Source organism: Zingiber officinale, chromosome 1B, assembly GCF_018446385.1.
Source record: "Zingiber officinale cultivar Zhangliang chromosome 1B, Zo_v1.1, whole genome shotgun sequence".
Lineage (NCBI taxonomy): Eukaryota > Viridiplantae > Streptophyta > Magnoliopsida > Zingiberales > Zingiberaceae > Zingiber > Zingiber officinale.
The window spans coordinates 5,667,214-5,738,397 of NC_055986.1; the positions used below are offsets into that span (position 1 = coordinate 5,667,214).

Here is a 71,184-nt window from a genome sequence, read left to right on the forward strand (position 1 = left end):
GCCCAAATTCCCTACACTCAAAACACATTATATGCAATTTACTTGAACTTAAAGTGTTTGAGTTACCTAGGATTGAGGATGAATGGATGTTCTCTTCTCCATCCCTCCCGGAGGTGGAAACTTCTTCTTCTTGCTCCGAACTTGAGCAAGAGGAACTCTCCTCCTCTTCTTCCTTGGATGTTGAGTAGCCCTCAACTCCCAATTCGCTCCCTCCATGATGTGAGCTACTTGGCTCACTAGGCTCCTCTTCATGGCTTGAAGTGGAACTCTCCTCATGGTACTTGGCCAAGTTATCCCACAACTCCTTGGCATTGTTGTATTCACCTATCTTACGCAAAATATTAGTAGGTAATGAAAATTCAATTGTTTTAGTTACCTCATTGTTGATCGTTGATTGATGGACTTGTTCCTTTGTCCACTTGTTCTTCTCTAGAGGCTCTCCTTCTTTATCCATTGGAGGAGTAAACCCTTCTTGTACACAAAACCAATTCCACATATTAGTCCTAAGAAAATACATCATCCTTACCTTCCAATATGCGAAGTTGTCGTTGTAGAAGGGTGGAATGGTGATGTCTTCTCCGAATTGATCCATCTCTAGCGCTTGTGCTCCCACGGGTGTGAATCCGATGAAGAGCGACCTCGCTCTGATACCACTTGTTAGGATCCTTTCGTACGGCTAGAGAGGGGGGTGTGAATAGCCGACCCCAATTCGTTCGATTCTTTCTACAATGTCGAGTTAGCGCAGCGGAAATAAAACAATAGAAGCGACAAGGAAAGAAATCAAACCTCAAACTCGATGGATGTAACGAGGTTCGGAGATTAGGGCTCCTACTCCTCGGCGTGTCCGTAAGGTGGACGAGTCCGGTCAATCCGTCGGTGGATGAGTCCCCGGAGAACCGGCTAATAATATACTCCTTGTGGGTGGAGAAACCTCACCACAATCTTTGCAACAGCAATAGAAGTACAAATAGGAACAAGAAAACAAGAACAGAAATGTAAACAACACTTGCTTGCCTTCTTGAAGTCAGCAGGAACCCTGGTGAAGCAGCAGCTTCTCGGATCCAAGCCTAGCTAGAAAACCAGCAACGGGAAGAAGCTCACGCAAAGCTTTAGCACCCAACGAGCTCAACAAAGCTCAGCAGGAAGAAGAAGCAAAAGCTTCAGGCAGAAGAGTACTTCCAGAAAGAAGAAGAAGAAGCCCTGTAGAAGCCCTCAGCCCCTTTATACCTGCGAAGAAGAAACAATGAAGAAACTAGCCGCTGCATCGCAACGTTAGAACACCGATCGGCCCGATCAGCCCAGGCGCTGAAGCTTTTTGTCACCGATCGGTCCCGCATCGATCAGGTGTCGCGATCAAGCCCCGATCGGTCGTGGACCGATCAGGAACCTCCTGATCGGTCCATAGACCGATCCGCCTATTGTTCTATCGCGTCGATCGGTCCGCCGACCGATCAATGAGAGATCGGTCCGCAGACCGATCCACGGTTTTCTCTCGCAAGGTTGCGTTGCCTCGATCGGTCTCCGATCGATCAGATTGCAACGCGAGCCATCGATCTAATTCGACGGTCACCGACCGATCGTGGCAAACGCAGATCACCGGATCGGCCACCGCATCGATCCAACTCCCGGTTTAGAGTGCCCTCTAACCTAGTTCGGAGAACGAGCTACCGAGCCCTCTCCGACTCCATATGCCAAGCTTCACTCACTTGGACTTCTCAACACCGGATGTCCGATCACCCTTGATCCATCTGGATTTTCCTCGCCTGGCTTCACTCACCGTGACTTTTACCGGCTTCACTCACCAGGATTTCACACCGCCTAACATCCCGTTAGGACCTAGCTTCACTCACTAGGATTTTCACCGCTTCACTCACCAGATTTCCAATCTGCCTGGCTTCACTCACCGGACTTTTCCGTCTGCCTGCTTCACTCACCAGACTTTCCTTGCCCGCTTCACTCACCAGGACTTCCCAACCGCCTAACATCCCAGTTAGGACCTTGCCCGGCTTCACTCACGGGACTTTACCTGCCTACATCCTTAGGACTTTCCAGCCAGGCTTCCTCACTGAGACTTCTCCGTGCCAAGTCTTCATACTTGGACTTTTCCGTGCCAAGTCTCCATACTTGGACTTTTCCCGCAAGCTCCTGCTTGGACTTTTCCAGCCAAGTCTCCATACTTGGACTTTTCCGTGCCAAGCTCCCCGCTTGGACTTTTCCATGCAAGTCTCCATACTTGGACTTTTCGCGCGCCAAGCTCCCTGCTGGACTTTTCCATGCCAAGTCTCCATACTTGGACTTTTCCAAAGCCAAGCGGACTTTTCCGTTGCCAAGTCTCCATACTTGGACTTTTTCCCGAATCAGGTCAACCAGGTCAACCTTGACCTACGGTTGCACCAATAATCTCCCAAACATCTATTCTTGTCCCATATCAAGAATAGAACTCTCTCACGAGTGTCAAACATCAACATGCAACACAACTAGGTCAACCTTGACCTAAGGTTGCACCGACAATCTTCCCAAGTCAAACATCAAAATACAACTCGAGTCAAGTCAACTCGAGTCGGGTCAACCAGGTCAACCTTGACCTAAGGTTGCACCAACAAACTTTTCAACCCCCCCCCCCCAATAGATCTCTACATGCCCTAACACTATTCATTTTATTAGTGGTCTTCCTCTTAACACACTCTATGCAGATATCAAAGTATGACATTTCAAGTGAATCAAGAATTCCATGTGACATTAACCTTTCTAAACGTTATTTAAATATATGTCATAAACATCTATGCCACAGTATGAACGAATTCTTGTCAATCAATTTATGCTTCATACCTATACTATGCATAATTGCATTGTCGATCATAAGAGTTAAGTTGTTTAATTTATAAAACTTATTAAACAAGGAATCATTGCCAACCAACATTCAATTAAGGAAAATATTAAAAATTTCATTTTCAAATGAACAAGAATAACCTGATTTGTCCAAACAAGAAATTTAAATTAATTATTCTAAAAGACAGTACAATAAATATACTTTCTAAATCTAGAAAGACGGCATAGTATGTAAGGCACTTTATGGCCTGAAGCAGGCTCCACACGCTTAGTATTTGGAGCTTCACGCTTTCTTGGTCTTTCTTGGCTTTGTCGCATCTCGGATTGACACCTCCTTATTTGTTTATTTTTGGGATGATACTCTTATCTATTTCCTTATATATATTGATAATCTAATCATTACAGGGAGTGATGCTTCTTTTGTTGACGTCATAGTATGTAAACTTCATGTAAAAATTATGATTAAGGATCTTGGGGCTCTTTTTCTCTTCTGCAGTGTTGAGGTTCGACCAACCTCAAATGATCTTCTATTGTCTGAGCAAAAGTATGTCATTGATCTTCTCTCTAAACACAACATGCTTGACTTCAAGCCGATCTCCACTCCTATTGATACTGGCTCTCGTCTTACTTTAAATGATGGGTCTTTGTTTTTTGATGCGACTAAGTTCAGACAAGTGGTTGGGAGCTTACAACATCTTTGTATCACTCATCCTGATATTTCCTTTGCGGCTAACAAGCTCTCACGGTTTATGCATTCTCCTTCAAAGATGCATTGGGGAACTGTGAAGCGTCTATTTCGATATCTCAATAGTACTAGGAATCTTGGCATTCGTCTTCTTGCGGATATACCTCTTACTTTTCATGGTTTCTCCAATGTGGACTGGGCAGGAGATCTAGATGATCTATGTTCTATAGGTGCATTAATTATTTTTCTGAATACTAATTCGGTTTTATGGAAATCTACTAAATAGCGTACGGTTGCGCACTCTTCGACTAAGGCTGAATATCGTGACATTACCTTTGCGACATCTAAGATCCAATGGATTAAGTCACTTTTGACAGACCTGCTTCTTCCGATTACCACGCCTGCTGTGCTCTTCAGTAAGAATTTGGGTGTCACTTATCTTTCAGCTAAACCTGTTTTTCACTCTCGGATGAAGCATCTAACTATTAACTATCACTTTGTTCGTGATCTGGTGTAAGCCTTCGAACTACGAGTTATTCGTATTCCTGCCGAGGAACAGTTGGCTGATACACTTACCAGGTCACTTTCTTGACCTCGGTTGTTTGCTATTTGCAGCAAGATTGATGTCATTTCTAGGACACCATCTTGAGGGGGCGTATTAGGAAATAATTAGTATTAGTAAATACTTATTTATTTCCTAGTTATTAGGGAATAATTATTATTAGGAAATACTTATTTGTTTCTTAATTATTAGAGAATAATTATTATTAAGAAATACTTATTTGTTTTCTGATATTTTATATACTTTCCTATTTTATATGTTTCCTATTTTTCACTTGTAATGATATTTATATATCATATATTAACATTAATAAGGTGTATAAATTCTATCATCAACATCTCATTCTAAATTAAACATAATAATCAAACCAAGGTCTATAAGTTCATGGGATTAAATTGCTCAAACCAATGCTATTTATAATTATAAGTCCGAGCAGATCCTCTAGTCACAAAAAATGGATCATGGATGAACCATTTGTATATACGGTCGTAATCCGTCTATAATTGACTGCGATATCTTTTTGGATTCATCATCTCCCCGGGTTGTAGTTTGGTTAGGAAAGGGCAGCCGAAGGCCGCCTAGAGGCTGCCGACGATGGGCAAGTGGCCAGGTTATCGGGCACCGAGCGAGGGCGACCTCCAGCCACCCGCCCCGAACCAAATTATAACCTGTGAGGGACGATGAACCCAAGAAGAGATCGCAACCAATTGCGGTCGGATCACAACCATGATCCGGTCACACATACAAGTGGTCTATCTCCTGGTCTACTTTTTTTTGGACCAGAGGATATTACCTCACTCAACTCCTATCCCACGCAGGTTGCTTTCACTGGGCTTAAAGCATCCACATCAAATTTGTTGTGTCAAAAAAGAATGTCCGGTCATTTGACCTACTCTGGGCCTCCCTCAATTTTGTTCAATGCCACCCCACATGACTTTGATACCATTTCTTGTGTCTAAAAGGAATTTATGTATCTCCAAAAATAGCATGATATTGTCCACTTTGAACTTAAACTCTCATGATTTTATTTTTAGGTTGTACCCATGGAGATCTCATGCCAATAGAATATCTTCATCTTTTTCTCCACAATAGTTATTGTCCACTTTGGATCTCTACTCAAAAGGTCTCATGCCAATGGAGATATTTTTATTTTGTTAAACTCATGATATTTTTCATGATATTCCAATTTGAGACTTTGATTGTATCCCAATAAAATTGCATGTCTAAAATTTAAAATATAGGATAAAAGAATTTTTATTAAATTTAGATATCTACTTTTCACTATATAATACATTAACTTCTTTATAATTTACTCTATCTTTATTTTTTATTATGTTTTCTTTTTCCCTATAAAATATCTACTTTTCATTACCCAATTAAATGATATTTTAATATTTAGAAAATAAATTGTATTTATTAAATTCTACTATTTATGAAATCTAAATTTAAGGAATAGATAGGGTAGTTGATGTAATTAAAGATTTTTTTTACATAAAACTTAAAATTTAAAGTAAATTTTATCTTTAGGAAAACTGATGTGGATGCTCTTAATCTAGTTATATAATTTAGTTTATATGATTTGGACTAGCGCGTGCTGCTTTGTTTGATAGAGTGATCCAAATCGATTAATTGATCGGGGCACTTATGTCGATTAAACTATCATTAAATCGTTCACACAAATCAATTAGATCGACTGACTTAGAATATTAAACTTAAATACCAACTTACTTAGATTATATTAATCGTTCACCCAAATCAATTAGATCGACTGACTTAGAAAATTAAACTTAAATACAATTAATTAATCGTTCACCCAAATCAATTAGATTGACTGATGGACTTAGATTGATTAATCAATCGACTAGCTAGATGGCTCATATAGGATGATGGGCAACCCAAACTATAAGTCAATTCATACAGCTCTATCTAAATCGATCATTCAAATATTTGAACTGACCGAGCCTGATCATTAGCTCTATGTGAATCAATTGGTATAACTTGATCATTAGCTACCTCCACCAACCTATCCAATTCAAGAATCAGTTATTATAATCTACTTATTAGGAATATAATAATAATAATAATAATAATAATAATATATTTTTTCTATATGGATATGTACTAATTGTGAATCAAAGAAATTAGTCTAATTAAAATGCAATATTTATAAGTAAACTAATAATAACAAAAGGAAAAAAAAAATTAAATGGGCAAAAGTAAATTTTATTTCTTCAGGAAAAATCATTTAATTAAAATAAATAAATTATTAATATAACTATAGAAAGTATGCTCATTTTTCAAACAGGTTCTTTATCTCGTGTTGCATATATAGTATAATGCATGGATACATATAAATTTTATAAAATAAATATCTAATATCGAGTAATTAAATAATATTATTGATAATATAATTTATTCTATAAAATTTTTGATATAATTTTCTAATAAATTGAATTTCCAAACAAAACCACATCTATAATATTATATTCTAAATTCATATGTAACAGGAAAATAAAAATAATTGATACCTCAAGTTATATTAGAATAATTGATACAGATTGATTATTAATATATATATCCTCATTTGTGTACTGCATATTCTTATCATTATCCCTTAAATCTTTCTTCGTTTCATCCCCATATAAATCTATAAATTTTTAAATAATAACAAAAGTACAGAGGTAAGTAAAAAATAATTTCTTTAGAATAAGTCATATTTAATTAAAATAAATAAATTATTTTTAATGGAAATAAGAGACAGTTATATTGAAGGTATTCATGCTTATGATTTTTTTAGAGAGATCGATCCTATTTTTTCTCCCTTTTCATTCTATTTTAAGCCTTCTAATTCCTACTTTTAGATCTTCCTTTTAAATTATTTTCTAGACAGATTGTTTTTAGAGAGATTGTGCGCCGGTTGCACCGCTTTGCACATAGCCGCAGCCAAGAGTTCAGTCGACGTTGTTCATTTTCTAATAGAATTAAATCTTTATTGCTTCCTTCTTGTTTACTTGATTTCACTATTTTTAATTTCCTATATATCAGCCGCTGGAATTAGCATTGAAGTCCAATAAAAATGAAGTAGTCAAACTCTTGATGGAGGTTAGAGCAAATTCACAGGTATATTATCTAAAAGTTATTAATCTCTTGAGCAAGCTGAGAATGGGGTTGGTTGTCGTACTTTTTTTTTCCTTTTGCAAACTTCTGACTTTAATTCTTTATGTGCTATATAGTCTGTTCCTATCTAGACCGGCATTGCTGATATGATCATTTCTGAATGTGAAATTGATCCAATGAACTTTATTTTTGTAAAAGAATGATTATTATATTTTTGAACTAGTGGTTAAAATTTCTGGTTCATTAACGTTAATTTGGAGTCCGAACTATAATCGGTCTGCTCCAAACTGACCAATTACAATCCGGCCGGATTCCGTTCGAATCCACCCGTGGTCGGTCTAGTATAGGATTTAGGGGTTTAAATAGGGATGAGCATTCGAATTAACTGAAAATCGATTTAATATTATAACTAACCGAATCGAATGAAAATTTTACTAAAATTGAATTAACCAAATCAAATTAAAAATTAATTATTTTATTTAATACCGAATTAACCGAATGTCTTTAAAAAAATAATAAAAAGAATTTACACAAAATTAATACCAAATTAACCGAATGCTGAACAAATATAACACATCTCCTCTTTGACTTTTCTCCTCGCTTTCTAACTTACTTCATCTTCTTTGACGGCGAGATCGAAGAATTTTAATTCAAAAAGCATCGTTTAAAGTTTTTTCGGAATCTCCAAACAATTTTAATATCAAATTATTTTTTCATGTTATAGTAACTACAAAATTATTGTTACTACAATCATATAGCAGCTACAACATATCTCAGGTTAAGGATTTAAACAGAAAATATAGGAAAGAGATAATAATGAGAACAATGTAGTGAAGGATAGTGGTGTCATTTTATAGGGCTATGGAGCTCTTTTTAATAAAAAAAAATCAAAATGAAATGCCCTTTTGACAATTTAGAAAAAAAAAAATGTCCTTTTGATTTTTACCCAAAATTAAAGCCGCATACTAGAAATTTTCTTGTTATACCTGAAACTTATTTTTAAATTATTTATTTGTTGAGATACTATTCTTTTAAAGGTTTCTAAGCACATAAAATCCCAGTTCCTTGAATAATTCCTTTTCCAAAATGTCTAGATAAGCCCTCAAATTAAGATAATTCCTCAATTTAGGAATATAGATGGTAGTAATGTAAAGGGAGGCAATGCTGGCAAAATTATTGCAGATCATATAGGATTTCCTCAATTGGAATCTCCATCCCTGAGCTTATTGATATTATGGTAAAGATTGATATTTCTACTTTTTGTATTTGCCACTCAAACGAAATCTTTTTTTTTTTTTTGTATATCTATGATCTCAATTTATCTGGAATCATAAAATTAGTATTTCACTATGGTTTATTATGGAAACCCTTAATCTTCAAATTTCAGATCCAAACAATATTGATTAGGTCCTTTTAAGAATTTGTCCTCCCCTTTTTATTAACTAATATGGGTGAAACTCAAAATAAAATTACATTAATATTTTTTTTCTATTCACATCGAAAATAATTCTAAGGTTTATTAGAAATTTTTATAAATACAACAATCAGTGATCTAGAATTCGAGATTCAGCTACGACGTGTTATTAGAAATTTTCTTATTAATTAATCAGGGTTCTAAAGTTTGAAACTCAACTATGGACCATTATTGAGAATTTTTTTCATTAATCAATTAGAAATCTAGAGTTCTTTTTAATCCTACATCTTAAAATTTACAACACGGTATGTAAAGAATTTTTTATAAATACCTTGGGCCGACGATATTAGAAAGCATATTTTTCTTAGCTTTTTAGCCCATATTAAGTATGATATTAGAATTTTCTAATTCCTACTTTTTAGATCTTCCTTTTAAATTAATTTTTAGACAGATTGTTTTTAGAGAGATTGTGCACCGGTAGCACCGCTTTGCATAGATTGGGTTCAGTCGACGTTTCATTTTCTAATAGAATTAAATCTTTATTGCTTCCTTCTTGTTTACTTGATTTCACTATTTTTAATTTACTATATATCAGCCGCTGGAATTAGCATTGAAGTCCAATAAAAATGAAGTAGTCAAACTCTTGATGGAGCTTAGAGCAAATTCACAGGTATATTATCTAAAAGTTATTAATCTCTTGAGCAAGCTGAGAATGGTGTTGGTCGTCATCCTTTTTTTTTCTTTTTGCAAACTTCTTACTTTAATTCTTTATGTGCTATGTAGTTTGTTCCTATCCAGACCCGCATTGCTGATATGATCATTTCTGAACGTGAAATTGATCCAATGGAATTTATTTTGAAAATAAGGTATATATATATCTCACTCGCACGTACTATTGCTAACAATGGGTCTTAAATTAAAATTCACTTTGTTTTTGTTTTCTTTTGATGATTTTTAAACAGGTTGTTGCATATAGTTATTCTTTTAGTTTCTACCATGTGTTTTCTTGTCAGGTTTACAATTAATGCTTATATAGATTCAGAAGTCAACCTAGCTCTAAAATACTCGTTTCATTTGAAATTAAAATCTTAATCCTCTTATTGATCCTTTAAATGCATGCTTTATCACTTATTATACGATTATTTTATAGGCTAATGAGGAGAAGTTGAAGAGAAATAAGAAAAATCGATGAAAATAAATGAGAAAAGATGTCGTCCTCTAAGTTTTCTAAAAAAGAAAATTTTATTTAATATCGAGATAATCCTCAAACAGTTAAATATGATTTTTTATAGATAACTCTTAATCCATAAATATCAGAAATAGTAAAAATATCATAAATATCAAAAATAAAAAATTACTAAAAATAGTAAATAATATATTTTGAGTCTTAGAAAAGAACCTAACTAATATTTTTAGGCCTGAAATTTAATAATTAAGGGTTCCCATAATAAATATAGATCTTTCAGAGATCTATGTGTGAATACTGCCAAAGTCTTAATTTAATCTCCGAATTAAAAATTATGACCTATTAAAAATTGAATATTATGAAGATGTTTCAGCATCAACTATCCATCCATGTACATTGGCTTTCGTTCGGTCGGGGAGGTAGAAGTTAGGTTTCCCCAAGCTTTGACCTTGATTTGGGTTGTCACGTTATCCCTCATATTGACTACTTAGCACCACATGACACACCTATAGACGCCACATCAGGGGCATTTCGTCAAACAAGCTTTTAGTTATTCAACATTTTATTTTGACAATTTTTTTTTAAAACTATTATTGAGCGAATATTCAATGAAATTTTTAATATTGTAAATTAGCTAGTTTGAATTATACCTTTTTGAGAAAGTCAAAATTTATTATTTTAAATATGTAAGATTTTTTTAAAGGTTAAAAAACAAGCATCCGAACCTTTTGTTATTATTTACGTGATAAATTTAGTTAACTTATTGATTAGTTTTGGAGTGATTGGTTGACAAATTTTTCCACCAGCTTTTGTTATTATTTATTGCCGTATGTAAATTGACTTTTATCTAAAAATTATATATTTGCACAGTATTTAACTATATAATTTTAACATTCTAGTTTTTTTTTTCACTTTCGCTCTAAATTTAATGTAGGTTTATTTGTAAAAGAATGATTATTATATTTTTAAACTGGTGGTTCAAATCTCTGGTTCATTAACGTTAATTTGGAGTCCGAACTATAATCAGTCAGCTCCAAACGGACCAATTACGATCCGGCCGGATTCAGTTCGAATCCATCCGTGGTCGGTCTAGTATAGAGTTTAGGGGTTTAAATAGAGGTGAACATTTAATTAATTCGATCCATAAATTAACCGAATCAATCGAAAATTGATTTAATATTAACTAATCGAATCAAATGAAAATTTTACTAAAATTGAATTAACCGAATCAAATTAAAATTTAATTATTTTGTTTAATACCAAATTAATCAAAAAATTTTTAAAAATAATAAAAAAAATTATGCAAAATTAACCGAATGCTAATCACTGAACAAATAGAACGCATCTCCTCTTTGACTTTCCTCCTCGCTTTCTAACATGCTTCATCTTCTTCGACGGCGAGATCGAAGAATTTTAATTCAAAAAATAACGTTTAAAATTTTTTCGAAAGCTCCAAACAATTTTAATATTAAATTATTTTTTTCATGTTGTAGCAGTTACAAAATCGTAGTTACTACAACAATATAGCAGTTAACATTTAAGGAAAAAGTTAATAATGAGAATAATGTATGGAGGATAGTGGTGTCATTTTATAAGACGGATTTTTTTTTATAAAAAATAATGCCCTTTTGGCAATTTAGAAAAAAAAAACGCCCTTTTGATTTTTACCCAAAACTAAAGCTGCATACTAGAAACTTTCTTGCTCCTAATACCTGAAACTTATTTTCCAATTATTTATTTGTTGAGGTATTATTTTTTCAAAGGTTTCCAATTATTTATTTGTTGAGATACTATTTTTTCAAAGGTTTTTAAGAACATAAAATCCCAGTTGCTTAAATAATTCCTTTTCCAAAATGTTGAGATAAGCCCTCAAATTCAGATAATTTCTACATTATCCTTCACTTATGTTACAATTGAAGATTTCTTGTCTTTGCATTTCAGAACATATGACATTGATGTTTTATGTGAAATTTTAGGTTTCTGAATAAAATGTAACAGGAGGCAATGCTGGCAAAATTGTTGCAGATTATAAGATCAGTGGGATTTCCTCAATTGGAATCTCCATCCCTGAGCTTATTGATATTATGGTAAAGATTGATATTTCTACTTTTTTATTTGTCATGCAAACGAAATCCTTCTTTTGTATATCTATGATATCAATTTATCAGGAATTATAATGGTTTATTATGGAAACCCTTAATCGTCAAATTTCATATCAAAAAAATATTGATTAGGGCCTTTTAGTAATCTGCCCCCCCCCCACCTCTTTATTAACTAATATTGGTGAAATCTAAAATGAAATTACATTAATGTCTTTTTTCTTTTCACACCGAAAATAATTCTAAAATTTATTAGTAATTTTTACAAATACAACAATCAATGATCTAAAGTTCGAGATTTAATTGCGACGTGTTATTAGAAATTATCTTATTAATTAATCAGGAATCTAAAGTTTGAAATTCAACTGCGGGTTATTATTGAAAATTGTTTTCACTAATCAATTAGAAATCTAGAGTTCTCTTTAATCCCACATCTTATAATTTGCAACACGGTATGCAGAGAAGTTTTTATAAATACCATGGACCGACGATGTTAGAAAGCATATTTTTCTTATCTTTTTAGTTAAGATTAAGTATGATATTAAATTAATTTTTTATAAAAAAGAGTCCGTTATAATAATTTGTTGTTAGGATTCTCGAATGTCACTATAGCATTGTACTAGTTTCGTTGGCATTGCCCATTTCTTTGTTCAGATGGGAGCAGATGTCAATGTGAAGGACACAGATGGGTTGACGGTAAAAAACTTCTTGCTACTTTGTGCATTTTTATTAAAGAAATATATATATATATATATATATATATATAAAAGACTATCAGCTTCTTCACGCAGCATTAAGTACTGGAAAAAATGAAGTAGTTGAGCTGCTGTGGTGCCATATGTATATATCATTTGAATGTGAATTTGCTAATTCATGGTGTTGTTTATGTTGTTTTTAACCCTTTTTAATTTTATTGAGTCTTCATTTGGTTTAACATCTTTGTTTTGTTTATGAATTTTTTAGGAGCAGAGGAAATGTCAAAACCTGAAGCTGCTCAATGAATGGTCAGTTTGAAACTCTTTTATGTTGATAATTATGCATAGTTCACTCTCATCTTAGAGTTTATTTGCTATAAATTTGGATATGTCTCCAAAGGCACTTGTAAAGGTGTTTTTTTAACTATATTGTTTTATGATACAAGGCATAGTACCGATTACAGACTTCTAACTTTTCATTACAGATAATGTTGGATATGCTATCCAGACCATTAACTCTTATGCCAATGTTTGTTTCTTTTTTATGAATTACAATACTTGTTCTTCTATATATCATCCTACATACTGTTTAAATTCAAAAAGAAGATAACGTGTTCAGCTATATGTAGTGTGATAACTTTATGATAAATAGAAAATTTTGTTTCTTTTATTCAAAATGCATGTTTTGAGGATTTGTTGTACTTGTTACAGATGCAGATGCACCTACCAAAGCTCAAGAGAGTATCAAATATGATTTGCTATTTGCCTTCGCATTCAGGATGATAGAACACTTCAAGTTGAACTGGTACTATAATTTGAGGCACTATGATTTTTAGTGTTTTTTAGTAGGCACTATGATTTTTAGTTAACTTTAGCCGCTTAAATTGACTTAAGAATCAAAGGATTGAATTAGATAGATGAGGTATGCACGTTAACATGTTCAAGTGTTGTGTATGATAGATAATGTGCCAAATAAATTACATATAATTAAATAGGGATGAATTATTTAAGTCAGCTAAGTGGACTAAAGAGGTCAAATAGATTAAAATGGTCAAATGAACAAAATAAATTAAGTGGAACAAATGACTTGAGTCAGTTACATAGCTCGAGTAGATTGGATAACTTTAAATTTTGCTTTTTAGTGATAAGTCAAGAGCATTGAACCAATGAATAAATAAAACAAATCAAATGACTTTAGATTGACAAATTAGACTATGTGGAACTTGAATAAGGATGACATATAATAAATCATTTCAATCATCATTTATTCTATTAACATAGTGTTGTTATCTTCAGTCATTAGCTTACTTGTTAGTTTCTTTTATTTGTAACTATTTGAGAACAATTGTCCAGTATTGTCTCTTTATTTAACTTTACACTAAAATCTAATTTGTCAGAATTAAAAAGAGTTTTTATAATTCGGTGGCCAGCTAAAACTATGCTGTAATCTATACAATATGAATTTATTTGGTGGCAACCGAAGTATAGAAGAACTAATTTTATTGTATATATATAATAGGTCATTGATTTCAAAAAAAAAAAAATATATATATATATATATATATATATATATATATATATATATATATATATATATATATATATAAAATGTATCCTGTCACTTGGAACTTAGGAGTGAACAAAAGTTCAATTAAATCAAATAAATCGATTAAATACACCGAATTTAAAATTTTGATTCAGTTTATTTGAAAATTTATTTTTAAAATAAAAATTGGTTAATTTGGTTTGGGTTTTAGTTTTGAAATTTCTTATTTAGTTAAACAGAATGGACCGAATAGACTGAACTGATTTTTTAGATACTAAATTTTAGACCGGACCGATTTTTTATTAAGTCAAATCAAATTTTAGAAAAAATTGATTTGCTTGATTTGGTTTGTTCGATTTTATCAAAAATTTAATTCGATTTATTCGATTTTTATTAAAAATCAAATAAATTTGTTTGAAAAAAAATCGATTCGGTTAAGTTAATTCGATTTGATTTTCACCGAATTCATATCCCTATTTGGAACAGAAAGTATGATTTTGCAAATGACAAATTTAGTTCTCCGTTTTAGTAATTCACTACGGTGCTAATGTCAACTATCAGAGTGAGTATGAGCACACCCCGTTTCACGTAGCTGCTACTGTCAGTTCTGTTGGCATTGCCCATTTCATTATTCAGATGGGAGCAGTTATCAACACGAAGGACATAAACTCTAAAACTTCTTGCTACTTGTTTATGCATTTTTTTTTTTAAAAAAAAAAATATATATATATATATATATATATATCTTAAGAGACAATCTTCTATCACCCTTTTCACGCAGCATTAAGTACCATAAAAGATGAAGTAGTTGAGCTGCTGAAGAAGCATGGAGCCATAGGTATATCATTTGAATGTGAACTTGCTAATTCATGGTGTTGTTTATGTTGCTTTTAACCTTTTTTTTATTGTGTCTTCATTTGGTTTAATATCTTTGTTTTCTTTGTGAATTTTTTAGGAGCAGAGTAAATGTCAAAACCTAAAGTTGCTCAACCAATGGTCAGTTTAAATCTCTTTTATGTTAATAATTATGCATAGTTCACTCTTATCATAGAGGTTATTTGTCATAAATTTGGCTATGTTTCCAAAGGCACCATAAAGATTTTTTTTCACTATACTATTTTATGATACAAGGCATAGTAAACCGATTACAAACTTCTAACTTTTCATTACAGATAATGTATGCTACCTGGACGATTAACTCTTATGTCATGTTTGTATCTTTTCATCTGGGATTTCTTTCTTTTTCTTATGAATTACAATACTTGTTCTTTTATATATCATTCTCCATGTTTAAATTCGAAAAGAAGATAACTTTCTGATAAATAGAAAATTTTGTTTCTTTTATTCAAAATGCATGTTTTTAAGATTTGTTGTACTTGTTAATGTTATAGATACCGATGCACCTACCAAAGCTCAAGAGAGTATTAAACATAATCTGCTGTTTGCCTCCGCATTCAGGACGATAGAACACTTCAAGCTGAATTGGTATTGTATTTTGATGCACTATCATTTTTAATGTATTTTTAGTGAACTTTAGCTGATTAAATTGACTTAAGAATCATAGGATTGCATTAGATAGATGAGGTATGAACATTAACATGTTGTGTATGATAGATAGATCAAATGTGCCAAATAAATTAGATATAATTAAATAGGGATGAATTATTTAAGTAAGCTAAGTGGACTAAAGAGATCAAATAGATCAAAATGGTCAATTGAACAAAATAAATTAAGTGAAACAAATAACTTGAGTCAGTTAAATATCTCGATTAGATTGTATAACTATAAAATTTGATTTTTAGTAATAAGTCAAGAGCGTTAAACCAATGAATAAATAAAACAAATCAAATAGGTTTAGATTGACAAATTAGATTATCTGGAATTTGAAAAAGGATGACATATAATAAATCATTTCAATGATCATTTATTTTATTAACAAATTGTTTTTATATTCAGTTATTAGCTTATTTGTTAGTTTCTTTTATTTTAACTATTTTGAGAATAATTATCCAGTATTGTCTCTTTATTTAACTCTACACTAAAATTTAATTTGTCAAAATTAAACAAGAATTTTTATAATTTGATGATCAGCTAAAACTATTATGTAATCTATACAATAAATTTATTTGGTGGCAACCGAAGTGCTAAAAAATTAAATTAAATTTTATTTTATATATATAATAGGTCATTGATTTCAATGTATAAATCTATACATATATCCTAGATACGTATAGTTATTTGGAATTAAGGGTGAGCAAAAGTTCAGTTAAATTGAACAAACTGATTAAACCGATCGAATTTAAAAATTTACTGTGGCATTTGAAAATTTAATTTTTTTTTGAAAAATCAATTAACTCGGTTAATTTGGTTCGGATTTGGTTTTGAAATTTTTTATTCGATTAAATTGAATACACTGAATTTTTAAATCGAATTAAAATTTTAGACCCTAAATTTTAGACTGAACTGATTTTTTATTAAGCTAAACCGGAAAAGATGGAATAGTTGAGCGCATGAAGAAGCATGGTGCCATAGGTATATCATTTGAATGTGAACTTGCTAATTCATGTGTTGTTTATGTTGTTTTTAACCTTTTTTTTATTATGTCTTCATTTGGTTTAACATCTTTGTTTTGCTTATGAATTTTTTAGGAGCAGAGGAAATGTCAAAAACTGCTCAACTAATGGTGAGTTTGAATCTCTTTTATGTTGATAATTATATATAGTTCACTCTCATCTTAGAGTTTATTTGCCATAAATTTGGCTATGTCTCCAAAGGCACCTGAAAAAATGTTTTTTTCATTATATTATTTTATGATACAAGGTATAATAAACCGATTACAGACTTCTAGCTTTTCATTATAGATAATATGGATATGCTACATGGACCATTAACTCTTATGTCAATGTTTGTTTTCTTTTCGTTTGGGATTTTTTTTGGATGAATTACAATACTTGTTCTTCTATGTATCATCTTGCGTACTGTTTAAATTCGAAAAGAAGGCAACCGTGTTCTGATAAATAGGAATTTTGTTTCTTTTATTCAAAATGCATGTTTTGAGGATTTGTTGTACTTGTTACAGATGCAGATGTACCTACCAAAGCTCAAAAGAGTGTCAAACATGATCTACTGTTTGCCTCTGCATTCAGGCGATAGGACATTTCAAGCTGAGCTGGTACTGCAATTTGATGGACTATCATTTTTAGTATCTTTTTAGTTAACTTTAGCCGCTTAAATTGACTTAAGAATCATATGATTGAATTAGATAGATGAGGTATGCACATTAACATGTTAAGTGTTGTGTATTATAGATAGATCAAAAGTGTCAAATAAATTAGATATAATTAAATAGGGATGAATTATTTAAGTCAGCTAAGTGGATTAAAGAGATCAAATAGATCAAAATGGTGATATGAACAAAATAAATTAAATGGAACGACTTGAGTTAGTTAAATAGCTTGAGTAGATTGGATAATTATAAAATTTGCATTTTAGTAATAAGTCAAGAGACAAGAGCATTGAACCAATGAATAAATAGAATAAATCAACTTAGTTTAGATCGACAAATTAAACTATCTATGATACTAGATGATTCATTCACTCTCAGTCAACGACGGATGTAGGGGCGCGAGGGGGTGCGGAAGCACCCCCTTGCTTCTAGACACAAAAGATAAAAATATAATACATGATAAACAAATAAAGGATACAATTATAATTTTTTAAACTTAATGGATTTTTCTCAAAAATGTCATTAAAAACACCTTTTCCTTTCCTTTCCAATTACGGAACTTTTTCCAGCCAGCAACAAATTTCGTTTTCTTTCTTTCTCATACCCGAACCTTTTCCAACCAGCAACAGCTTTGGTTTTCTTTCTTTCTCGTTCCGGATCCTTTTTCCAGCAGCTTTTTCAACAGCCGAACCTTCTTTTTCTAAGCCAACCCTTTCTTCCGTAAACTAAAAACCCTAATTGCACTAAGATATCTCATTGTTTCCCCCTCTCCGGTCTCCTCAAATTGTTGCTCTCATCTTTGTCGTCTCTTCACTTCGTCGACACCTCGTGCCAGTGATGCCACTACTGTTCGCGGTTCGCCTGTTCCGTCGACATCATTGTCACTGTGCTCCGCCGGTAATCCTCCACAACAACTCAACAAACAAAATCTCTTCAATTTTAGGTGAATCTTGTTCCTTATTTCAACCGATGAACACTCGTAGGATCAGTTGCCTCCTCTTATTTGTATGTCTAGATCTGATGCTGGTAGTTCATGTATAAAAAAATAATTACTTTATTGGTATGCACATATTTTCATGTCTGTATCATTATCATTATCAATTTAGTATTTTTATCTTTTAATATATTTATTTAATAGTAAGAATTTTTTTTAATCTCTTCTTTGAGCACCCCTCTAAATTTTTGTCTGGATCCGCCACTGTTCTCAGTAGTCTCATCAATCTATCCTTAGATCAACACGGAGGAGATAAATCACGGACAATTATTAACTATTAGTACAGGTGACTAAGACATGTGGGAAGATATGTTTGGATGTGTCAATTTCGACCCAAGACCTTGTGTGACAATACTTCATGCTTCGACAACCGCACTACATAAATTATTTGTTAGTTTCTTTTATTATAACTATTTTGAAAACAATTATACAGTATTCTCTCTTTATTTAACTCTATACTAAAATTTCTTTTTATAATTTGGTGGTCATCTAAAACTACGCTGTAATCTATATAATGAATTTATTTGGTATCAAAAGTGCTGAAAAACTAAATTTGTATTGTATATATAATAGGTCATTATTCCCATATATAAACATATACATATATCTATAGTTACTTGGAATGAGAGAGGTGAGTAAAAAAAATGGATCAAATCAATCAAATTTAAAAATTCAATTTGATTTATTTAAAAATTTATTTTTTAAAAAAAAATAATTAATTCAGTTCGGATTCCATTTTAAAATTTTTTATTCGATTAAATTGAATAGACCAAATATATTAAAATTTTGAATCGAATCAAATTTTTAAACCTTAAATTTCAAATTGAACTAGTTTTTTATTAAGTAAAATCGAATTTTTAGAAAAAAAAACCATTTGTTTAGTTCGTTTTGCTCGATTTTATTAAAAGTTCCGTTTCATTTATTTAATTTTTATTAAAAATCGGTTTGATTTACTAAAAAAATTAATTTGACTCAATTTTAGTTGAATACACACCAACAAAAAGTATGGCTTTACAAATGACAAATTTAGTTCTCCTTTGTTTTACTATCAATATTTTTTTTGTTTGGTTGACAAATCTAACTTAAATATTTTTTTTTGATTGACAAATCTAACTTTAGTCTATCTTTGTTTTTCCTTACTCCGGGGACCACTAATTAACTGTCTCCATAAAAAAGTTTTCATTCAATAGATTATTCAAGCAACAAGTGTTGCTGTGACTTATGTGATTGGCTTAAGAAACCACATTTGCTTGTTTCCTTTTATACGAGAACTGCATCATAGGGTCATGGTGTTATGATAAAATATTTAGATTGTCAACCAACCCAATCACCCTAGAGATAATAGAAATCATTTTTTTTCTTTTATACTAGAATTGCTTTATCCACCCCTCCCACAATAATTTTTTTATTATATGTTATACTCTTTACATTTCATTTTTTTATTTTGTTTGATTTTTTTTTAAAAAAAATGTTGAGACCGGCTAAAACAAAATGTGCCAAACAAATGTTAAAAAAATATATGTTGGGGTGTGAGAATAAAAAAATGCTTGTTTTTTTAATTGTTAATAAAAAAATCAATTAAAAAAAAAGAGAAAGTATAAGCACAAAAAGGCATAAACGTAAATACAATTAAATTTTATGATAAGACCAGAGGGAATGTGTGGGGTAGGAGAAGCAATTTGCCTTTTCCAATTACCATATTTTCTTTTTAAGATCGTTTAAAGCTTAGCTGAACTTTGATCTTGCAATCATTGTAAATGCTTCATTCTGTTTCTTTCCAAAAAATAACACTTTGATTAATAACAACACTTTGGTCTTTATTCTGTCAAGATATGTGATGTGGTATCAAATAGAACATTTAAATGATGATAAAATTGATGAAACGAAAGGAACATCTAAAAGAATGGAATCTCACATAAAGGAGAATAGAGAGGGATGGAACCATCCCAAAGGTTGAGGTGGGCTCCAGCCTAGGTTTATTATTATTATTGTTTTAGAGTTAGTATTATGTTATAATTTTTTAGTCCATTAATTTTCTTTTAGCCCAATAAAATATAGAAAATTTAAATAATCGATCAATTTTCTCTTTTTCTATTATAATATAAAACTCAACTGTTATTTTTTGTCAGGAAATATCCTACTTTGTTGGTGCAACGTACAATCTCAAAATTAATTGTGAGTTTTTGTTTATCTAGTATAGAAATGACCCAAGAAGATTCACTCGGGAATAATGAAGATTTATTCAGTAATAATAAAGATTCAGTTGAAAATAATGAAGATTTACTTAGGAATAAAATCCACTAGGGAAAAAAAAATAATTGCTCAAGAACAATTATAGGATAGTGCTAAACAGTTATAATTTGGCCAATTAGAATGGGCTTTTTAGTAATTTTAAAGGTTATTATTAAGGATATGTAAGTAATATCATATTTTATAGGTCAATTATACCCTTTCTATTTATTTTAATATTTAATTTTTAAAAATTATCACTTTATATTGATATTGATGATTAATTAATCTAATCCTCAATATCCTATTCTAAAAATTTCATTCTCTCAATAATCTAATCCTCAATATCCTATTCTATCGTTTCCTTCCCCTTGCCAATAAATATTATTTTTTATTCTTATTTTTGAAATGTTATTATTTTTTATATAAATTTGATACGGATTATGAGATATTTCTCTATGTGATAGGGCCACCTCCATAATTTATGGATCCAATCCAAATTTCCATAATATGTAACATCTCATAATACGAATTATTGAATAAAATCAATCCTTATTTTAGGAGCTAATTAGTAATTTTTATATATAAATATTATTAATAATATTTAAAAATAGTATAATTAAGAACGAATTATTAATTTTTTATTGGGAAATATCATTAACCATTTTTAATAAATTCTCTAAATGATTTCTAATAAACAAGATTTACTGATTTATTATATATAAATATTAGTAACAATATTTAAAAGTAGTATAATTAAGAACTAAATATTAATTTTTATAGGAAAATCTAGCGGCCAAGTTTCCAATAAATTCTCTAACTGATTTCAAGTTTCTAATAAATTTTTCAACTAATTTTAAGTAATTTCAAGAAAAGAATAAGTAATATTTTAAGTAAGGGCTAATTAGTAATTTATTAAATATAAATATTATTAATAATATTTAATTAATTTTCTAGCTGGCCAGATTCTGGCCATATAGATTTACCGTAAAGACTAATCTACTTGACTTGGGAATTTAAAAAAGGGTAATGCTAAATGGCCAGAATCTGGCCAGCTAGAATTCATGCATGTATGCATGTGTAAGGATATTTTAATAATATCATATGCATATATTAATTACATGCATGTACATGTATATATTATGATTGGACGATAGAGAATTCTAGCTGGTCAGATTCTGACCAACAAAATTTACTCTTTAAAAAAAAAAAAGAACTTTTAACTCCTGATTCATACTCGAGAATGGATACTCCTTGGTATTTACAAATATACCCATTTTTAATGTTTTTACTTGCTACTTTGTTAAGTGCAATTTTCATTTTTAGGAACTCTAAATCTCATTAATGATTATTTGAATTTTGTTAGAGGATTGTTCCAAGTTCGCTTATAAAGATTTTTCACTTTTGTATGGTGAGAGGTTGGTTTTTGAAGATTAAAATATATTTGAGTTTTCAAGTTTATTAGAAGAATTATTTTCTAGTATCCCTCTAAATATTTTAGTGGATTCCATAGAGTAGTGAATTGAGAGTTCTATCTTCTGTTACTCCCTATTTCTCCTATGTTTTCGGTGTCATTCTCACATCATAAGGTTAATTTTAATACAAGTTTGGGATATAAAATGTGAACCAATTTAAAATCCAAAACTCTAGCTAGTGGCTATATTTTCACTTAGTGGTTCTTCAATTCTTCAAAATATTTGATAATTTAATTTATTGTATCGGTAAATTAGAGAAAAATCCCCAATGGTAATCATAACTTTGCATGCAATCCCCATACCTAAAAAACTTTATTTCCACTCCATATATGCAAAGTATTACTTGTTTCAACTCCCTCATGCAAATATTAATACCTAAATTGCCCCTCAGATTTTTTAGGTACAAAAAGTCCAAAATTGAGTACAAAAAGTATGAAAACGAGTATAATTCTTCTTAAAGTCAGTACTTTATATTAAAAATCGAGTATATTTTCTATCAAAATTATTCCTCTTATTTTTTAGGTATAAAAAGTCTAAAAATAAGTATAATTTCTGTTAAATTCAGTACTTTACACTATAATCCAGTACTCTATACTAGCATCGAGTATATTTTCTATTGAAATTAACCCATATTTTTTAGGTACAAAAAGTCAAAAATTGAGTAAAAAAAGTCCGAAAATGAGTATAATTCTTCTTAAAATCAGTACTTTATATTAAAAATCGAGTGTATTTTCTATTAAATTCAGCACATTAAACTAAAATCGAGTATATTTTGAGGTGAAAAAAGAATCGTACTCAATTTAATAGAAAATATACTATATTCTAATTTAATATACTAAATTTAAGAGAATTTATACTGATTTTTAGACTTTTTGTACCTAAAAATATCATGGACAATTAGGTAAATATGTTTGACTAGGGAGTGAAAAGAAAGTTTTTCATGGATGAGGACTGTATGTAAAGTTATGTTTACCAATGGGGAGTGCATGCAAATTTACCCTTAGGGTGTGTTTGGTTCAAAGTTATTCTTGATAACTTTGGTTATTCATCTAAGATTATCAACAAAAACCTTGTTTGGTTTAGGTATTCGATGATTCCCAAGTAATGTTCCATGTCCGACACGTCAGTAAAAGGGTCATGCAGCCCGGAATCGGAAAACCTTAGAAAACTAAGGTTTTTCTTGATTCCTGGGTTAACGATTTTTTTTACCAAAAATACCCTTCGATAAGAAAAAACATGGAAAAAAGAGAAAAAATGTAAAAAAATATAAAATAAATGTTTAAAAATAAATAATTTTAAAAATAATTTTTTTTAAAAAAAATTAAAAATTTTAAAAAAATAAATTTAAAAAAATTTATTTTTTTTTAAAAATTTTAAAAAATTAAATAATTTTATAAATTTTATAAAAAATAAAAAATTTATAAAAATTTAAAAATTTTAAAATAAAATAAATAAATAAAATTTAAAATTTAAAAAATGTAAAAAAATAAAAATATAAATAATATAAAAAATATAAAAACATTAAAAAAATAAAAAAGCACATAAAAAAATAAAAAAATATACCAGAAAAAGAAAAGTAAAAAAAACATTAAAATAATAATAATAATAATAATAATATGTATAGTTGATTTTGTAACTGAGGGTAATACGATAAAATATTAAACTAAGGTATTCATTAAAACTTTCAAATAAACAAATTTTTGTTGCATTACCTAGGTTGAACCAAACAACATTTGATTATATTTTATTTTCTATAATCTTAATTATATGATTACCTGATAATTACATAACTAAAATTATATATGATAATTTGAATCAAACATATCCTTATTGTATTAGTAACATGTACTGTTCTTAGAAATTGACAAATTCAAATTAAAGATCACTTTATTGTTTCGGTTTGTCAAGCTGACAAGTCAATTAATGCGGTAGAAGACTTTTCCTGAAGTCCAACATGAATCTCAACAAGTCCACTCTGCCAGCAATCTACCGGCAATCAACACCACTACTTTCTTTGAGGAATACTACAAAGAGCTATGTGATTCGAGGAATAGCTCCTAGATTCGGTATCTTCAGAGCAGCCTAAGTTGAAATTTATCCGAATGGGAAAAAAAAAACTGAATAAAAAAAATATTTTTTTACAAGTATATTTTATTAAATAAAACGTAAATTAACAAAATATACTTGATCGAAATAGAGACGTATTATTTATTTTTTTATAAAATATTAAATGAAGAAGTATTATTATATAATCTCTTTTTCCTTTTAATTCCGTTCCTAATCAATGTCCCTACGATTCTCCAAATCCAATGGCCCTACTCATATATGAGAACGGACGGATGGGATTTCATCGGAAAGCTTCAATAGCACGATCCGGCTTTCTTCTCTTGCCACGAGATAAACGAGCGTATTGAGCCGTCGCATTCGTCTCTTGCTTCTCAGCCCATTCGCCGAGCACGACCGCCGGCGTACGAGGTTTCGCGCGTGGCTTCGCCTTGTGCACTTCGGTTGACTGTAACACTCGTTTTCATAACTTGTTTTATTCTTTTTTGTATGTATTAAAGTAGTTTCGAAGGTCGATCGTTTGTTCGTCCTTTCTGGGATTCTCGAGTTGTTTTGGTCGATTGTGGTAGGGCTGGCAGTGCTGCGCTTGGATTCGGGGATGGCGTGATCGATTTGGGGGGCGTTTTGGGAGGTCAGAGGGTTTTAAAAAATCTGATCTTGGTATCGGATCTGGAGGAATCCTCTCTGGAGAAATGGAGGAGGAGCACTTTTCTTGGGTGCTGAGGTCGAAGTTTGCGCACGCCACGCGCCGCCCCCGTACGAGATCGGTCTCCGAACGGGAACTGCTGGCCGAGTTGTCCAAGGAACCGGATGATGTTTTAAGTTTCCATTCTAATAGGTTTTCTCCCTGTGAGCCCCCGTCGGGACTGAAGAGCTCAATCGCGGAATTGCAGACGCAAAACTCCAGAAAGTGCTTGAATTTCCAATGTGGCGATCCATGGGAGGGAAAGAAGCCGAGCTGCCTCGGTGCCGATGGCTCTGATTTTTCTTTCTGTCCTGGAGGACATCCGGCCTCGAAATCAGATGGATTGATCTCTCCTGATGTCACTGGTTCGAGGTTTTCAATTTATGATCTTAAAACAGAAGGATTAAGCTCTTCAAAAGTCTCTCCTTCTTCTTCTTCTATCAAGGTGAAATTGGATGCCAAGCAAAATCACAATCCAGATTCAAAACCCAAGGAAAGGTCGATATCACCTCTTCCCACCACCAACCTCTCTGATGCCTTTAAGGAAGCTCACTTGGTCAAGAAGAGATCTTCGACTCCGCCGTCTTCCAGGAAGAAGAGTGATAAAGTTCATGATGGGCACTACGAGGTTTCGGGGAGAAATACTTTGGAGAAGAGTCATCCTAAGCATTCATTTCCCTTCAAAGCCCCTGATAAGTCTGGATCTCGGAAGGAATCTTCTTGGGTAAGCTGCTTTGATCATGGAGGAGGGAAGGTAGCTGCCTTGGAAATGACAGAAAAGTGGAATGTTGATCTTTGCGAGTTATATTTTGGGCTTAAGTTTGCTTCCGGTGCTCATAGTAAGTTGTACCATGGTATTTATAAGGGTCAACCTGTTGCCATTAAAATTATTAGGCAACCTGATGATGACGATAATGGATTGTTTGCTGCTCGACTTGAGAAGCAGTTCACTAGGGAAGTTACCATGCTGTCACATCTCTACCATCGCAATGTGATTAAGGTGCGTTCCATAATTCTTAACTATTCATTTGTTTGTTACACCTATCATTGTCCATGAAATTAGTTATTCATCAACATGGTTATAGTTGCTGCAGTTCATGAGTTTCACAAAATCTTTAAGTGGTTCTAAAATTTGCTTTCAGTAAGTTGGCTTTTCCCACACTTCAACTAAATTTTGTAACAGTATACGTACATATTTGGAACTTCATGTCACTAGAAACAAAGACCTTAAAAATATTAGTTGGTTCGTTGAAAACATTGTAAAATCATTCGCTTGAACAATTTCATTGTCACTAATTGTGCCTACGTGATTTAGTCTGATGAACTTGTAATTCTCTAAGTTCTGATTTCATGATGACATGCCTACACTTTTTCTTTTAAAGATAAAGAAAAAAATTCAAGCTGTCCAGTTGTCCTTTTTTTATATTAAATGCTAGAATTATCTTGTCATTCTTTCTCCAGGAGGATGCTATTATTTGGCATTTTGCATAACAAATTTCTGGTTGTATTAGCAACTAATTCTATGCTACATCAAGTATCAATTATACTTGGTGCTTGCTTTTCCGTAGTTTTCAAACTCTTTTATTATGGTATCCATTGGTTGAGTTGGATATATCAGCTATTATAGTTCAAGAGAAACCAATGCCTACAAGAGTTGCAAAATGAAAAACTGGACTTTAATATTGATGAAATGTTGGTAAATATGCTTGGTACATAGCTCGTTTACACTAATCCATTTTTTAGATTACTAAGATCAATGTTAAAAAGACATACAAAAAATAGCGGGTCAGCATAAAACTTGTTTTAGTTTTTTTTTTTTTACATGCCATCACTATATTGCTTGCTATCTTTTAAAGAGTCATGATATATCTTGTGTTTTCTTGCAGCTCACGGGGGCATGTAAGCAGCCGCAGGCCTTTTGCATTATCACTGAGTATCTTCCTGGAGGCTCTTTAAGAGCATTTTTGCACAAACTTGAGCACAAATCTCTTGCTATTGAAAAACTAGTTTCAATTGCTTTGGAAATTGCACGAGGAATGGAGTATATTCATTCCCAAGGAGTTATTCACCGTGACTTGAAGCCTGAGAACATTATTTTTGATCAAGATTTTTGCATAAAGATTGTTGATTTTGGAATTGCATGCGAGGAAGCATATTGTGATGCACCGACAGAGGATGCTGGCACTTATCGTTGGATGGCGCCTGAGATGATCAAACATAAGCCATATGGCCGGAAGGTTGATGTGTACAGCTTTGGATTGCTCTTATGGGAGATGGCAACAGGGAAAATTCCATATGAGGAAATGACACCAATCCAAGCGGCTTTTGCAGTGGTCGATAAGGTTTTTATTCTATAACCTATATTGGTTCTTAAATATATTGTATTTCAACTAGAATTGATATAGAATAGGATTTAGTCACTTATCTAGATAATTATGACATTTCGACAAACTTGTTGAGAAATATTTAATATTCCACTAGAAAATGTATTATCGTGAATATAAAATGTATGGAAACAATAACATTTAGTAATGCTAATGTTTAAAATCTTTAAGATTTCTTATTGTGAATATCATGATTTAGCATACAATCTTTACGGTTTCTTATAGAACTTAAATAGCCTATATTTACAATAGTACATAAGTTCATTCTTCATTGTTGTAATCAATGGCTTAATGATTTTTCTGAGAAAATGATCGTATTTGGTACTTACTCTGCTTTATTTAATTTTTTTAGAACTTGCGGCCGCCCATTCCTACCAATTGTCCTCCACCTCTGAAAGCCCTGATAGAGCAATGCTGGTCAATACTTCCAGAGAAGCGACCTGAATTTTGGCAAATTGTCAAGGTTCTGGAGCAGTTTGAGGCTGCTCTATCTCAATATGGAACCCTAAATCAGCTTCTGAACTCGAGCTGCCAGGATCATAAGAAACGATTAATCCATTGGATGCAAAAGCTCAAAAGTCACTAACACTGAGATGGCTCAGCTTCTCCCATGTCCAAACTTCCTTAACTCGCGTTCCTTTTGGGAATTTTGGTGCATATCATCAATAACCTGCTGACAGAGAGTAAGCCAAGAATGTTCTTACATTTTCTTTTATAAATTAAACAATACTGTGCTGTGCAAGGAAGCTTTCCTGCATTCTTGTGGATGGTGATAAGTATTACATGATGATCATTTAGAAGAATGCAATTTCAGCTTACTTGTTAGGCAGATGATTTATAATAATATTAGATTTGTTTTGAGGATTTCAACTGGTAGAAAAAAAATATATCAATTCAGCTGTTGAAAGCCATCAAGAAGGAAGAACCCTTCTTGAGTTGTGATAGTGGAATTCCACTAAATAGTGATATGGAAGCATTTTTCTAAAGAAATGTTTCCTTAAAAGGTGAACTAAAACCAATATAGCATATATGGAATTGTTCAATTATAGATAAAGTGGCTGTGATTTATAGAATTTGATGATCTAAATGATAATTCATGGGTTGAAGCAGGCAGTACTGGTGTAAGTTGGGCAGACAAGAATGGACGTATCCAATTCACCTGGTCGAGGAAGGGCCGACCGAAATGGACTCACCATGGTAGGGTATTTGGTGGAGGTCCTGCCCCACCAAGCACCCAGCCCTCGCCGGCGAATCAACGCCGAGGTAGCTGCTGTGCCGGCGTACGTACGTGCTAGCGTCACGCTCCTGTCTGCCACATCGATTCACCAACAATATCTCATGCCGGCGTGGTGTGGGTCCATGTCTAAGTTCATGGGTAGTGAGAAGTAGGGACGCATTTTGCAAGTTTCTTGTCCCTCCCTTCCTTTCATTTCCTTCTTCCTAGGTAATTAAAGAGATATTGTCAATTTTTTTTTTTTTACTTTGCCTTTCAACTTCAAAATAGGATGTAGTACTTTTAATGTAATTATAAATATAAAAAAAATCAGCAATGGACCAAAAAGTGTATTTAAAATTATGAAAATATCAAAAGACGCATTTAAATTTTCGAATTTTGGGGCACTTTTTCCTATTTTACCCTTCCCGCCAACTATCATAGTATTATATTCAAAGAATAATATCACCATAGTGCTGGATTTTAATGAACACTAGTGTGATTGTGCACACGCGTTGCGTGTGTAATATAATAATATATAAATTATTTGGGTCTTTGAAAATTCGAATTATTTAGATTTTCTAATATCACCCTTATAAATCAAGAATTAATTATTTGGGTAAGATTCATCAGACTCATACAATAGTGACCCATATAATAGTGACGCTAGAGAATCCCAGAGCTTCCCTATGTAAAAAATTATTTTAATTTAATATTATACTTGTCTTAGTAAAAAAAACTAAAAAAAGTCTATTTTTTAACATAGTCGGCCTAAAATATTTATAGAAACTTTTTTGATCATAGTGTTGTCAATTTTAAGATATGGGACTAAAGAGAACTATATTTTTTTTATATAAAACAACCAGAGAAAATTAATGATGAGAAAAATTTATAATAATATGCTGTAGCTGAGTCTCGAACTCTAGATCACTGATTGTTTCACTTGTGGAATTACTAATAAACCTTGGAATTATTTTTAGTGTAAATAGAAAAAAGGACATTAACGTAAATGCATTTTAAGCTTCACCAAAGTTAGTTAGTAAAGGGGGGAGATTTTTAATAAAATAGTAAGATTATTGTGATGCTACATTTAAAAAATAAGCATAATTGTAGTGTTAATTTTCAAAATACAACATCACAGTGATGCTATCATTAGGGTTATGTAGTGCCAAAGTGATGATATTTGAAAATTAACATCATAATGATATTGTTCTTTGAAAATCAGTACCACCGAAATATTCTTCTTTGAATGCAAGACAATAGTAGTTAATCTTTCTTTTTCTCTCATCATACTTTCTCTCTCTTAATTTTTTTTTCCCATCACTTTTTCTCTCTCATCATATTTTTTTCTCTTTCCAATCTCTCCTATCATGCACTCTCTCCTCATTTTCTCTCATCATACTTTCCCTCTCTTCATTTTTTCCCATCACATTTTCTCTCTCATCACACTTTCGCTCTCATCATATGTTTCTCTCACATTCAACTTTCCCTTCTATCTAATTTTTTTCTCTTATTTTCTCCTAAGGGTAAAAAAGGAAATTTAGGTTCATTCCGATTGAAAATATTCAACTAACCAAACGTCATTTTTAAGATTGATACCCAAGCTCATACTCATTCTCATTCCATAATACTATGATACTCATTCACATTCCGATTCCTAGGAAAGAATCAAACGTCACCTTAAATTTTAGAATTTTGGCACACTTATTTCCTATTTTACCCCTCCCGCCCGCTACTATAGTATTATATCCAAAGAACAAAATCACTATGATGCTGGATTTTAATGAACATTATTGTGATGCTACATTTCAAACTAAGCACAATTGTTGTGTTAATTTTCAAAAGACAGCATCACAGTGATGCTATCTTTAGGGTTATGTAGTACCAAAGTGATGATATTTGAAAATTAACATCATAATGATATTATTCTTTGAAAATCAGTACCACCGAAATATTGTTCTTTGAATGCAAGACAATAGTAGTTAGCGGTTGAAGTAAAATGAGAAACAAGTATGCCATTTAAAAAATTTGAAAGTTAAATGCACCTTTGGAAATTCCGCAATTTTTAAGTGTGCTCTTTTGGTCAATTATATTGTCTTAAAAAACAAATAGAGGCATGTTGATGATTACACACACTTGCCACATGCTTCAAAATTTGGATTCACTCTATCACTTAACCATACATCATCACTCTCCAAAGATTCAATGTCACTAGATGAAAAGATTCCCTCAGAGTAGTTATTGGTAGCTAGCTTCTGATATCGCAATGTAAATTTTGAAAGAGAAAAACTTTGATTGCGCTACTCGTCTATCATGTATGCATCAATCACTTACTAATTAAACAGTAGTTTCTTGTAGTATTCTCATGAGTCAAGAGTGATAGAATATCTCTTCTTGTTCAACCTGTTCTTCCTTGTTTTACACTCTTGTTCTTGTTCTCTCCGTATCTATCTATAATATATATATAACTTTCAAAGAAAAAGACATTGTCGGAATCACGCAAGCAGTCATGCTATATTAATTAGGTTGACTTGTACTAAACTAACAATTGCTTAATATATTGTTCAAACCTTAATTAATTCCCAATTTAATATCCAATTAATACCAATAAAGATCAGTTTGATCCAGTTGATGTAATAGATGGCATCTATACACCAACTCGAACAAGATTCTGAAACCAAGAAAATTAAAACTGGAGGAGGATTGAGAGGTGGGCATAAACATATAGCTAGGCATTAAGCTAGAAATAGCTAGGAATAATGCGAACGGATCAATTATTTAAACACCGCACTGTTGATTGTGATTCATCAATATGTAAAATATGTACAACATCCATCTCAGAGTTAGATATGCATCATTATCCTCAACGCACCCAAGTGATTAGGGTCGTAGGGAGTTTATTTTTAGGAGCATATATTCGTCAGAAATTAGTCTCTACTCTATTATAATAAATCTGTCATCCTCTAATTAACTGAGCATCCCATAGACAAAGCGGCTCCACTAAAAAGCAGGGGTAGCTGCCTCCTCTCTTAATAAAATATTCTTCGAAGACCTCTTCGTTAATCTGCAATCGAATATCTAAATCAAAAGAATATCTATTGATACGGTGCGTGTTTTATGGGGTCGATAGGATGCTGTGAGTAGGAGTCAAGGTCCCAGGAGGGTCAAAAGTCAAGCCTCCGTGGCGGGTCAGCAGTCAAACTGATCTGGAGGACAGGAAGGTCAAAAGTCAAGCCTCCGTGGCGGGTCAGCAGTCAAGCTGATCTGGAGGACAGGAAGGTCAAAAGTCAAGCCTTCGTGGCAGGTCAGCAGTTAAGCTGATGTGGAAGACAGGAAGGTCAAAAGTCAAGCCTCCGTAGCAGGTCAACAGTCAAGCTGATCTGGAAGACAGGAAGGTCAAAAGTCAAGCATTCACAGTCGATTAGCAGTTAAGCTGATAAAGACAGCAGGAAGGTCAAAAGTCCAGCTAACGTGTCCAAAGTCAGAGTCTCAGCGGATAGGGTGGTCAAAGGAGGAGATCATAAGACCAACCTTGACAGCGAGTAATAAACGGGCCCGCGGGCTAGATATAGCTAAGGACGGAGACTACAAGCCAATAGGTCTGAGATAGACCCAGCGTGCAGGTCGGGACGTTCATGCATTGGATAGCAGCAGATAGATGTGGGTCGACGGACAAACCCAGCGTGCAGGTCGCGACGTTCATGCCTTGAATAATAGCAAATAGATGTGGGTCGGCGGACGGACCCAGCGTGCAGGTCAGGACGTTCATGCCTTGGATAACAGCAGACATATGTGGGTCGGCAGACAAACCCAGTGTGCAGGTCGGGATGTTCATGCATTGGATAGCAGCAGATAGATGTGGGTCGGCAGGCAGACCCAGCGTGCAGGTCGGGACGTTCATGCCTTGGATAGCAGCAGATAGATGTGGGTCGGCAGACAGACCCAGCGTGCAGGTCGGGACGTTCATGCATTGGATAGCAGCAGATAGATGTGGGTCGGCAGGCAGACCCAGCGTGCAGGTTGGGATGTTCATGCCTTGGATAACAGCAGATAGATGTGGGTCGGCGGGCAGACCCAGCGTGCAGGTCGGGACGTTCGTGCCTTGGATAATAGCAGACAGATGTGGGTCGACGGACAGATGCGGCGTGCAGGTCGGGACATTTGAACCAAGACTCAAAGGTCTTCTCACAGACCCGGTGCGCATGTCAGGACATCCGAGTCAAAGAGCAGAAGTCTGGATATAGACCCAGAGTGCCTATCAAGATGTGCAGGCCAGAGATAGTAGAGGACAAAGGCAGGGCAAGCCTAGATCTCGAAACGCAGGCTCGTCGGTCAGACACTACAGGACAAATTAGCGAAGGAATCGTAACTGCTTGTCAGAAAGAATAATCAAGGTGTCAGGGAATATGCCAACAATCGGGGCTCAACACACCTTCGATTTTGTCGCCAGTCTATCAAGAAAAGCCACGTGCCAATCATTGCCAAACAAAGCCTAACAGCCAACATTCCCTAACACCCGTCAGACCCAGAAACTTCCGTTGCAGTATAAAAAGGGATGCCTTGTCCCTTATGCAGGTACGCTCACTCGTCATTTCTCACTAGTCATTTACTTTTCGTCCGTTCTCTGCGATTTTTGGGGAAAAAGTACCTGACTTGAGCGTCGGAGGGCCTGACCCGGGGACTTTTTCCCTGGTTCTTGGTCTCTGACGACCGGTGGACTCGTCTGAGTGTGTGTAGAACATTAGTGTCATCGTCCTGATCATCTCTCTCCGTAGGCCGCTCGTGTGAACCTTTCCAGGGGGATACCCGGTGGATTTAGCACTTCAACGACTCTCCGTCAATTTTTCGCACAACAAGGCCCGCCTTCATCCGATTCAGCTTCCGGACGGGGTCATCTACCATTTAATAAAATATCCTCTAAAGATTCATCCATTAATCTACAACTAGATTTGATCTCAGCTCGGAATCGTCGGTTCGACGATTTTTGTGGAGTTAATCTTTAACCTTAACTGTCTAAGACGGTTACGGTTCAAAATTCAAAATTGTCAATTCACAATTTATACACCGTTCGCCACAGTCCATTACGGTTCAAAATTATTATATTATTTTTTAAAAATATAAATTTATAAAATTATTTGAAAGTGTTGGACTTATTAATTAGAATAATTATATAGTAAAAATATTAATTAGTTGTTAAATAATTAATTAATATATAATAAATGATTATAAATTAAATAATTAATAAATATACATCTATTTTTTAAATTATTAAAAAATTTAAAATAAAAACTAGTTATTAAACAATTAATTAACATGCTAAAACTTTTATAGTCGGTTAGGATGTTTATTTCTAATCTGGAAGATCCTAATTTAAATCTCTACACTAATAAATTAATTTTTAAGAAATATATAGAAATTAAAAAATAAAAACACAAATTAAAAAAAAAAAAAAAAACGCCGAACCGGCAAGCCGCCGGCAATTTGGCGGTTAATTTGAGCTGGGTCAATAGACAACCGATCTGTTGACCTAGTTACAGACAGTCCGGGGTTGAATTTATCTGCAGTTGAGTGCTCGAATCCAAATGAATTATTTTTTTAATGATCTTTATCGGTAGTTTTTATCGATTTTTTTAGTTATATGATAAATTTTTTATATATATATTTTTAATATCCGATTCTTTGTCAACCACACTAATCAGTGATGCATGTAGTAATTAAAATGGTGGGCGACAGAATCACGGAGAGCGGTTTAAACGTTAAGGACATTACAGTTTTTGACACAGAACAAATTAACAATGAGATCGATCGATCGATCGCCACCACGTACGTCACCATGCACGAAAAGTATATATATAAATATATTTGGGGCCAAGTAGATCATCCATGCTGCCCGGACTACGACATGAAGAGCCAACTCCAGCGTCATGCACGACTACTGGATTGTTCTAGCTAGTTTAATTTGATTGATCCATATATATAAAATTTAATTACGTGAATATATATATATATATATATATATATATATATATATATATATATATATAGCGCTCCACCTCGTGGTCACGGTGAAGATAAAAAAATGTGAAAGTTAAGATGATCAATAAGTAGATGATATCGACCGGTCGGATAAAACATGTCTTGATCGGGGAGAATGCTCCAATCTGTTATCGCCTTCGACAAAGAGAGTATTCAAACAATCGACGTTGAGGGGAGAACGACACACAGAAGACGAGCCGAGCGACTACCCCGCTCTGTCAGACAGCAAAGTTTGGCATCGACAGAGTTCAACTTTGGCCGAGCGGCTACCACGCTAAGTCTGACAGCAGGACTCGACAGTGGCAGAGTGAAACTTTGTTCAAGTAGACAAGGAGTATCGAGGTTTCGGCCAACTGGATGGGGCACCAGAGCGCCGAATAGACGGCCGAGCAGCCAACTCGCTCGGCCTGGTACAGTGCGTTGATATCCCTCAACATCCTTTTGGGAATTGGTGCCGCCGACACCGAGCATGGGCTGTCAAAAGATTGTACGGCGGAAGGTTCCACTGTCACTTCAGAAATATGCTCGGCCCGTTAAGGTACTATGTCAAGCTAAGGACACTTTTCTAATACGTCTTTTCAAAGGAAGCTCTGAGAAACGTGCTCACCTTGGGAAGCGTGCACACGCGCTGCCAGTGCTCTATATAAAGGGAGTACAAGTATCAGCAGAGGTATGCATTACATGTGATATTCACTGTTTACGCTACTGTAGCCTTCTTGTTGCTCCGTTTCAATCCTCATCGCTGGTGACTGACTTGAGCGTCGGAGGGTCAATGCTGAGGACTCATTCCCTGGCTCGGCACTGACGTAATCTGTGTTGTAGGTTCACGTGGAGTCCATCAAAAATCAACGTGAGCGTCATATCCTCAACTTTCCGTCTCTTTGATTTTAGGACAGAATGAATATATATATATATATATATATTAATTAATTTGGAAGGTCCACTAGGAAAAAAGAAACAAGGGTGTTTGGAAAGCAACATGATTAATGTAGAAGAAATTAATAAGAGGCTTTTGGCGTTGCACCACCTTCTTTTTCTATCACCCCACTTTCAGCGGTTTGGAATCCTCTTTGTTAGATTCCTTCGCCCTCTTAAACGCAAGCCGTTGAATTATGAAAGAGGGAAGGGAATTAATTAAGTTATGGTAGGCAAATTGGCTTTGACTGTCGTGTGATGCCAATTGAGTGGTTTCATTTAATTTCCTTGGGCCAATTAATTAATTAGTTGATAAGAATGGAGGAATAATTCATTGCGCGCATAATTATGTTAGCTAATTGCATTCGAGGAGGGCTTAGAACTTAATAAATGGTGATGATTAAAGATTGATTTGGCTAATTACTATTGCGTCACAGAATCAATTGTGGTGGACAAGATCATTGTATATGTTGCATGCCAAAAACACGAACTCATGATGTTTAGGTTCAAATCCATATAATATTAACATTAATATCAATTAAAGAGGTTTAGACTGGGACACACCACATGGTTAAGGTAAAAAGGAAACTATTAGTAGTCAAAAAATTTCATAAATATACAAGCATAATGCTGAAATTTTTATTTAGAATATAAATAATATTAATTCATAAAATATACACTTAAAGTTATATCCCTTCGAAACTAAATCAATATATAATCAGACTTATTAAATTTAGAATTTATTAGCAACTGTAAAATAATTTTTATTTATTAGTAGTTTCTGTGGATTGTGATCCTCTATATATATATATATATATATTAACATTTTGATATTTTATTTTGATATTGCATTTTTTTCATAAATATGAGTTCAATTTGGACATTGATGATGTGTGCAATAAACACAAAAAAAATTCAACAATTAATAATTATTTTAAGTGGTTAAAACATGGAGTGTTGTCACATGTAAGTCTTAGGATCGAAACTCGATGTGTCTCAGCATAATTTTTCTCATGCCACTTGTACTGATGACTAATAGTTATTCATGATTTACCTCCTCTGTGGCGACTGCGCAGGGGTGGCCTTAGCCACCTGTACTGATGGCTAATAGTTATTCGTAATTTATCTCCTCTGAATCGAGTGCATTGGGGTGGCCTTAGCCACCTATATATACTGATGATTAGTAGTTATCCATGATTTATCTTCATTGTGATGAGTGTGTTGGGACAAGTGAACTGCCTTTGCCACTTGAAGCGAAGAAATTTTGATTTGTAATAAATAATTTTTGTTAGTTTTCGCATAGATATGAATTATTCAAAAAGTTTGGTGAAATTTTTTATTCTACTATAAAAATAATAAAAACCACTAATACTAGCTTTACGAAGCATTAGATAACTGAGACTTAATTTTCCTAGACCGTCAAAGATTAAATATATATTATATTTTATATAAATATAAAATCTTTGATAAAATTTGCATACACATATTTAATGTGTATTATTCTGCATTAATACCCCTCATCACCACATCAATTAGTTAATTTTTTTTCTCATTTTCTACCGTCTATTCTTCAAATATTATTTAAATATATATCTTAATATCATACCAATAAATATATTATACACTTACACTTTAATCATACGTATGATATATTTATATCCTTCGAATTTTTTTTTTCACTGTGGATGTTTCGTATTTAATATACTGTATAAGCTGTCTCAGGGATACGGTGCAATGATAAGATACTTTCGTAGTTAATTAGATATTCACGGATCAATTTTCAACTATGACATATTACAGAATTAATTTCCTCTCGTGTGAAAATAACCTTAGAATGCTAGTTGTGATGAGCTATTTGTCCTTTCCGATTTATCTAATGGCGAATGGAAAAATTTTATAGAATCATATCTATTACTTTTGATTTAGTCATTTGAAAAGTCAGATATATCTCGATATCTTACTTCTTGTTGCAAATCTTCATTCTACTAGTCTTATATTATTTTGTAATATCAATTTAATACATTAAATCAATATCATTATCCAATTCTTAAAAAAATGTATCTTCAAACAAATACTTTAATTATTAATTATATAATCATTGCTGAAAACTATGGTTAATTAGCAGCTCACTGAATCTCTAAGACAATAAAACTGCAAGGCTGGCGCTTAATTGTGTTATTCTATCTACATCAAATCGGGTAATGGTGATCATTAGCCATAATAACTAGACAAATTAGTAACATAAAAATAATAATAACACTAACTGTTAGTTTCCATATTATGCCAGCTGATTGGCTGGCATTTTTATATCTATTCTTCAATTATATTCTATTACACGCTTTGTTCGCGACCTATTTATTTAATTTGTTTTAATGACAACTAAGCTTCCTTTAATTGTTAATTATGAATAAATTATCACGAATGCTATTCTATTATTCACATTACTTTACTACATATGTTTTTTTAACTCATTAATTTTTAATATAAGTTGATTCTGTTTGAAAAGAGGAGATGGTTGGTTCGGGATGAGATGATTCAGATGTTGAATGTGTGAAAACTCCTCTCACTAGAAAAAATGACTCCAAGAGATTTTGCGTGTCAAAAAGAACATCAGCAATTGGGATAGAGAAGGGATTCTCAGCGCAGGTACTCTGACATTCAATTCAATAATCGAGTTATGGGCAATGAACAATGGAGCGAACAATAATACTAGACAAGTCAAATTGCGTAGCCTTACCCGTAGATGGAGAGCTCCTTTTATACTATTATTATTTATTTATGCACAAATCTCAAAGTGTGTCAAAAAAAGGATAGATCATAAAGATGTTTTGACACCTTTCTCAAAGTAGACCCGCAATCTCTATGTTTGGCAGGCTGGAAGCTTCTAGTAGATAGATGACATATAGAATCTTCACTGTCTTATGTGGCACAAAATGTCAAAAATGACTATGAGACCGTTGGGTTGAGGGCCCCTAATAAGCTTATCTGGCACGCTGACTGAGTCCTTCTTGTAATCTAATCGACAGTCCTCAAGGGCAACCAGGTCGAATTTATAGAGTGTTGTCAGGGACTTGTCCTTCACTCAGCTGCCTCTTAGTTTGGCCCCAAAGTTTGATAGAACCAAATATCCAATTTGTCCGATTAGACCTATAATTTACTCGGCTGAAATAGTTAACTGTGCTAACCACGAGTAATAGAGAGGACCTTGCTCTGGATGATACAGACTCGGCTTAGAGTTTCATCAATACTGAGGGGTTCGGGGTTCGATCGACCCAAGGGTTCGGTTGGATGACCTCTCGATCGGGACTATCATCGACACGGGCTATGAGGGTTGACCCCTCATTGACTTTGACCGTCATATCAACCGACCTCTTAAACTTTGACTCGATTCGGGAGCTCCACCTTATTCGTCGTATCATAAGTATTAAATTATTGTATTTACATAAGTTTATTATACATAATGCCTTTGACGTTTGGGAGCAGATTTCTTGGTCCACAAAAAAATAGACCAGGGGATGGACCACTCGCAATTATGGTCGAATCGTGACCGCGATCTGGCTGCAATTGGTTACGATCCCTCCCTACGTTCACCATCCCCACCAGGTTATAGTTTAGCTCGGAGTGAGTGACCGGAGGCCGCCCCCTCTCAACGCCTGGCAACCTGGATACTTGCTCACTTCCGGTGGCCTCTGGGCAGCCTCCGGCTGTCCACTCCGATCCAAACTATAACCTGATGAGGACAATGAACGCAGGAAGGGATCACAACCAATTGCGGCCAGATTGTCGCTACAATTCGATCATAATTATGAATGATTCATCCTTTTATCTACTTTTATTGTGAACCAGAAGATCTGATCTCTTGATGTTTATCCTCCAACCACTTTGTCTTTTGATTCCAATAATTATAAAATCACTTAATCATTCTCTCTATTAAGTTAAAGCCTATTTTATATTGTTAACCAAGTAACTATATTGGTTCAGTTTTTTTACTGAATCATATAAATAAGTTTCTAAAATTATCAAATCACGTAGGATAGTTTTAAAATTATTAATTATGTACCCATTTCTCATTTTACCTCTATCAGTGGACTGATTTTTTTATCGGCCATTTTATTATGTGCCGAAATGTCAAAATTTTGATCAAATCAATTGAATGATTTATTTTTTTAAATCAAAGTCGATCTTAGATAAAATTAGTTGATGGATCAAACGACCTCGGATTGACATAAAACTAGTTATTATGTATTCGTCTACCTTTCCTAATTATATCCATGTCCTCAAACATCAATTTGACTTAATATATTGAGAACAATAATTTTTTAAACACAAATATATTTGAAAATTTTAATTCATATTCAAAAAATTATTTCTCTCAATCTATTAGGTCAAATTAGTATTTGAGGGTATAGATATAATCAGGAAAGGTAGACGAACACATAAAAACTAGTTTCATATCTATCCGAGGTCAGTTGATTTTGCATAAAATCGACTAATGGACTAAATGACCTTAAATTGACTTGAAACTAGTTCTTGTCTATTCGTCTACTTCTCATTATTATATCTATGCCCTTATATACCAATTTGACTCAGTATATTGATAGCAATAATTTTTTGAATGTGAATTGAATTTTTCAAATATTTTTATGTTTAAAAAATTATTACTCTCAATATATTGGGTCAAATTGGTATTTAAGGGTATGAATACGAACACATAGTAACTAGTTTCGTATTAATCAAAGGTCATCGAGTCCATCACCTAGTTGTGGGCAAAATCGGATGATGGACCAAATGACATTGGATTGACATGAAACTAGTTTTTATGTATTTATCTCTCTATCCTGATTATATCCATGCCCTCAAATACCAATTTGACCCAATAAGAGTAATGATTTTTTAAACATGAATTAAAATTTTCAAACATATTCGTGTTCAAAAAATTATTACTCTCAATATATTAAGTCAAATTGATGTTTATGAATATAATAAGGAGAGGTAGACAAATATATAGAAATTAGTTTTATATCAATCCAAGATCATTTGGTTCATTAGCCAATTTTGGGCAAAATTAGCTGATGGTTATTCTACTTCTCATGATTATAGTCATATCCTCAAATACTAATTTGACACAATATATTGAAAGCAATAATTTTTTAAACACGAATTAAATTTTTTAAACACATCCATGTTCAAAATATCACCGGTCTTAATATATTGAGTCAAATTAACGTTCGAGGGCATGAATATAATTAGAAGAACTAACCAAACGCATAGAAACTAGTTTCATATCAATTCGAGGTTGTTTTTGGTCCATCAACTGATTTTACCTAAAACCGACTTTGATAGAAAAAGTAAATCAATTAACTGATTTACTCAAAATTTTGACGTTCAAAAATTTTTCAAATACATCTGTGTTTAAAAAATCATAATTTTCAATATATTAGGTCAAATTGATATTTGAGAATGTGGATATAATCAGGAGAAGTAAACGAATATAGGAGCTAGTTTCATGTCAATATGGTCATTTATTCCATCAGACGATTTTGCCTAAAATCTTCTGATGGGTCAAATAACCTCGGATTGATATGAAACTAGTTCCTATGTGTTCAACTACTTCTCCTGATTATATCAATACCCTTAAACATCAATTTGACTCAATATATTGAGAGCAGTGATTTTTTGAACATGAATGTATTTGAAAATTTTAATTCGTGTTCAAAAAAATCATTGTTCACAATATATTTGGTCAAATTAGTATTTGAGAGTGTAGATATAATCAGGAGAGATAGACGAACACATAAGAACTAGTTTCATATCAATTCTATTTGTTGATTTTGCCCAAAACCAGCCGATAGACCAAATGACCTCGAATTGATATGAAGCTAGTTTCTACGTGTTAGTTTACCTCTCCTGATTATATCTATACCCTCGAACATCAATTTGACTTAATATATTGAGAGCAATGATTTTTTTAACACGAATATATTTGAAAATTTTAATTTATATTAAAAAAATCATTGTTCTCAATATATTAGATCAATTAGTGTTTGAGGGCATGCATGAATATAATCAAAAGAATTAGACAAACACATAGAAATTATTTTCATGTCAATTCGAGTTTATTTGATCTATCAGTCGATTTTACGCAAAACTATTTAATGGACCAAATGACCTCGGATTGACATGAAATTAGTTTTTGTATTCGTCAACATCGCTTGATTATATCCATACCCTCAAATACCAATTTAACCCAATATATTGAGAATAATAATTTTTGAATATGAATTAAAATTTGTAAATATATTTATGTTCAAAAAATTATTATCCTCAATATAGATATAATCAGTAAAGTTAATCAATTATTAATCAAATACATAAGAACTAGTTTCATGTCAATGCAAGGTTATTTGGTCAATTAATCAAATTTACCTAAAATTAACTTTGATTAAAAAAATATATCACTCGATTGATTTGCTCATAATTTCAACATTTCAGTACAAAGTAAAATCAATTCGACTTATACAAAATTAGTCGACTGATAAAAAATTAGTCAATTGATTAAGGTAAAATAAGAAATGAATTCATAATTTGATAATTTTAAAATTATCCTATGTAATTTTATAATTTTGAAAACTTATCGTTCGATAAAAAGCTGATTGTTATGAATTTTCAACTAGTTGAATATTTTAAAAGAAATTATACATTATTTTAAATTAAATTAATGTATTATTCTTTGAATAATACTTATCATTTCGTTTAATTATTTTAATACTAATATTTTTTATCATTAAAATTAATATTAATTAAAATGCGTAACATTTTAAAAGTCTTGTAAATTAAAGGAAGTAAATAATTTAAAAAAATAAATTTGTATATGGCTAAAATAGAGTATAGAGAGGGTGCACTAACATGTGAAATTGGACACTTTTGAAACGATGCCGTAATTTTGTCTCTCTTTTTTAAATAAAATAAAATAATTTTTGTTTTTTGTTTTTGTTTTTTCCCATCGATCGATCGATCCCATCTCGTCCTGTAGCCAATGAGAATTCATCGTTTAAGATGCTCCGTGGAGCCCTTCAAATCTATAAATACCCGTCTGGTATACCGAGTTAGCTCCATCGCTTCCAATGGCTTCCGCCTTCTTCTTCGCTCCGACAAAGGCCATCTCTTCCTCTTCCAGCATGCTAAGATGCGCCTTGTTCAATCCAGCAGGCGAAAGTCGGCGGCGTGACTCTGTCAAAGCCGGCGTTGCCACTGAGTCGCCTCCGTCCGTCATCAACGACCTAGTCGCGCCGCCGGTCGTACCCTCTGAGCCCGTCGTCACCGGACGTGGCGCCGGCAAGCTCGCCGCGTGGAGGAGCATCCGGAAGGAGCGGTGGCAGGGCGAGATGGCCGTCGAGGGAGACATCCCACTCTGGCTGGTGTGATATATACAATTGTTTTGCTTTAATCGTTAATTAAAAAGGTAAATAAATTGAACTGTGTCGATGTTTGTTTGATTTGCAGGATGGCACGTACTTACGGAACGGCCCTGGCTTGTGGAACATCGGCGACTACGACTTCCGGCACCTGTTCGACGGCTACGCCACGCTGGTCCGCGTCAGGTTCGGGCAGGGCCGCGCGGTGGCGGCGCACCGCCAAATCGAGTCGGAGGCGTACAAGGCGGCGAAGAAGAACCGGCGCCTCTGCTATCGCGAGTTCTCCGAGGTGCCCAAGCCGGACAGCTTCCTCTCCTACGTGGGCGAGCTCGCCAGCCTCTTCTCCGGCGCGTCGCTCACCGACAACTCAAACACCGGTGTCGTCGTACTCGGCGACGGCCGCGTCGTCTGCCTCACCGAGACCATCAAGGGGTCCATCCAGATCGACCCAGACACGCTGGAGACTCTTGGGCGGTTCGAGTACGAGGACAAGCTCGGCGGCCTCATCCACTCCGCCCACCCCATCGTGACCGAGTCGGAGTTCCTGACGCTGCTGCCGGACCTACTCCGGCCGGGCTACCTGGTGGTGCGGATGGAGGCGGGGAGCAACGAGCGCAAAGTGTTGGGCCGCGTCAACTGCCGCGACTCCGTGCCGGCGCCAGGTTGGGTCCACTCCTTCGCCGCCACCGACCACTACGTGGTCGTGCCGGAGATGCCCCTGAGGTACTGCGTCCAGAACCTACTCCGCGCCGAGCCTACCCCGCTCTACAAGTTCGAGTGGCACCCGGATTCCGGAAGCTACGTCCACATCATGTCCAAAGCCACCGGAAACATTGTAACGATCGAAGCTTCACCGACATGCATGTCTCTTCTCTAATCTCAACTGATCTCACTGATCATTCTCAGGTGGCAAGCGTCGAGGTCCCTCCTTTCGTGACCTTCCATTTCATCAACGCGTACGAGGAGGTCGACTCGGAGGGAAGGATCACCGGAATCATAGCCGACTGCTGCGAGCACAACGCAAACGCCGACATCCTCGAGCTGCTTCGCCTGCAGAATTTGAGATCATCCGCCGGCCTCGATGTCTTGCCCGACGCAAGGTAAATGACCAAATTCGATGAAGGATTCCTTGCGATAATGATCAATTGATCGATTGAAACAGGGTGGGAAGGTTCAGAATTCCATTAGACGGCAGCCCAAAAGGGGAGCTGGAAGCGGCACTGGACCCAGAGGAGCACGGCAGGGGAATGGACATGTGCAGCATCAACCCGGCCTACCTCGGCAAGAAGTACAGATACGCCTACGCCTGCGGAGCCAATCGCCCCTGCAACTTCCCCAACACCCTCACCAAGGTCCTCAAGTGCATCATCACTAACAAACTCCGACTACTGCTTGTTAATTACGTTTCTAATCGTCTAAGAATACCGAACCGCAGATCGATTTGGTGGAGAAGAAGGCGAAGAACTGGCACGAGGAAGGTGCGGTGCCATCGGAGCCGTTCTTCGTGGCACGGCCAGGCGCCACTGAGGAAGATGATGGTGAGTTCATGAATCATGATCACTACTTCAAACTTTTGTCCTATAATACAGTAGTGATATGATGAAGCAGAGGAATATAGCCAACGCTTTCAAATACGCACATTAATCTTCCTTATCCCTTTCAGGGGTGGCGATCTCCATCGTGAGTGACAAGAACGGAGAAGGGTACGCGTTGGTGCTGGACGGCAGCAGCTTTGAGGAGGTAGCACGAGCCAAATTCCCCTACGGACTTCCCTATGGCTTGCACGGATGTTGGGTTCCAAACAAGTAGAGTAACCCGACGACCTGCATGCTGTCCGTAGATTGTGGCTGTAAGAATACTGGGAAACAGCAATAAGGCACTCCACCTGCTGTATACCGTATGAATACATTAGAAACAAGGAACAATAATGTGCTGACTGCCATTTGAATGAATTCGTCAGTGCACTGAGTGTAGTGGAAGAATTGGTTCAGGTTTCTTACAGGGTACACAAATTGCAGCATTTCGTTGCAGGGTAGGGAATATTGGTTGTGTGGATGTGGAAATCTGTATAGACGACCCAGCCTTTTTAATGAAGATAAATAATAGTATTTGGTTTTCAGGTGTTAATTCAGAACAAGAAAGATCAGAAGGAAACCAAAACAGATCAAACAATACTAACTGGCAGAAGTTAGTATTAATTAGAACATTATTTAACTGGCAGGAGTTCACATTAAATCATTACTTAACTCTGTAGTACGCACATCGTGATTATTCTTTCCAGTCAATTGGTATAGAAGCACTCCGGCAGCTACACTAACGTTCAAGCTCTCAACAGCAAGAAATGACTTGAGATCTTTCCCAAAGCAATCCTGATCCTTTTCCTCGACATCTACTTCAGGTGTTCCATGGTGTGCATCTGACGGAAAACTTCCAGGGATTCTAATTAACTGAGTACAAGATCTCTCGACCAGGGGCCTTAACCCGCTGCCTTCGCTACCCAAAACAAGAATCGTAGGCACCCCCACTTCAACCTCACTCAAGGATACAGCTTTAGAAGAGACTGATCCTCCGAGAACTCGCCAACCATTCTCAGCTGAAGATGACAAGAACTGCATCATGTTCTTACAAGACAAAAGCTCGATCAGTTCGAGGGAACCAGCGCTAGCTTTGCTTACTACACCGCTTAAAGGAGCTGAATTCTTGGCACATAGGACCACACCTTCTGCTCCGAAGAAATAAGCTGATCTGATGATGGCCCCCAAGTTCTGTGGGTCTGTCACCTCATCCAGGGCAAGCCAGAGAGGAGATTTTCCGGCTTCTGGCATCACAGGATCCAGCTCCCTTATGCTCACCATCTCCAAGGGAGAAGCATCGAGAATCAAACCCTGATGAGGTCTGTTATCGACAACCATATTGAGGTCGTGCTTTGAGGCTTCTACAACCTTCAAGCCTACCTTCTCAGCTATCTTCAATATTCTCTCCACTGCTTTCTTGTCCTTCTTCTTCTTGTTGTTTCCACTCAAGTCTAATCCTTCCTGAACATAAAGAGCATAAAACTCCCTCCTTTCAGCCGTCAATGCAGCCAAGACTGGGCCAACACCATAGACACTCTGGCCAACCATTTTTGGAACAGAAGAATCAGTCGCCTCTTTCCATGTCTTCCTGCCCCAATTCTCCTGATTATTCCACCTACGAACCTCGGCAGTCTCCTGATTATTCCGCCGACGAACCTCGGTGGTATTGAACGACGACTCTTCAGCGCCTTTAATGGGCTTTCTCTCCCAACTCGCATTCTTACTCCAGTGCTGGTTCTTCTGTTTCTCGAATTTGGGTTCTCGTCCGATGACATCCTTGAACCTGCTCTTAATCTTATCCCACCTTGGGTCGTCGACAGGCTCGGCCTCTAGGTCTTCCTCCTCTGCATCGATGGTGTTATCTTTCCTAGCAATACCTTGCTCATCTCTGGCAAGAAAGCTCTCCGCTGCTTCTGCCCAAGAAGAGCGCTTTGTTCCAGCCGGCGCCTTCTCTTGTACCCGCTTCCCCTCCTTATTCCCATCAGATCCCCTTATCCAAGGCAGTGATTCGGTTGTCTTTGCACTTCCAACAACCTCAGGTGATCCCGGCCGCGAGCTACTGGAAAAAACCCTAGTTTGCCATCCGCAAGCGCTCCCCCGTGATCCAAAATGGCATGAAAAACTTCTGACATCGAGAACACTTATGCTTCCAGGTATTCTACGAATGAAGCCTTCGGAGAAACAAATTGATACCATTGGGTGGCGGCTTCCTGGTTTTGATATCTTGGAAAGGAACGGCATCACTGAGGCCTTGGCGAGTTGGCACTGATGCATGGTTCAAGGAATTGGGATGAACAAGAAGATAGCGAGGAAGGTTGGCACCTGTGGGAGAGCGGCGGAAGGTAGAGGATTCGAGCTAAGCGATGCCGGAGAAGTGTTCGGAGAAATATCGCACCCAATCCGATGAACGCCGCCACCGCAGTCTGCGAGTTGGGTGAAGAAGGATTGAAATGAGGATTGCAAAGTGTGGCAGAGACTCTCAGATAAAAGGTAAGTGGGCAGATCGAACCGGAAAAAAAACTCGGCCCGGTCGGTGAAAATGCATCGGCGAGTGAGGAACGCAGTTCGCCTTGATCGGACGGCTGAGAAATCCCAGCCGGTTCTTTTATGGGAAAATTTACATCTAGTCTCCCATCATGAGTTAAACTTTGGATTCAAAAGCTATTGATAAAAAATTTTATTTTTATTCCTTAATTAAATATAATAGACATTAATTTATTTAATTATTCCTGATATTTTTAAATATAAAAAAATCTAAAAATGAGTATAATGCATCTTAAATTCAGTAAATCTAATATATTTTTTATGCACAATTCTTTTTCCACCTCAATTGTATAAAAAATATATTATAATTTCTTTAAATAATACTCAATTTGATGAAAAACATATTAGATTTTCTTTAAATGGTGCTAAATTTAAAAGAAATTATATTAAGTAGGAAAAAAATTATGTTTAATTTGATAGAAAATATACTCAATTCTAATTTAAAGTACTAAATTTAATAAAAAATTATACATACTTTTAGACTTGTTGTATCTAAAAATTATGAAGGACAATTTTAATAAAAAATATATTTAATTTTAATTTAAAGTACTAAATTTAAGAAAAATTATATTCATTTTAGACTTTTTTATCTAAATAATCTGAGAGGCAATTAAAGGTGCATCTTAAATTTAACAAATCTAATATATTTTTTATGCACAATTCTTTTTCCACCTCAATTGTATAAAAAATATACTATAATTTTTTTAAATAATGCTCAATTTGATGAAAAATATATTAATTTTCTTTAAATTGTGCTAAATTTAAAAGAAATTATATTAAGCAGTAAAAAAATTATGCTTAATTTGATAGAAAATATACTCAATTCTAGTTTAAAATACTAAATTTAATAAAAAAAAATTATACTTATTTTTAGACTTTTTGTATTTAAAAAATTATGAATGATCATTTTAATAGAAAATATATTTAATTTTAATTTAAAGTGTTAAATTTAAAAGAAATTATACTCATTTTAAATTTTTTTTTTTATCTAAATAATCTGAGAGACAATTAGATAACAATATTTATATGAGAAAGTCAAATAAATAAAAGTTTACATAGAGGGAGTATAAATCAAATTTTTTAGACATGAAAATTACATGAAAAAGTTAAAATTATAATAAAAGATTTTTCTTTTATTTGAGTTCATGTACACCTGTTAAAAATAAAATACTTTTATTAATTGTTTTTGCTTAAATACCCACAACCCCTTTTATATAGATTAAATATTTTAACTAAACATTAATTAAGTACTTAAAAAATGCATGCTATATAGAACTCTAATATAGTTTTAAAAAGAATATACCATTTCAATCTTTGTTAATATTTAATTAATATTTTATTTTATTTTTAAGTGTGATGATAAACTATATTTATTATTCTAAAAATAAAAAGTTTAAAATTAAAAACTTACATTATATATCAATGGAGCTAATAATTAACTACAAATAATCATAGCCATGAATAATAAATATAAGCTGAAATTCCGTTAACATTCCCAAACTCCATGAACAATTGTTCTGACGTATATTTATAAGTGCTCGATAAACAATTGTTCCCAAAAAGGCTTGACTTAATTAATATTACCAAAAAAAAATTACAAAGCACGCAACAGTTGAAACTCGGAACACTTGGAAGGGGATAACGTTTGCATCTCCAAAGCAAAACCACAGGCTTACAGGAAAAATCTCCTGCGACTGGTATCCATATCCGACTAAAACATGAAAAGAACAAGTTTAATTTATCGAAGGAAAGCGATGCAGGAACATGATTGAGATTTGTGGTGAAGTCATATACCTTGTGTACCCATTCATATTCTCCGCCTTGGGTGTCAAATGTACCGTTTTGCAAGGTCCTTAATTTAAGAGTAAAGCGAGGGCCACACTCCTGCATTTTCGAACAACAATTTCAACACTTCAAGATTGCTACAAAAGGACCACTTGATTCAGTCTAATGAACAATGAATTTGAATCAAATATGTCATCATTGTTTGTTTAGTTTTAAAGTAAGTGATGAAAAGCTCCTATCAAGCTTGAATCCATTAAAGATCAATAACTCTAAAACAAGAGCCCCAACTTAAATTCACCAAATCAAACTTCAAGATTCTAAAATAGTTGAATGAATGAATCTCGGAGAAAACCAGTATGTAGATAAATAAATGAAACTACAGTTGATTTGTTATTTCCATGAGATTGCATATGATAACTTTTTTCCAAAGATATAGATCTTGAATATTGCATCATTAGTCAATACATCATGTTTGAATATTGAATATCATAGTATGATACAATATTGACTGAGGCTATGAGCATGATTTTAATCAGAGACCATCAACGTGAATTAATAATGAACTACTATAAGTGTTCAGTTCGGGGAGTATCTTGATCCATATCACACAAGGTTTACAATCTCATTATGTGTCAAGGTTCTGAAACAAGATGGTTCTAGTGCCAGCCAGTGTACCTTACAAAGGCAAGAGGTGACATTCAGATCAGAGGAGGAGGAAGAAGAAGAAGACGACTTACCTGGTCTGATAGAAAGTAATAAAGCCATAGCTTTGTGTAAGACAAAGGCACTCAGATTACAACTTAAAATTATGGGTATCAAGCAGATTAGCAAATTGAAAGTTGGGTCTAGACAACATTAGGCCGTTTCTGATCGAGAAGAGAAGTCTTCAAAGAAGCCGATTGAAAATAAATGCACCAAATTCTCAACAATACCTGAAGACGTGCAATCACTTTCTGTTGAGGTAAATTTTTGCTTTTGGAGTCCTTAGCCGCCTTTTCTTTGGGATTGACTTTTTGTTCTTTAGTTTCAAATATATACCTAAATCAGAGATAATGGGTGTTACAAAAATTCCCCACAATACAAACGCATGACACCTCAGGAAGAGCATGGATATAAAATACTGAAACTGAGCAGCTTTCCCATGATGAATAACTGAGAAGATCAGTTGGCAAAAGGGGATTTAAGCAGAAAATATCTATCCAACAAATTCAACAGATATTAAGAGAATATACCCATTTTGTTGGGTACAAGTCCTATAAAAATAATGCACGTAAAAGCTAGAATGCAAAAACAATCATTGGTTCTAAATAATAACGGTGAACTGTCTATCAAAATAGAAATCCTCAACAAGGGCTACCTGTGGTGTCTAAAAAATATGAAATCACGTTGATTGTGGAAAGTTACAACACGACGACCACGAAAATTGGGATCTTGATGAAATAGTGACTGTATCATCCTGAAATTCAGCAAAGAAAAAGACATACAAGAATGCATAAGAGTTGCATGCACACACATAAACTAGCTAACAACAATAATTTTCAAATCATTCAATACAACTTTGATTTGAGTAAAACTGAGCAACCTGCCAACACGATGACCAATTGTAGTAGTAAAGTTGTTCAGTACTAACTCCGGTTTATGACTTGTAGGGTTTCCATGATTCTGACAACACAGAAGAAACACAGTTAAAGAATAGTGGATAATTATTTAATATTAACAGAAATAGAAGTATTCTGTAGACCATGTAAAAAAATAGCTAAATATAAGACATCAAGCTATTTAATGAGAGGATCACTCGAATCTTATTTGAGTGTATGAACATGTACTAATAAATTGATGGAGCTCAACATATCATTTGTGTGTATTTTCTAAAACAATGTGAATTTTCCAGCTAATACCAATATCCATCCATGTAGTTGCTTATGCATCTGCGAATGCTAATCTAATGTATGCTTATACAAAAAGGGACTACCTTGATTTGTTAAATTCATAGTCATGTCCATGTTAAATTGATTCGAGTAATCAGTGTTTATCCAAATAGAAAAAAAAAAACAAGAAACATATTTTGTGGCTTGCTTAGATCACTATGCAAAATTATGTTTATATGGATCACACAGGACTAATGCATCATTATTATGTCATATATGTTTTATGCTATGTGAGTTACTTAGGTTCACATATAAAATATTTATACAAATTTTCAGATTGCACAGGATCAGTGTGGGACTCCGTGATTGTTTTGATGTGATCAACCAAGTTAGTTAAGTCATGCTTGTTATTTGATCCCTGTATCTAAGTGTGCAGGAGTTTAAGAGCGCAGGAAGTCGAACGGAAGACGCAGCTAGCGAGAAGTACGGCATGGGAAGGGAGCCGACGGGCTCGGTGTGTCCGAAAGACGAGAGAGCTGCGGAAGAGTACACCGGTGGGCGAGAAGAATGTGCGTGGCGTTCGAGCGACGTAAAGCTGGGACGGAAGCCTGCTCGAGGAGAAGGCCGGAAATTGGGTTCGGGTGAGCCCTATTTCGATTGGCCGGAATCACCCAAAAGAACGGAACTTCGGAAGTTGAAGCAAAGAAGCAAGTGTGCTGGAAACACTGCTCAAGGCGCCTTCATCATAGCTTGAAGGCGCCTTCACCTTGAAGGCGCCTTCAAGACTTGATGAAGGCGCCTTCATCTAGTCAAAAGTGACCGTTTGAGTGCGGATAAAGTTTTATTCGTTGACTTGGTTAGAGGCGCCGTGGACCTTGTTGGAGGCGCGTTGGACCCTAGGGATAGACTTTCTAGGAGCTATATAAAAGCCCCTGGAGTTAGGAAATATTCATTAATTCAAGCATCCAACTCTGTATTCATTCCTAGCAATAGTTCTGAGCAATTAGTGTGTAAAAGGCTTCTCCGCCTTCAGAGAAGGAGACTTTCTTAGTGCGTTTTTCATCGTCTTGGATTAACAACCTTCTTGGTTGTAACCAAGTCAATTCTTGGTCTTTTCTTTCTAAGTCCTTTTTGTTTTATCATCTTATTACTATTGCACTATTTGAGTTGAAATCGTTGAGGAGGATATACTTTATATTTTCAAGCAATTCACCCCCCTCTTGCCGGCCCACCAACAATCAGTTAATATAATGTGATAGATAGTATCATCTCTATGTAAATGTAATATTTTGTAGCATGTGGTGTAATGCATTGTCAGTATAATTAATGTTATTATTAAAATGACCATGGACCGTATATGCCTGCATTTGTGTATCTATCTGCAAAACACATGATTATGCAAAGGCTCAACCACAAACAATCTGCATATGATTTTAAAACCTTATAGAATTGACCTCAGGTATAGTTAGAATCATGTCTACGTCCATGTTCCAACAGATGGTAGAGGATACAAAGTAAAATAAATAAAAAACAGCATTCCATGATAATTAAGGAATTTGATTAACAGCATTCCATGATAAACATGATTTTATATATAATGTCCTTTATCTTAACAGTTCAAGCGTCGTATAAAATACCTAATAGGCTAAGTCACACTATTTCCGACAGAAGTGTAATAACATTGTGAAAAAAGAAAGTAGTGATCTATCAGTTTAAATTATGCGATTAAAAAAACAACAGATATATGCTAAACTAGTGTGTTTGAATAAAATGACTATGAAGCATCAGGTCTAGCAAAGTTTACAGTTGAACTATAGGACTTGGAAGCATTTAGGAATGAATTTGATCTGACCTTGCATAGAGTTCAATGGAGACACAGATTTAGTCTGAAATAGAACTTTGTTCATTGATCTCTTAAGTTTATTTTGATTTGTTGAACTGATTTATATATACTAAGGATGTAAGAGTACATAAGGAAACATTTCTGAAGCACCTTGGTGTTGCCAAATCACAGATGCAAAGGTATCAATTTGTAGTCCCCAAGTTAAAGCAGCAAATATATGATATTTGAACTAGAAGGAAAAAAAAATACTTTTTTGTATCTGTTTGTCAAGCACAATCTTCCACCAAGCCCAATTTTATCAAAATGCTGTCATGATTGTAATTATTACTCCATGCATTTTTTTTCTTTGAGCGAACCATTTAGATGCATCATTCCTTGGGTCAAAAATAAGAAATAAAACTTTCTATGTATCTATTTCTTTGGAGGAAAAGAAAAAGGGAGCATATTTTTTTTTCTTATGCCTAATTTTAAAAAACTTGAAAAAAAACAAAAATAATAATCAGATAAACAAATAGTTTAGTTTATAGTAGTGAATTGCACTCAACCTCCATTTCTCTCAGCCTGATTTTGCCAGTATTCATTTTGAGGGAAAGAAAAAGAAGATTTTCACTATCTCTTTCTTTCCCTCATTTCTTCCCAATGGGTTAAGGAGTTACACAATCTAGTGGTGAGTTAGGTAAGGGAGTTTAAATCAATACAATGACACTGTTGGAAAAGATTACACCTTGTCACTCTTGCTCCGAACAAAGAATAATCTCCGGTCCAATGGAGTCCATGTCTCTCAAATGTGGTTCCGGGACACCCCATTGATTCATGGTCATAGCCAAAAAAATAAAAAAAATAAAAAAAGGAAAAGTATTTCCATCCTTACTTTCCACTTAGTCTATTTCTTTGTTTCACACTGTGCAGGAAATGCAGTCTTAATCTCTCCAAGGTGCAGTAAATAACGAAAAATCATCAACAATTAAGGCAACAAAAATTCAGATAGTTAAATAATCACAAATAGAACTAAGAAACAATAAAAGCACAAAATATTTTTGTGGGATGTAATTCTAATGTCTACTTAAATGTACCAAGCAAGAAAGTAAGAACTAACAAAGCAACAAAATAATACTTATACCAGCTTATAAGGACCCTTAAATCTGTAAATGCAATCAAGTAAAAATATAAACTTAATGGTGATTTTGTGCACATCTGGAGCGCAAACCATGTACCTTGATATCCTTCCGCAAAATTAAGTTGGATAGTTTAAAGTGTGCAGTGGGTCCATCAGGCAAGCCTATTATCAGCATTGCATCTGGAAAACAAGGCAAGCTTGTAAATGAAAAAGGATAAGACAAACTATAAAAAAAGCATCCCATGTCAACCATGATGCAAGAGTTAATGGACTTGTTCTGCTCCAAACCTGGTTCTCTGCGATTTGTATGGACCACAATGATGGAAGTGAAGTCTTTGTTCTTCGCATATTCAACAATCTGCTTGAAAGAAAGAACTGATCAGAAAAATTCAGCAATGCAAGAAACTAGAGCTTTTCATTATCTAAAATGTGTTACCTTTTTCAGTTCGTAAGTTCCTCTCTTGTAGAAATGAGCATTGGGAATCACTGATACCAACTCATCACATAAAGCAGGACCTCTCTAGAGACAAAAAAATGTGAGATTGATTTGGCCTCCAGTTGTAAATATGATATTATCATGAGAATAAAAAGTAAAAGAATAAAAGAAAAAAGATTGACTTATGAAAATGTGCTAAAAACTAGAAAACATACAGTGGAGTTGAAACGATTTGTGGTGATTAGTATTTTTGGAATTATTTCCTGCTTTAGTATTCCACTGAATTCATCTGCATTGTTTGCTGCAAATAGCTATATCCATGCATCGGAAGTCAGTACTGAAGGTAAATTTCTTGTCTGACGACTCGTAAAGCAAGTAAAGATAACTAAAAATTGACATCTTTGTAAATCTAAGATCTCAGATTACCATAACATCAGGCGACAAAACAATCATTACCTCTTCATCATCTGGTCGGCAAATAGTTTCATCAACTTCCCTGGTGTTCTCAATGGTCCGAGGCACGCTCTTCTGTGGTGGCTGCGCATCGCATTCGCAAAAGCAAAAAAAATCAGTTAATCACTCCGGGAACAAAACCCAACAAGAAGAGAAAGAAGGAGAGGGGAAGGGAAAATACCTCCTCGCCAAGTTCGAGAGCTCTTTGGATGGCAACCTCTCTCGCTTTGGCCTGCTTCCGCTTCTCGATCCTCTTCTCACGTTTGAGCTTAGAATATACTTCGCTCCGCTTCTCCTTGTTTTTAATCATGGAAGGAAGCGTCTTGTCCTTTTTGATCTTCTTCCCTTTTGGCTTCCCATCAACGTCATCGTCGTGATCGCTCCCGGCGCTCTTCCTCTTCACCCAGCCGCCCATGTTATCTCCTTTCGCCACTGGTTGTTTGAGAAGGAGACAGACTAAGGTTCTTCAGTGGTGGAATAAAGAAATAATAGGAAGGTAGTCCTGCTGCTACACTGTTGCCGGAGGTGGTTGCGAACGGAAGCGAAGAAGGTTTCTGACAAGCAGGAGCGAGCTAGTGTCCTCGATGTTACGGACAGGGTACCGCGGACGAAGCTCCTGCGATGAGCGTCGGAAACTGCGACGAGCGAGGGCGACGGCGACACGAACGGGGGGGCACGGCGGTCGGCAGCCGGCGGCGACGCGGCGTCGAGTATCGGCGGCGTGGGGAGAAAGAAGAGGAAGAAGCGGAGAAATAGGGTTTTGGGAGAATGAGAAATTGGGCTGGGCCATTATATTTGCACTTTTACGACATAATCCATATAATTTTATAATTCGCAACTAATCGCTTCAAAATTTTAAATAATATAAAAAAAAATCATCTATCACATTATATTGAATCATATTGTACAACCAAAATTTTCGTATAAATATTTACATTTGTGTTAGCAGGATTGATGGATTTTAATAAACCCTATTTATTTAACAGATAGGATTCATCAAAAGAAATTGATACAATAAATCATCCTCTCATTGGTAAATTATGGACTTCCTATATTAGAACTTTTGCATCTATTGCACTAAATTATTATATGTATCTCGTGAAAAGAGGGATGATGATTTAATTACTTCAGTTAATTTGATATTAATTTTAAATAAATTTTTTTATTATTATTTAAATAAATTCAATTAATTCGATATTAATTGAAATAATCTATTTTAAATTTGATTTAATTAATTCAATTTTAATAAAATTTTAATTCAAATTAATTAATTAACATTAAATTAATTTTTGATTTAGTTAATTCAATTTTAGTAAAATTTTAATTTGATTCGATTAATCAATATTAAATTAATTTTTGATTAATTTTATTAATTTCTATACCAAATTAACTGAATAGAAAATACCAAACAAACTGCATTTCTTTTATTTTTCTACATACTGGTTTTCTGGAACTGACTCGATAATTCAACTATTTTAGTGGCTTGAAGTTTAAGTTTATGGTTCTTAATTGAGAGTTATTTGATCTTCGATGGATTTAAGTTTAGGGATTATTATTATAACTGATGTTGCATGCTTTTGTGACTTTGACCCAAGTCGATACAATGTGTGACCTTTGTAATTCGAGTCTTTGTCCATCAACAAGGATAACCTTCTCCTTCAAACTTCAACATGACTCAAGCATAGTACATATATCACTCAAAGATCAGAGAAACAACTTCTGAAAAATCTTCAATCTTGCATTGTAAGCTCGAGCAGGCATGGTGCATCACGAACTAGCTAGACGGATGGGCGGGTGTCGGCTGGAAACAGGTAGGTTACCGTCAAACCAGCTGAAGGAAGAACAGAAACAAGAAAGTTTCCTCGCCTTATGAAAGGTTTGGTTAATGTGATTAGATGAGATGCTGTTCTCGTCGCAAGCATCCAGAAAGGTTTCGTACCCTTCTAAATCCACCTCAGTTATCAAAACTTCGTCTTCGATAGGACAAGTACTGTTGTTCTCGTCCAAAGCATCCACAAAGGTTTCATACCCTTGTAAATCTTTGTCAGTTATCAAAACTTCTTCTTCCTCAGAAGTAGATGCCGTGCCATTGTCATCATAAGCCTCCGGAAAACTTTCGTACCCTTGTAGATCTTCCTCGGTAATGAAACACTCTTCTTCGAGGGGACTGGTAGTTCTTGTTTTAGCACCACTGCATAAGGAAATCCTGTCCGAAGTTTCAATATCTTGAGGGTGTGGATGTTTAGATTTTGGGCTTTGGATTGCAGGAAATTTCAACTTGTTCTTGTTATAAGCCTCGACAGCCTGGTAAAGAAATGAATGACATAAGGGAGCGGAGCTAGAAATCAATCCAAAAACATGTCCTTAAGTTACTTTCAGAATCATACCTGCCACTGAGAAGGAGCCAACAGCACTCGAGGCCTTCTAGAGCGCACATATTCAAGAGCAGCCATGGGCGTCATATTCTTATATTTGACCTGCAAAGTTAGGGTAGCGATTTATGTATCATTTCTTTGATAGAGAAGGCTTTGGGAGGCAAGTACACCAGTTATGTTGATTCTGTAAGCAAAATGCATGATGTGCATAAAAGTAAGGTGATAGGCCTTGAACATAATTACCAAATAGCAAAGGACAATGGTAGCACTACGACCCCTTCCTGCCTTGCAGTGAACATATGTAATTTTCCCGTGAGATGCATTTACTGAAAATCAAAAATCACGTTTAGGATTTTTTTTTTCCCCCGATGGAGAGAAGCATTGGAACCATATTATCAAGCAGCAACCAATTTTTTAAGACTTGATGACTATACAGATGAGCTCTTCTATTCAACCAATTTTAAACTTTGAAATTGAAAAGTCAAAAACCAAAGGAACCTGGTGGAAATCCATCAGAGGCAAGTGGCTCAAATTAGTTGACCAAATTTTCTCAGTTTCCCCCCTTTAAATGTTGATTATGGACCGTTCAGAAAACAACGACTAGTTCTTAAATCAATCAGATATATAAACGTTAGCCCATATTCAGAAAGTGATCACTTTTCTCGAAACCAGACAATAATTCAGCTAAAGTATTGCAACTTATGTAGCCAACTTACTTGTATCTCAAGCAGCTAGACACCTGAATGAAATCCCATGTTTTTCGGATAGATCCCATCCAGACAAAAATGAGTGTTGCAACTTGCAATTCAACATTCTAGCATGCAGTAATTGTAATTAAATCACAAAACAGATTCTCCGCAACTGATAAAGCTTCTAGTTCTGATGTGCCTAATATGCTAAAGGAAGTTTGTTGTTTCACATGATGTTTGGTAGAAAAGAAAAAAAAAAAGACTCTTCTTAAACATTAGCAACCAATAGTCAGATAGGTTTTGCGGTGAAAATTATTTTGCTATCGCTGTACAAATAGGGATCAATAAAAGAAAAAACTTACTATGGATGAAATCAACAGCTCGGCATATATCAACAGGTGTAGGAGCATAAAGGTAGTCTCTTGTAGGAATCACCAGGTGATCGATTCCATGAACCTGGACGGAAGGAACAAAATAAAGTGGAATGCATCAAAGAAATGAAGAGATAAAAACTCTATTAAAAATGAATCCTAAATAATTAATCAGTCAAATCTTCTTCAACATACAGGACAGTATGTATTATGAGAGAGCCAGGGTTTGTCTAATGCAGTGTCAGAATGATTTGGACAGGAAAATCGTGGGTACACCAGCAAAAAAAGAAGGGGAAACAGAAATGCTTCAAAATAAGAGAAAGTTTGAAAAAGAACTACTAAAAATCAAACATAAATTGTAATTATACTAAAGAAAACGCATATCCAACACTACCTTATATACGTTTGACGGAACCAAAGTCTCATATGGTTCGTTTAGGGTAACGACTCCTCGAACTCCAAGCTGCTGCAGCCGAGGAACATCGTTCGGAAAAGGCACAGCACCCAACAATAGAAACTGACACCACAAACAGCATATTCACAGATTTTTTAATAAGTTGAGTATAAAATCTCTAAATATAACAAGAGCAGCATCAAAATCCCAGAAAACAAAGAAACCCCGCTTAGTTTGTATATATGTGTGGGTGGAAATTTAGTTTATATATGTTGTATTCATGATTTTGTAATCTCAACTAAAAATGTAACTTTGTTTCGTTTCCCGTCTCTTGAATCATCAAATGAACCCGTGAAAATTTTCTCCCGATTGCTCAAATCGAATTAAAAAAAAAGTTTTAGTTGCAGCAACTGCAACTCAACTGCTTAAAAAAAATTGGAGACTCAAGACATTAAATTGAAAAAACGTACCTGATCGATTTCATCCCACCATCGAAAGTCAGCTTGCATCTTGTTCCTAAGGACATTGTAGACAAGTGTAGGATAGAAAAGAATCCGTGCTCCCGCTCCCACAAGCGCTTTCTTTGCCCTAAAACTCACTATTTCGCGGCCGCCACGTTCGTCAGTTTTCCCCTCACCCAACTCATCAATGCCCATGATCATAATCACTTGTAACAGATCGCTAATCCTCGTCGATTCCACTCTGCTGCAGCCGCTTACCCACGGGACTAATCCTCCCCGAAACACTCGTCAATCTCTAATCATTTGAATCCAACGCTGACTGGAGGAAGGCCTCGCTTTGGACGCCAAGAGGAAAGAGAACAGCATCAGAGGCAGCCAAATCAACCGATTCGGCCGAAAGGTACCTCGATCTGGAGCTGCGTGTGAGGGGAATTCGATTTCGAGGGCGGAATTCACCAACTCGGCAGACAAACTACCACACGGCGGCAAACCTGATGCTCCACGCGTCGAGACAGGAGTCCAACGAGGAAGCAGGAGGCGCAGGCAGAGTTGCCAACGGGGGAGACGCACAAATAAAACGCCGCAATCCCTATTGCGGAAAGACCCCATTCGACCAGCTGAGACGAGTCGACGGCCAGGATCGCGTAGACCATGATAAAGTTAGAGATGTCGCGAGACACGAGAACCGGGAGCGGGGGTTAGTCGCGATCGAATCGAGCCGTCGCTTCTTGATCCTGCGGCGACATGGCCAAAACGTGGAAAGACTTCAAAATCATCAATTTGGGTCCTAGTCACACGTGGGGAGGTAGCAGCGGTAGAGTTACCACGTCATCGATCCTGATGTAAAGTGGCCCCCAAATCATTTCTCTCGGTACCCAACTTCACTTTAACGCCACGTCATCATTAGAATATATGAATCGGAGTGAGCCGGATTCGGCTTCTGGGCTCGTCAGTTGGGCTCCACTGGCTCGACCAATTAAAGTCGATTAGATTTGAACTGACATGAGTAATTAGCTTTCCAGCAAAAAGGCAAACATGCCATTAGATTTTTTTGGTCCTTTTCTGATGTTTGGTTCAGTGAGGTTTTCGATAAGAACGAAGTGCTATTTAATATTTTCCCACGGGATTTAAAGTAAGAAACAAAGAGTGATTAATACTGCAAGGCGTGTAAATTAACGTTGAGTGTTGCTGGAGCACAAGTTACGAATTTTTTTTATAAAATATAATTCGATTCTTATAGGTATTTATTGCGATTGGTTTGAAGAGTGATCGCCATTAATAGATATTTGGTGGTGGGAATCGTTTTTTTAGCTAAAGGCCATGGCAAAAGTTTATAGTTTTTTGTTTTTTTGAAGTTAAGCAAGGACGAAGGCTTGTACTGTTTACTCGTGTGCTCAAATAGGGATGACCGTGGTTCTTCACGGGGTCGGTGTGTTCTTTTATTTTGTGGACATCGGGACAATCGTGAGAACGCATGTGAGGGACCTTTAATTTTAATTTTGAAGTGGATCACTAATTGATTTAGTTTAGTGAATGTTTACCGAAATGAAAAACATAAAGAATAATAGAACTTCGAATATAATTTTATCATTTTTGTGTGTTTTTAAGCCTGGACCTGAACTTTAACGGTAAATTGGAGAAAAATCTTCCATCATAATTTTAACTTTGTATGCAGTTTCTATGTCTAAAAAAATTTTATTTTCACTCTCTGCATACAAAGTTTCATTTGTTTCAACTCCTTCATGCAAATATCATTACCTAATTACCCTTCAGGGTGCGTTTGGTTCAAGTTATCATGTATAACCTTGGTTATGTGATTACCAGGTAATCACATAACCAAGGTTATGGGGAATAAAATATAACCAAATGTTGTTTGGTTCAACTTAGGTAATGCAACAAAAACTTGTTTGTTTGAAGGTTTTAATGAATACCCTAGTTTAATATTTTACCGTATTACCCTCAGTTACAAACCAACTATACATAAAAAACTAAATAATAATAATAATAATATTATTATTATTATTATTATTATTATTTATTTATGTTTTTTACTTTTCTTTTTCCTATATATTTTTTTATTTTTTATGTTTTTTTTATTTTTTTAATGTTTTTATATTTTTATATTATTTATATATTTTTTTTTTTACATTTTTTTAATTTTAATTTTTATTTATTTATTTTAATTTTAATTTTTTAAATTTTAATTTTTTTTTAAATTTTTTGTTTTTTATTTTTTTAATTTTTTCAAATTTTTAAAATTTTTCAATTTTTAAAATTTTTTATTTTTAAAATTATATTTTTAATTTTTTAAAAATTATTTATTTTTAAAAAAATAAATTTTAAAATTTTAAAAATTTTTAAACATTTTTTTATTTTTTTTACATTTTTTAATATATTTTTTTTACTTTTTTCTCTTTTTTTCATGTTTTTTCTTATCGGAGGGTATTTTTGGTAAAAAAAATTTGTTAACCCCGGAATCAAGAAAAACCTTAGCTTTCTGAGATTTTCCGATTCCGGGCTACATAACCCTTTTGCTGACGTGTCGGGCATGGAACATTACTCGGGAATCATCGAATACCTAAACTAAACAAGATTTTTGTTGATAACCTTGGATGGATAACCAAGGTTATCAAGAATAACCCCGAACCAAACGCACCCTCAGAGTTTTTAGGTACAAAAAGCCCAAAAATGAGTATAATTTCTCTTAAATTCAACACTTTAAATTAAAATCCAGTATATTTCTATCAAAATTCAGCACTTTAAACAAGAATCCAGTATATTTCTATCAAAATTGGTCTCTCATATTTTTTAGGTATAAAAAATCTAAAAATAAATATAATTCCTCTTAAATTCGATACTTTAAATTAGATTCCAGTATATTTTATATCAAATTGAATATGACTTTTTTTCTACTTAATATAATTCATTCTAAATTTAGCACAATTCAAAGAAATCTAGTATATTTTCTATCTAATTGAGTATTATTTAAAGAAAATCTAGTATATTTTTCATCTAATTAAAGTAGAAAAAGAGTCGTGCTCAATTTCATAGAAAATATACCGAATTCTAATTTAATGTGATGAATTTAAGAAAAATTATGCTCATTTTTGGACTTTTTATACCTAAAAATATCAGGGATAATTAGGTAAATTAGTGTCTATTATTTTGGACTAGGGAGTGGAAACAAAAATTTTGGTCAATTGGGACTGCATGCAAAGTTGAGTTCATGATTGGGGACTGCATGTAAATTTACCCAAACTTTAATAATCCTGTCTGAAATTAGGAAAGATGATACGTTGACTAATTGGTTTTGATATTGCTCGACTCTGAACTAGAGGAAGGTGACACCGAGCGATACTATGTATCAAAAAAGAATATAAAGAAAAGAAAATCTCAATAAGCGAGCCAAAGAGATCTTCCTGATATAGGTATTCCGACACTCAAATTAGACAAGTGGGAGGGGGAAAATAGAATGTGATGAATACTAAAAATGAATAATGAACTTTGAAGGCTTAACTTTGCGTACTTATGTTTTTAGAAGAAGACCCTTTATATAATATTAGTTTCCCTCTGTGCACGGACAACGACACCTTTGCAAAAAAGAGTTGACTATTCTGACAATTTTCTTAAAATAGACCCATCATTTATATGTTTTGTAAGGTAGAAACTTCTATCATACAGGTTGTATAAAGAATATTCTCTTGATTCTCTGACAACAGTTACACAAAACGTCAAAAAAGAATATTAGGTCGTTGGACTAATGGGTAATTAATATGTTTTGGTGATAGACCGACCAAGTCCTCTCTAACGTCCGATCGAACCTCATTCTCGAGTGGAGTCAAGTCAGCTAAGGAATGTTGACCATCTTAAGTACTCAGCCTCCTTGAGGACTCAATATCCACTCAATCAAGGAGTCTAGTCAAGCCATACATTTAGGATATTCGATCAGACGAGAAGACTCGATTCTGATTTGAACTGAGATGGCTCGAGATTCATCGAGCTGAGGAAACTCAGGATCCGATTTAACAAAAGGCCCGATGGACTGGACTATTCAACCGAGTCATGCAACCATGCTAGCCTTAAGTGTTGACATTTCCTTAACTTTGACTGTCACATCAATCATCCCTATTAACTTAGACCCTAACTTCATGGCCTTATCTTATTCGCTGTATCATTCAACATAGTCAATACTAACTTGAAAATCTGAACATCTACTGGCGCACATTACAGAATAATCTCGACGTTCATATAGGCTCGTTTCAAAGATTCGTAAAGCTGAAACAACAATAAGTTCAAATGCCTTGTGGATGGTAACACAAAGCTTTCAGTTGGAAGAGACTCGACTGCCCTAACATCATCTCGCCGATGGACCACTTACATCAGCTGACATTCTTGCAATATCTTCTATACGAAGGGCGCCACTTCTAGTCTGGCTTGCATTGCTGACTTCCAAGTTCTCGCTGCAAGTGACTGGGTTCTCAGTCCTACCATGGGAGGTCTCTAGTACCAAGCTCTCTTTTAGCCGTGTCACAACTTGGGTCATGAGTGGTCTCTCACGGGATGACAACAAGGTGCAATCTAGTGCGACCTGAGCACACATCCAAACGGAGTTTATGTCATAATTCCCTTGTAATCTAGCATCAACAAGTTCCTCAATTTTTCCATTGGCAAACTCTTGGCGCACCCTTTGAGCTATATGTATGTTCTCAGGAGTTCGCAAAATCGGAGGTTGCCCTGTGATCAGCTCTAAGAGAACTACTCCAAAGCTGAATATGTCACTTCTTTCACTGAGCTGCAAGGAAACGTTGTACCTGCACGAGTCACAGAAGAATTCCCTACATCAGTCTCTTGTTCTTCAAATTTCCAAAACTGTTGAGCATTCATGCAAGCTTCTAAAGAACGAAATTTAACGACCTTAGTTCCCAGCAAACAAACCAGGAGCTGTAAAAGGTAGTTAAACTTTCAACTTTGTCAGAAGCACATGTACAAAAAAAAAAAAAAAACATGACGTCATTGAGGAGACTGCCAACTATTTATTCCAGTAGATTATCATAGTATACACATAATTGCTAGAATGTAAAGGTATATGTTGAATGTAGGATTTTACATAAAGAGAGTATCTCGCATCTACAGAATACTGAGAGAAACAATAAAAATTATGGCGGCCCGGTGAAAGGGGTGGTAATTCAGAGTCTTGAACCGAACATTTACTTATTTGCATTTTATCAGCATGATTTCCAAATTACTTGTTGAATTTATAAGGTATATTTGTGAATAGATGTCAGCGATCAATCCAGTTTCAAATCTGAGGTCAACCATAGAGTTTTAGTATTTTCCTACTCATTTCACATTGATTTAACTGTGAATGTTATATTCAAACAAAATCGAAGAAGAGAGAACAATGACATACTCTGGATCAAGATATCCTGGAGTTCCCTTTACTTTTGTTGATAGGGTGTTTGTCCCACTATCGAAAGCTTTTGACAGCCCAAAATCTGCTATCTTGGCCTCCAGATTCTCACTCAAAAGAATATTTGCAGACTTAACGTCTCTATGAATTAGTGGTGGCTTGCATTCTGAGTGCAAGTACTCCAGTCCTGTATCTCACTAAAATTTATGACCTCAAATAATCATAAAATCAATTGATGAATTGGAGCAAGGATAATAATACTTTAAATTATGATAACCTTGAGCAGCTTCAAGTGCAATTTGGAGACGCTGTCGCCAACTTAAAGTTCTTGTCCCAACTCTTTTGCCTGTATAATTTCATATTAACAATATCATCAGTTTCTGATGTGAAAAAATGGACAATTATGCTACAAGGAACTTGATAGGTAGACAACCTGACAGCTTATTTGCAAGTCCTTTTGTATCAATTTCAAGATCGTTTAGAGTTTAACAACAAAAAATATCAAGAAAATGACATGATGTTCTTCTTGGTCTAGAAAACTAACCACTGTTTCAAAGAAGTTAAGACTCAGTAATAACACTCACAAAGCTTCACTCCTGTCATCTGATCAAACATAAACTTAATAGATTTTACTTCCTAAATAATTGTAAGGCAAACAAACGTGATATTTACTGAGTTTACGTATTGATATGTTTTGAAGGCAATATCTTTTCTTTTAACCAATTATTCACATACTAGTCTTGGCTTAATTATTGTCTCAACGTTTTCATACTCATTACCATATATCAAGGTGAACACTTATTCCACATACTCCCTTGGAGTGAACTTGTTTAAATGTAAAGATGGTATAAAATGCAGAATGACAGACCTCGCAGATGCTCAAGTAGAGTTCCTTGTGGCATATACTCAATTACAAGTGCTAGATAGTCTCCATCGATGCAGTAGCCCACCATAGAAACTAAATAGCGATGATGAACCCTTGCCAAGTGCTGGGCCTGAAAAAAAATGAGAGTATATTTCAAGCTTAGCAATACCAACATTCCAAAAAGGATTGAAGTAGAACTAATGGAAAGCGTTATCTAATATAGGAATTCTGAAAGACCATATACACTTCATTAAAGTCCAACAATTCTGTGGCGTGAAATCTAGAATAGGAATACAGACAAGAATAGAAAGTACTAGTGAGTTCCAACTATTTGGAGAGTAGCTGCAAACAAGGACCTATTTGTGCATAAGTGTTGATAGATTATTTCTGTTTATACTCCGAGCGTTCAATTCCCAGAAAAAATAAAGTAATTTATATTTAGGAACCATATACCACAATAAATCATAGATACTATTTACTACTACTAGAGGAGAATTCCACTACCTCAAGCTTCAAACGAAAATATAAACTATTTAAATTACCTCAGCAAGGAATTCTTTGGCTCCTTGTGATGCTGTTTGAGATTGCATCTTGACTGCAACTTGAGCGCCATCTTCTAAGCACCCAAAGAAGACAATCCCAAATCCTCCTTCGCCTAGGATTTTATTGAAGTTGTTAGTTATGTTCTTCAACTCCAGGTACGTAAATTGGCGAATCTCCAGTTCCAATGAATCATGATGTTGGCCTTTTACTTGATTGGAGGAGACTTGATTCCCTGGATTCATGGTGGTATTACACCAGAAGCCTTTCAAGTTAAGCATGAAATCAAGAATTGCAAGTCATTTAAATTGGATTACATGGTATATAATCTCTTTCATTATCTCTGAGATGGATTAGGTTTTAAAGAAAGCTCACCCTGTGGCCTTTTCAGCCTCCAAATTATAGCCATCACTACAAGCAGAATGAAAATCGGAACCATACAAAGAAAGGCAATCGTAGATGTTGCTAGTTTCTTCTTCCCTGATCTTGACATTGCTCCACATGAAGTTCCATTGTCACAAAGAGATGGATTACCTTCAGTTCTGGTATGAGATGTAAGCATTTTTATTCTTTTAGGCTACAAATATTCTAATTGAAGCACTTAAAAACTTGCAATATAAAATAAAATAATTGAAGAACTACACATATGTTAAAAGGATATCTAGTTTACTAAGCTGTTAGAGAACACAAACCTTAAAGTCAAAAATCCATTTTGTGACCTTTCAAGTAGGGCAGAAGGAATTGATCCATTTAGCTGGTTGCTTGTTAAATCTCTACAAGTAGTTAGAAGTTAACCACTATGTTTTCATTTTACATATATTGAAAACAGAAAGAAGCAATTATGCAATATACTTACAGAACTTTGAGGGATGTTAATTCTGCTAGGACAGGGGGGATAGTCCCTGTCAAGTTGTTGTAAGACAAGTCCCTGGAATATTACAAAGCTATTGTAATTAGAATGAATCTATCAGTTATTATTGCTAATTTAATTTCAAAAATAAGCACAATTGCAGAACCAATTTGATGATGTTATAGGAAAATAATGCCATGATCACCAACCATTTAATATTAATTTCAAAGCTGTGATATGGTTCGGTAGAAAAATCCTACATTTTGAGAGTGTTAACTTCTTCCTAACCTAAACATTTAAGCAACCTGCTATGTACTGTAACAATGCATTTTTCTTTTTCATAAATTAAATCTGTTTCAAGGTTCTCATGATCTTACAAGTATTCAATTGCACCAAGGTTGGAAAAAGATTTGACTATTTCACCGGTCAATCCACTGGATGATAGATCCCTGCAGAGTATTTCAACTAGTAAGCACATTGCTTTTGAATGGAACATCTTTTGACAATGCAGGAAATGCAAATTTTAGGTAGGTTCTCACAAAGTAGTGATCCTTGGAGGATTTGAGATGTTATGAGTACAGTTTACTCCATCCCAAACTAAAGCTTGTGGTGAACACGGATCTCCCACCCAATTTTTCTTGATTTGATATGATGATTTTATGGTCCTCATGGCATCAACTGTGTTAGAACAAATATAATTTAAATAATAGCTTGTTGTCATCATATAAGAGCTATTAGTACTAAAAAAGTGGGAAATAAAAAACAAATTGGCATGAGAAAAATCCATTTAACTTACCAAAGTAAGGCAAACCAGATAAGAGATAGAGACAAAGAGTTACAAACAATAACCATATTATAAAAAACTAGGCGAGGATGGGAGGGAAATAATTAGATTATGGCACCAAAAGAAAATAAACATTTAGGCTACGTTTGGTTGGGTGTAATATAATCTAGCTTGTAATGTAATCAAATTTGTAATGTAATGTAATGTAATCTTGATTACATTACTACGTTTGGTAATGTAATGTATGTAATCTTTGATTACAAAGATGATTACATTCTTTTGTTTGATATCCATTATTTTTTATAAGGAATGTAATTCATATTATTATAAAATGACAAAAATATCCTGTGACCTCTATCGGCGGTCGCCACACCTCTGTCGGAGCTTGCGGCAGCCATCGGCAACCAGCTACCGTCGCCACCGTCGGTCGTCGCAGCACGCCGCCGTCTTCGTCAATCGGCTGCGATGGGCGACAGCAGGCGAGCGATGACCAGCGGGCAATAGTGGCGGACGGCGATCGGCGGCCGACGATTGACAGCGACAGTGGTGGCCGATTGCCGGCGACCAGCGGCCGGCGACCGGCAGCGGCCGGCGACCGGCGGCCGGCGACCGGCGGCCGGCGACCGGTGGCGGCCGGTGGTCGGCAACGAAGGTCGGCGACCGGTGGCGGGCAGCGGTCGACAACAGACTAAGGGTATATTCGGCATTTAAACTTTGGTGAAACAATGACCTCGTAATGTAATCGGATTACATAGCATTTGCTTTGTAATCCAGATTACAAATCTTCACTACCTTTTGTAATCCAGATTACATTACATTACAAGTTTTAAATCAAACCAAACAAAATAATCGACTTTGTAATATAATCTGGATTACATTACAAGGTAGATTACAGGCTACCAAACTTAGATTTTATACTCAAGTTTTTCAATATTTTTTTTTCCCTAATCAGTCTATCAAACCCACTTTTGCCCATCATAAAACTTCCTCCACTTTGTAAATGAAATTCCTTGTCATCGTAAAAGGATAAGGCCATAAGGAGGAGAAGATAACCCTAAAATCATTAATTAGATTACTCTTTTTGCGAGTAAAACACTTAGGGTTTTAAATGAATCGAACGTTCATAAACAAGCTTGGTGTTCGACTTGATAAGAACTTGTTTATGTTTGTTCAATATACACAAGATCAATTAAATGAACAAGTTTGAACAGCTCGTTTAACTAAACGAACAAGCTTGAACACATATACGTTCAACTCGTTAACATTCATGAACAACGTTCGTGAACATGTTTGTGAACAACATTCATAAACTATGTTTATTAATAAAACTTTTATAAACTTGCTAAATAAATAAAGAAATTTTTAAAATGAACAAATAAATTTGTATTATCAAACTCAATAACTAATCAAACAAGCTTAAAATATAAAAAATTGCAAACAATCAAACAAGCTTGAATTGAGAGCTCGATGACATCTAAATGAACCAAGCTCAAGCCAAGCTCAAACCAAGCTCAAGCTCATAAAAAAGAAATCAAGCCAAACTTGAACAATCATTTTAATGGCTTGATTCATTTTATGCTAGGCTGAGCTTGGCTTGGTTACCTTATTAAACAAGCTTGAACACCCTTTGGCTCAACTCGGCTCGGCTTATTTACAACCCTAAAAACACTGTACTCCAAACTCAAATCAGTAGCTCGCTTTTGATTTCCAATATACTAAACCTAGAAAGTTTGATGAAGCTCGATAGGCCATAAAAGCTGAAATGTCCTTGGGACAGAAATTAAAAGCAAAATCGTCCGCCGCAACAAATCCTAGTGCAATAAGTCGAAACAAAAGCATATAAATTGAGCGCGTACCGTCCTTTTCTTCAGACGCCACATTTTGATCTCGCATCTTTGAGTATACCTCGACGGCGTTGAGGATGGGCGGAAGGGTGGAGCTGCTCAGAGCATCAAGTGTGATGTTGTAAGACGGCGACGGAACGAGGGGCAGGGTGCTGAGCACAGCGTCCGAATAGAGGTAGTCCGGGGTCAAGTTCCCAATCAAGATATTGTCAATGCGAATGTCGAAGCTGCGCGACTCGTCGGTGCTGGCGAGGTCAAAGATCTCAGAGATATGGAGGACGTAGAAGTACTGGTTTACGTCGGCGGGGTCGGCGACCCAGGGGACGACGAGCTGGCGGGAGTTGGTAGGGCTGGCGGCGGTCTGCATGACGACGGAAGGCACCTCGTAGTGGTCATTGTCGATGTTTTGGACCGTGGAGTCGGTGTAGAAATTGGTCCACACGGGCAAGGTCCAGGGCTGCCAAAGCCGGTCGTGGAGGTCATCGGGATACCTGGCCGTGGCCCCCATGGGTGGGAAAACATTACTTCTTTTTGTGTTTAATTCAAATTTTATACCAATTTTATAAAATTTAAATTAAAAAAGGAAATGAAATAGGTAATTAGCATGCAATATATACAAATTAAAGAAAAATAATATACTGAACAAAAAAAAATCAAGGAAATAGTTAATAATAGATATATAGAATGATGGGATCCATAAAAAAAAAATAAAATAGTTGGTTATGAATTTATATGTTGATTTTTTGATATTTTTTTTGAATTTTTTTTATCTGTGCATATCATTGCTCTAAATTAAATTAGGATATCCCTATAATATTTTATAATTTTAAGAAAAAATTTATATACTGTCTCAATCACAATTTAAACTTGGCATATATTATATATGTCAAAAAAAAAATTATCTAAACATAATAGACATCAATTTACTTAATTACTTCTCATATTTTTTAGATTAAAAAAGTTTAAAAAATGAGTATAATTTCTCTTAAATTCATTCGGTTAAATTAAAATTTAATATATTTTCTATAAATTAAGTATTATTTTGTTTACACCTCAATTGGATGGAAAATATATTAGATTCTCTTTATATATTACTTAAATTAATATGTTGAATTTAAAATGAATTATATTTATTTTTGTTTTTTTATCTAAAAAAAATATAAAAGATAGTTAAATAAGTGATGTTTATTTATGTTGGTGCAACATCCCTCAGGTCAAGGTTGACCTGGTTAACCAAGCTGAGTCTTGGTTTGGGTTTAGATGTTTGACAATAAGATACTGATTGAAGAAGAGTCAAGTAGGTCAAGGGAGTGACCGGATACTTGACTGGGAAGTCCTAGTGAGTGAAGCTAGGCAGATGGAAAGTCCTAGTGAGTGAAGCTAGGCAGATGGGAAGTCCTAGTGAGTGAAGCTAGGCAGATGGGAAGTCCTAGTGAGTGAAGCTAGACAGATGGAAAGTCCTAGTGAGTGAAGCTAGGCAGATGGGAAGTCCTAGTGAGTGAAGCTAGGCAGATGGAAAGTCCTAGTGAGTGAAGCTAGGCAGATGGAAAACCCTAGTGAGTGAAGCTAGGTGAAAGTCCTGGTGAGTGAAGCCAGGCAAGGAAGGAAGTCCAGATGGGTCAAGGTTGACCAGACATCTGGTGGAAGTCCAAGTAGGTCAATGGAGTGACCGGATACTTGGCACGACGAGTAAAAGTCCAAGTGGGTCAAAGGGAGTGACCGGACACTTGGTGGGGAGTCCTAGCAGTCAAGGGTGACGGATGCAGGCATGATGTACCAACAGTCGAGGTTGACCGGATGTTGGTTAGGAGGTTTGGGACTTGGTTTTGGGCAAAATCTGCGTCGGATCGATCCGTGGATCGATTCAGTCGTGGATCGATCGGTGGATCGATCCGATTCTTCCAATCAGAAGCTCGGATCGATCCGTGGATCGATCAGGTCCCGGATCGACGAAACGCGGCTGCTTCGCGCGATAAGCGATGGATTGATCCGTGGATCGATCCGAGCGCTTGAAATCAGGCGCTCGGATCGATCCGTGGATCGATCCAAAGCCTCCCCGATCGATTCGGAACATTCGAATCGATCGGGATCCGACCGTTGCGTCGGGTTTAAAGCCGCAGGCGAGCGTGGTCTTCGGCATCTCTTCACGAGCTCTTCTCAGATTCATTCCAGCTCCTCCACAGCTCTCTACAAGCACGTGATCGCCAGTTCT

At 34.9% G+C, this 71,184-nt stretch overlaps 6 protein-coding genes across 8 annotated transcripts; 2 read left to right on the forward strand and 4 right to left on the reverse strand.

The window, feature by feature from the left end:
• The first annotated feature begins 24,436 nt into the window (after window positions 1–24,436).
• Window positions 24,437–28,800, forward strand: LOC122048020 (serine/threonine-protein kinase STY8-like). Of its 2 annotated transcripts, XM_042609626.1 has the most exons (5): window positions 24,437–24,571; window positions 24,691–25,806; window positions 26,693–27,148; window positions 27,543–27,873; window positions 28,301–28,800. In XM_042609626.1, the coding sequence occupies exons 2-4, from the start codon at window positions 24,814–24,816 to the stop codon at window positions 27,774–27,776; spliced, it is 1,683 nt and encodes a 560-aa protein (XP_042465560.1). In that variant the 5' UTR covers window positions 24,437–24,571; window positions 24,691–24,813; the 3' UTR covers window positions 27,777–27,873; window positions 28,301–28,800. The 2 variants fall into 2 exon arrangements, with proteins under 2 accessions (XP_042465560.1, XP_042465550.1); XM_042609616.1 differs by having other exon boundaries at window positions 24,456–25,806; window positions 28,298–28,800.
• A 13,667-nt stretch (window positions 28,801–42,467) lies between these two features.
• On the forward strand, window positions 42,468–44,896 carry LOC122048030 (carotenoid cleavage dioxygenase 8 homolog B, chloroplastic-like). The gene is made up of 6 exons (XM_042609636.1): window positions 42,468–42,772; window positions 42,858–43,604; window positions 43,676–43,869; window positions 43,932–44,121; window positions 44,205–44,307; window positions 44,433–44,896. The coding sequence occupies exons 1-6, from the start codon at window positions 42,479–42,481 to the stop codon at window positions 44,576–44,578; spliced, it is 1,674 nt and encodes a 557-aa protein (XP_042465570.1). The 5' UTR covers window positions 42,468–42,478; the 3' UTR covers window positions 44,579–44,896.
• Window positions 44,897–44,931: 35 nt separating this feature from the next.
• LOC122048036 (uncharacterized tRNA/rRNA methyltransferase slr0955-like) lies at window positions 44,932–46,796 on the reverse strand. Its single transcript, XM_042609646.1, has one exon. The coding sequence runs from the start codon at window positions 46,615–46,617 to the stop codon at window positions 44,995–44,997; it is 1,623 nt and encodes a 540-aa protein (XP_042465580.1). The 5' UTR covers window positions 46,618–46,796; the 3' UTR covers window positions 44,932–44,994.
• A 1,553-nt stretch (window positions 46,797–48,349) lies between these two features.
• LOC122048045 (ribosome production factor 1-like) lies at window positions 48,350–55,149 on the reverse strand. The gene is made up of 12 exons (XM_042609655.1): window positions 54,902–55,149; window positions 54,571–54,821; window positions 54,393–54,473; window positions 54,152–54,247; window positions 53,937–54,020; window positions 53,789–53,858; window positions 53,598–53,680; window positions 50,255–50,334; window positions 50,030–50,128; window positions 49,605–49,710; window positions 48,682–48,771; window positions 48,350–48,598 (listed from the first exon to the last, which is right to left on the reverse strand). Exons 2-12 carry the CDS (start codon window positions 54,802–54,804, stop codon window positions 48,560–48,562), a joined length of 1,062 nt encoding a protein of 353 aa, XP_042465589.1. The 5' UTR covers window positions 54,805–54,821; window positions 54,902–55,149; the 3' UTR covers window positions 48,350–48,559.
• Window positions 55,150–56,025: 876 nt separating this feature from the next.
• Window positions 56,026–59,245, reverse strand: LOC122048055 (phosphatidylglycerophosphate phosphatase PTPMT2-like). 2 transcript variants are annotated; one of them, XM_042609667.1, is made up of 6 exons: window positions 58,689–59,244; window positions 58,219–58,341; window positions 57,816–57,909; window positions 57,008–57,090; window positions 56,777–56,866; window positions 56,026–56,693 (listed from the first exon to the last, which is right to left on the reverse strand). In XM_042609667.1, the coding sequence occupies exons 1-6, from the start codon at window positions 58,878–58,880 to the stop codon at window positions 56,157–56,159; spliced, it is 1,119 nt and encodes a 372-aa protein (XP_042465601.1). In that variant the 5' UTR covers window positions 58,881–59,244; the 3' UTR covers window positions 56,026–56,156. The 2 variants fall into 2 exon arrangements, with proteins under 2 accessions (XP_042465601.1, XP_042465607.1); XM_042609673.1 differs by lacking the exon at window positions 58,219–58,341 and having other exon boundaries at window positions 58,689–59,245.
• Window positions 59,246–62,870: 3,625 nt separating this feature from the next.
• Window positions 62,871–69,419, reverse strand: LOC122048070 (putative leucine-rich repeat receptor-like serine/threonine-protein kinase At2g19230). The gene is made up of 11 exons (XM_042609681.1): window positions 68,985–69,419; window positions 66,884–67,022; window positions 66,722–66,793; window positions 66,351–66,422; window positions 66,187–66,267; window positions 65,870–66,036; window positions 65,497–65,729; window positions 64,958–65,084; window positions 64,367–64,435; window positions 64,090–64,276; window positions 62,871–63,490 (listed from the first exon to the last, which is right to left on the reverse strand). The coding sequence occupies exons 1-11, from the start codon at window positions 69,337–69,339 to the stop codon at window positions 63,034–63,036; spliced, it is 1,959 nt and encodes a 652-aa protein (XP_042465615.1). The 5' UTR covers window positions 69,340–69,419; the 3' UTR covers window positions 62,871–63,033.
• Window positions 69,420–71,184: the final 1,765 nt, after the last annotated feature.

What these genes read in the sequence shown, in the direction of transcription:
- LOC122048020 (XM_042609626.1), top strand. Translation starts at nt 24,814, where the DNA reads ATGGAGGAGGAGCACTTTTCTTGGGTGCTGAGGTCGAAGTTTGCGCAC. An exon ending in ACCATCGCAATGTGATTAAG is followed by an intron (nt 25,807 to 26,692) that starts GTGCGTTCCATA and finishes GTTTTCTTGCAG; the next exon opens with CTCACGGGGGCATGTAAGCA. An exon ending in CTTTTGCAGTGGTCGATAAG is followed by an intron (nt 27,149 to 27,542) that starts GTTTTTATTCTA and finishes TAATTTTTTTAG; the next exon opens with AACTTGCGGCCGCCCATTCC.
- LOC122048030 (XM_042609636.1), top strand. Translation starts at nt 42,479, where the DNA reads ATGGCTTCCGCCTTCTTCTTCGCTCCGACAAAGGCCATCTCTTCCTCT. An exon ending in GAGACATCCCACTCTGGCTG is followed by an intron (nt 42,773 to 42,857) that starts GTGTGATATATA and finishes TTTGATTTGCAG; the next exon opens with GATGGCACGTACTTACGGAA. An exon ending in TCCCCAACACCCTCACCAAG is followed by an intron (nt 44,122 to 44,204) that starts GTCCTCAAGTGC and finishes ACCGAACCGCAG; the next exon opens with ATCGATTTGGTGGAGAAGAA.
- LOC122048036 (XM_042609646.1), bottom strand. Translation starts at nt 46,617, where the DNA reads ATGCATCAGTGCCAACTCGCCAAGGCCTCAGTGATGCCGTTCCTTTCC.
- LOC122048045 (XM_042609655.1), bottom strand. Translation starts at nt 54,804, where the DNA reads ATGGGCGGCTGGGTGAAGAGGAAGAGCGCCGGGAGCGATCACGACGAT. An exon ending in CAAATCGTTTCAACTCCACT is followed by an intron (nt 54,021 to 54,151) that starts GTATGTTTTCTA and finishes TTTTGTCTCTAG; the next exon opens with AGAGGTCCTGCTTTATGTGA. An exon ending in AATATGAATGGGTACACAAG is followed by an intron (nt 48,599 to 48,681) that starts GTATATGACTTC and finishes TTCATGTTTTAG; the next exon opens with TCGGATATGGATACCAGTCG.
- LOC122048055 (XM_042609667.1), bottom strand. Translation starts at nt 58,880, where the DNA reads ATGATCATGGGCATTGATGAGTTGGGTGAGGGGAAAACTGACGAACGT. An exon ending in TTCCGTCAAACGTATATAAG is followed by an intron (nt 57,910 to 58,218) that starts GTAGTGTTGGAT and finishes CCTTCCGTCCAG; the next exon opens with GTTCATGGAATCGATCACCT. An exon ending in CCATTGTCCTTTGCTATTTG is followed by an intron (nt 56,867 to 57,007) that starts GTAATTATGTTC and finishes CTAACTTTGCAG; the next exon opens with GTCAAATATAAGAATATGAC.
- LOC122048070 (XM_042609681.1), bottom strand. Translation starts at nt 69,339, where the DNA reads ATGCAGACCGCCGCCAGCCCTACCAACTCCCGCCAGCTCGTCGTCCCC. An exon ending in AATGGATTTTTGACTTTAAG is followed by an intron (nt 66,037 to 66,186) that starts GTTTGTGTTCTC and finishes ATCTCATACCAG; the next exon opens with AACTGAAGGTAATCCATCTC. An exon ending in CCAGGATATCTTGATCCAGA is followed by an intron (nt 63,491 to 64,089) that starts GTATGTCATTGT and finishes TGACTCGTGCAG; the next exon opens with GTACAACGTTTCCTTGCAGC.